Source organism: Podarcis tiliguerta (assembly GCF_965153285.1).
Source record: "Podarcis tiliguerta genome assembly, chromosome: 5".
NCBI classification, from domain to species: Eukaryota; Metazoa; Chordata; class Lepidosauria; order Squamata; family Lacertidae; genus Podarcis; species Podarcis tiliguerta.
Genome location: NC_139538.1, coordinates 27,444,610 through 27,497,662, shown reverse-complemented (window position 1 = coordinate 27,497,662; position 53,053 = coordinate 27,444,610). Strand labels below are relative to the sequence as shown.

Below are 53,053 nucleotides of genomic sequence, written 5' to 3'. Positions count from 1 at the left end.
ATTTTAATCTCGGTGTGGGTTTCTTTAAAAAAAAAAAAAGGAAAAGGTTGTGCAAGGTCTATTTTCACTAGGAAACAAGAACATTATCAATGCAAAATAAACCCAGTAGGGCCCAGCCTACTAGTTATGCGTAGGATTGTGCTGTCTTGTCTTGCAGAAAAGAAACAGGGGGGGAAAATGCATCTGGTTAAGTAGACTACGTGAAAGCTATGCCATAAGCTTGTTCATCTTTATAGTGCCACAAGAATCTTCACAGTGCTGGATTTGCACACAAACTAAGTAAACTATAGTTTAAGGTCTCAGATTATGAGGGGCCTTTAAATAGAAAAAAAAAATTACAAGAAAAATATTGAAAGAGTCTAAAATTCAATGACATGTGCAGAACGCACACCCAGCGCATGGTGTATTGCTTCTCCAATTTGCTAAGTTATGTGTGTAATTGCTTGTTTATTTCAGTAATGTTTAAAGTTTTCAAATATGCCAAGTAAGAAGTCATAAGATATTTTTCATTTAAAGGTATTTTGTATGCAAATGGACATGTTTTAGTTAGGTTTTTAATTGTCAATTGCATCTTTGCCCAGGTACCGGTATATATGCAAATATAAAAGTTTATTATTTCTATTTTCATTGTCCTTTCTGTTAGAATAATTCAAATTTTTGCAGCCTGATAAATGTGACAGTTTAGGACTTTTCTCAGCAATCATGCGGTGGGAAATTATATTTTTCATTCAGCTCAAATCTTGTTTGTGTCTAATCTTTATTCATGGGCAACCACATAATTTATCCATGAATTCGTTGGCTGAACTGATCTTAAACCATAGCTGTTCTTTAGAGCAACCAAAGCCATTCCTAAGAGCAGTCTAGGGCCTTCTTTCAGGGCTTTTAAAAAGGTTTTTTTTTGTTCATATGTCTGTTTTTAATCTTCCATTTCTTTCTGTAGTTCTATCTATGTGATAAGTCAGAAAACTGTGTCATGCTGAACCCACTTTAGAGCAGGGGTGACCACAGACCACACCCAGCTTTCTAACCTACAGGAAGTGGTCCATCAGCCCTGCAGCTTTGCTTTCCAATCTGATCAGGAGTTAAAGTGCTCTGTCAACTCTTTAGAGTTTGCAATCAGCGGTTGCTCCTGTTCCTTCCAGTAGTGTCATTTCTACATTTTAGAGTGGAGAAGGAGATTGCAGACTCACTTAGGTTAGACTTTACTAAGTGGTCTGCAGATAATAGGACGATACCTAAAGGCTGCTGAGACAAAGAAGCAAATAACGACCGATTCCCCAGTTTTTATAAAATCTATCAGTTACTCACACCTGTCTCCAGGAGAAACATATCAGTTTGTATAACAGCAAATCCTGATTTGAGGCAGTGTACTAAAGATGCCCATAGATTCCAGTTTTGGTGGCATTTTGTAGTGGACTCCATTTTGCAATAGATCTCCAAATTTACTGTGTGGTTTCCCCCCCTTTAATACAAACTAAACCCATATTTCTTCTCTATAGCTGTCTGAATTTGTGTTATTCAGATTTGATTTTTGTAATGTCAAATTAACGCAAGATTCAGCTTTTATTTTTCAAATCCCTGGTGGTGGCGGCGTGTGTTTTTCCACATCCATGTTACTGCTGTATTGCGCACACACCAGTTCTGTTAATTTTTGTTATGTGCTGAGTCGAATAGGATCCAAATTGCAGCAGTCTGATTGGTCCTAGAACAATGCAGCAGTATGACTGGTCCGCAGGAGCCACCCAATCCAGCTCCAGGTGGAAGTGAATCCACAACCTGATTGGCCTACAGGAGAATCCTGAAATTAGCGAATCATGTGCAGCCCATTGTGTAAATAATGTACGGTATATAAAGCAGATACTTTGAGGGGACTTTCATTCATTCCTCCTCACCACTATGAGCTGAATAAAGAGCATGAAATCACTTTGCGACTCTGAGTATATTTCAATTTTAGAAAGGACCCGTAACTGAGATGTCATCTTTACCAGAAGCATACCGCTCTTCAGGAAGTGCTCAGAGTCAGACATTGCAACCTCTTTTAATGTACTGAAGTTGATGCGAGTTGATATTTTTGCAAATCCACAGAAAAAGAGCAACTGGACCAAAGTTGACCTCAATATCATCAATAGAAAAGAAGACGAAAAAGATCTAAAACTCTGATCCTGTGCGTACTTACTTGAGAGAATAATCTTTCAACAGAGAAGTTTGTAAAATAAATCACAGCAATCATGCCTGGAAATAGAAGGTTAAGATAAGATTCCAGGACAAACTCAGCTCTCAGTTCTAAACACACAGAAGCAGATGATCCTAGTTATTACTTGAAAGTAAATCCCATCGTGACTGAATCCAAATTAAGCATGCAGAGGATTGTAGTCATCGCCTGATTCTTTGCAGACAGTAATGCTGGCAGAAAAAGCCAAGTTAGGCCACAGGCTTTAAGCTGATGCTTTCTCCCTCTAAGGCAAAGGTTAAGGGCTAGGACAGGCAGGCTCAAGACACCAGAAATTCCTTATGTTCAGTATTGTCATAAAGTGGACTTTGCACTGCATTGAGGGCTTGCAGTCCAAGGCAGTGCACTACCAGCGACCCACAATCTTGCCCTTTGCCTCAGTCACTGATTTGTCTTGGTCTGGTGCTTATTAAGGTTCTGGGACGTGTTCTCAATTGACAGGGCAAGCCAGCCATTCCAGAAACAATATAGGTTTACGTGCTGCTTCCAGCACTGCAGGTAGGGGCGCTTTAATTTCTGCTGTCTAGCTGCCTTTGTGGGAGAGCTGGCTCTGCATATATTTTTGTCTCCAAGAACACCCGGCAGTCTGGCTAGCAGAACTGCTGTCTTGCAAGTTGGGGCCTGCTGTTGCCAAGATTAAGTGCCCGATAGGAAACAGGAAATGTACATTCAATGGAGGAGGTCTTGGCATCCACTATATTAAGCTTTCAAGCGGAGTAATCAGTAGTTGTATCCCACTGACCTCCAGTCATTTGCCCTCAGTGGCGTAGCGTGGGTTGTCAGCACCCGGGGCAAGGCAAGCAATTTGCGCCCCCTAACCCGTGGATTTGCGCCCCCTAACCCTACCCCCCAGATGTTGCACCCAGTGCGGCCAGCCCCCCCTGCACCCCCCACGCTACGCCACTGTTTGCCCTCCATCTGATTATATGAAAGGTGGAGCAGGACCTCTGAAGTGGGGATCGTGGGTCTGCATCCAAGGACTCCCAACCTTGCAAAGTCAGGGTTCAAGATTGTTCCGGGAAGCTATGCCCATATAGCCAGGCTTCCTGCCTCAGACCTGCTTTATCCCATAGCTGTCAACCTTCCCTTTTTTTGTGTGGGAAATTCCCTTATTCCAGCGCCGTTTCCCGCTGCTTCCTGCTGTTATCCCAGATTGTTAGATATCCCATAGACTGTCCCCGGGCCAGGTGAGGCTGCTGATCCCTTATTTTCAAATCTGAAAGTTGACAGCTATGCTTTATCCCCAGGGTGGTGTGGGTGGCAGGGACATTTATGCAGTCCCCTCACTTGCCTTCCCCTTACATCTCATAGAAGCGCAACCCCAGCCCTTGCAGCTTCGTGAGACCTGGGCCCTGTAGCTTTAGCCTCATCTATATGCATGCAACAGGTATGAGGTATGAGGACTGCAGCTGAGGTGCGCCATTTTGAATGCTCCACAGCAGGGGTAGGCAACCAAAGGCCCAGGAGCCAGATGTGACCCAATCACCTCAATCTGGCTTGCGGATGGTCCGGGAATCAGCGTGTTTTTACATGAGTAGAATGTGTCCTTTTCTTTAAAATGCATATCTGGGTTATTTGTGGGGCCTGCCTGGTGTTTTTACATGAGCAGAATGTGTGCTTTTGTTTAAAATGCATCCCTGGGTTATTTGTGGGGCATAGGAATTTGTTCATACTTTTTTTCAAAATATAGGCCGTCCCACCACATGGTTTGAGGGACGGTGGACCGGCCCACGGCTGGAAAAGGCTGCTGACCCCTGCTTCGCAGTGTGTTGTTCTTGTGGTTGGTTGTGGGGTTTTTTAAAGGCCTCCCTGCAAACAGAAAAGTAGCACACCAGGGAGAAAGATTCTGATCCCCACCTCTTTGCCTGTTGTGCTGCTTTTCTACTTTCAGGGAGTTTTGTAACATAATGCTGTATTATTTTACTGTTGTTAGCCGCTCTGAGCCCAGCTTCGGCTGGGCAGGGCGGGATATAAATAAAATTTTATTATTATTATTATAAGTAAGCATTCAAAAAGGAGATTGCCACCTGCAGCCTGCGGCGTGTGTGAATCAGGTCTGGTGACCACAGCTATCTTTTGTCTTGAATCTAAGCAGATGCTCTTTGCAACCAAAATAAAGTGCATAACAAATGAACTTCTTTTTTCAAAAAAAGAATAGTATAAAGAGAAATATTGGGCACGTTAACCACCTTTTAAAACCACTTCAGCCTGGTTAATGCTGTAATTTGCCTAGCAACAAGTTGCCCTCTGCTGCCCCCTAGTGGATGACGAGAATCAGGACATGTGCTGTCAAAACACGTTGGTAGGTTTTTCTTTGAAAGCGGAGGGCTCAGCTAAGGTGCAAATTCCATTTACGAATTAACATTCATAGAATTGTCGGGGATGGGGAATCCTTAGCATAAGCTGTTGCATCTTTCTGCCGTAATGAGAAAAGTAATGGAACTTCTTATTCGTCACTACCTGTCGTATTACTAGTGGCTGTTCCTACAACAAATGCTTGCTTCTCTTTTGACCAGGCAAGAGCTTGACAGATGTTGGGAGAAACTAATTGCATGGTGCTGAGACAATGCTCTTCAGTGCCCTCCAGCCTTTGACATTGATAGGTGGAAAGCTACTAATTGCAAATCTTACTCCTTATCAACGGGAACAGCAGGTTGCTGCAGAATTCATGAAAATCGCTTTGAACCGTGAAGGAGTAATTTCTTTAACTCCTTCAGACCAAGAGTAGGTTAAATGTAAAGAAACTGGAAGTATATACTGTAGGCCAAAACTGTAATGTGAATAAGGGCTGCCTTCTTCGGTGAGCCTGAGCCTTTAAAAGCTTTTTGTGATGGGCAGAAATTCAATAGGGTAAGGATTCTCTCTCGCCACCTCCTAGCAGACGCCCAGTAACGAAAATGCAAACAGGATGAAAGTGTCACCTGCTGAACTTCTGCCTTGTTTTCCTTTAATTCTGCTGGTAAAATCATAGGCGCACTGTTATAAAAGGGGGGGGGGGAGAGAGAAGAAACTGGATAACTGAATATGGAATACATTTCAGATGTGGATTATTATTATTCTTATTATTATTAATTGCCTTTCACCCAAAGATCACAGGGTGGTTTACAATATAAAAACACAAAAATACGTACCATAATAACAAACAAAAACAATAGTTCCCTGCCCCTCTGGTTTAAAAGGCCGTAGATGGTTTAATTAGCCAAAGGCCTAGGAGAAAGGGAATGTTTCTGCCTGATGCTTAAAGATATGGAAGATATGGGGAGAGCATTCCATAAGCAGGGAGCCACCACAGAAAAGTCCCATTCTTATGTTGTCACCCTGTGGACCTCTTGTGGGGGAGGCACATGTAGAAGGACCTCTGATGGTGAGGTTTCATATAGGAAGAGGCGGTCCTTGAGATATTGCAGCCCTGAGCCATTTAAGGCTTTATAGGTCAAAAGCGGCACATTGAATTGGGCCTGGAAACCAATTGGCAGCCAGTGCAGCTGGGCCAAGATCGGTGTTATATGCTCAAACTGTCTTGCCCCGGTTAGCAACCTGGTCACTGAATTCTGCACCACATGAAGTTTCTTCAGAGGCAGATTTCAGTCTTCAGAGGTTAGATTAGCATGTTGCAATGATATGACCTAGAGGTGACCAGAGCAGAGACGACAGAAGCTGATGGAAGGCACTCACTCCATGCCTCCAAGGCTGCCTGAGCCTTAAGTAACAACAAAGGATCCAGAAGTACAAAGGGGTTCACAGCTTGGGCGTACTTCTGAATGACTTTAGCCGCCCTCCACACTAGGGAATAAGGAGTGTGTGAAGATCTACAACATGAACAAGAGGGCAATGAAGGTTTACATTGGGATCTGTTGCCCCTGTGGATCCTGCTGCCTGAGGCCATCGCCTCACCTTGCCTAATGGATGAGCCGGCCCTAATTGTGAAATATGCATGCTTTTGGTAGTGCCTTCTTTTCTGACAGCGGGTGGCGCTGTGGGTTAAACCACAGAGCCTAGGACTTGCCGATCAAAAGGTTGGCAGTTCGAATCCCTGCGATGGGGTGAGCTCCCGTTGCTTGGTCCCAGCTCCTGCTAACCCAGCAGTTCGAAAGCACGCCAAAAAGTGCAAGTAGATAAATAGGTACTGCTCTGGCGGGAAGGTAAACGGCGTTTCTGTGCGCTGCTCTGGTTTGCCAGAAGCGACTTTGTCATGCTGGCCACATGACCCGGAAACTGTACGCCGGCTCCCTCAGCCAATAAAGCGAGAGTCGGTCACGACTGGACCTAATGGTCAGGGGTTCCTTTACCTTTACCTTTCTTTTCTGACATAGGATCAAGAACATATACAACCCACCTAAATTCACAGGTAGGGAAAGACCATGAGCCAATGGTGGAAAATATGTAGAAATTCATGGGTTCAGTCTCCAGCTACTTGAGGGAGGGCTGGGGAAAATCCCTCACAGGAACCCTGGAGAGATACAATGCACCAGAAGCTGGAAAAAATCAGTGTCCTGGCTAAGTATAAGGCAGTCTCTTATGTCCACATAGCTCAGAAACTAAAGTAAGTCTCATGTTTTATTTTATGAATGCATCATCAACTTGCATTCAATTAATATTCCATGAACTTTGTGCATTTTGGGTTGAGGTAGATGATGTAGGCATTGATCCAGGCAATAAATAGAAATTTAGAGACTGGTCTTGCTCAGCAAATGCAAAATATCTGGTGGAAGATATGAGAAGGTTTTCTTTGGGGTTTTTGGTTTTATTTCCTCCCTCTAGTTTCACAATTAATAATCTCAGAGTTAGTTTTCCTTCTTCTTTTTCTGCTAGGGCATTTCAGTAAGATGCGGAGGAACAAAAAGAAGCAGTGTGAGCTAGCACAGAGCAAAGAAAGGTACGTCTAAATTTTCAGTGCATTTCCAGATCAGTGTAAACTATTGCAATCAGCGTACTATTAAAAGCACGGTTTTAAAGATCGGATAAACATATAAACTAGGATTAAACATCAAGGTCCATGAAGAGTCTGCATTTTGAAGATGTCATCATGCTTAAATGGATGTGGTACTGTAGCTTGAGAAGTCATAATCTTCAAATTTAGAATCTACTCTTGGGAGAGGGAGAACATGAAAAGGTAAGATATGGGATGTATGAAGTTGAATAAGTGATGAATTCCAACTCTTGGGATTTATAAATTTGCTATGGTATAGAACTGTTTTCTAATCTCTTGTCATGACATCACTTTCAGTCAGTTTAATTTAGCATGATGAACACTCATACACTACTGGTTGTTGTTGTTGCTGTTGTTTTAATTTAATTGTGCTATTCTCAACACTTTCTAGTAGAAAAGAAAAAGATGTGCTATTTGGGGAAGTTAGTATACCCACCTCCTAGTTTAAGATTACATGCTATTCATCAGGGTAGTAGAGAGTATTGCCAGACACCTCTCCATTTCTCACACTGACTATTGTTAATAAACCAGGGATGGGAAAAAGAGAATGCAGGATCTCTGGGTGATTTGCTGGAGATGGGCAAGCCAATCAGGATGAACGTTCATTGTCGTATAACCTCCCCGAAAACCAATCGGAACAAATGCTCAATAAACATCAGTTTAAAAGATTCAGTTGTTCAGTGGAAACAGAAAGTATGGACATTGAGCCTTTCTGAAAAGTTAAATAAGGAAGTCAAGTGATGAGCTTCGTGGCTCAGAGATATTTTACGTTTAAAATCCTCTTAAAAGTTCATCACATTTTAGGGCAAATTTCTCCTCATAAACACATTTTTAATATACAGTTTTGGCTAATGTACACATTTTTGCAAGCTGTCCCGTCCCCCCATATCCTCATTTTTAGGCAAACTTCCCTTAATATATGCCATTTTGTAAACAGCGTTTGGTTGGAGAATGGCACTGCAAAATTCGGATAGGTGCAAATTTCAAAGGATTAGTTCCTTCAGAAAGTATGGACTGGAAAAAGTCAGCTTCAAATGCATCCTGAATAAAATTTCTCCATCCCTAGTGCTGAGTTAGGTTTTGAACACTGGTCTTCTAGATTCTACTCCAGCAATGTAACCAATGACACCACAGTGGCTCAAAACTCCAGTGCATTTAGATTATAATCCTGTTCATGTAAATAATAATATATTATTTATACCCCGCCCATCTGGCTGGGTTTTCCCATCAGACTAAATAGCTGGAAATATATTGTTATAATACTGTTATAAATGTATTGCTTGGTTTTTTCCAGGGCAAGAACTTCACTCGGCTATTATGAATGTGTCCACGACTGAAACTCAAGCAAACAAATCAGATTTACTACAAACCCTAGTAGTTGTAAAAGGAAGCCTTTATTTGGCTAACTTCATATTCATAACTGCATTGAATATATTAATAATCAAGACTGTGAGGCAGAACTCTAAAATGGTGAAGGAAGTGAGATACTTCCTCCTGTGCCATCATCTTCTCTGTTGCTCTTTATTCTGTTGCTCTGGCATGGTGTCCAATGCGATACAAACATTTAAAGTGCAGCAATTCTGGATCTGGATCACCTTTGGAGTACAAACAGCAGTTTCAGAAACAGTGCTGGTAACGCTGGCTTTGATGGCAATTAACACTTCCTTAGCGGTTTGCTGGCCTTTGAGATACCTGGCCTTTGTACACTTGGTGAAACGCAAAGCCATAGCTTGTGTTTGGGTCGGAACACTCCTCAAATCTGCATGCTTGATCACTGTGGAACGTACAGAAGGAGATCCAAGGGACATATATGGAGCAGAGCCCTCTTGCCCAACTCTCCTGGGTAGTGATTTTGCCAGAATAACCGGAAGTATTTTCATTTTCCTTCTTGCAGCCATCATGGTAACTGCTTATTTTCTCCTGTGGAGAGAAGGAAAGCTCAGCGGTCATTTTAACTGTTCAAATAAGAAGGCCAGAAGAACAGTCATTATTCATGGTGTACAAATGAGCTTCCATATCCTTCCATCCTTAATCTTGACAGCCATCGGAAATGGATCAGAACATGTTCTGATAAAATTTGGAGTTTTTGTTGTTTTCTTATTTGCACAAAGCTTCAGCCCTGTGGTTTATGGGCTGCGGAACAAAGAACTTCTGGACAAGATATGTATCAGGCGAGGAAGAAATCAATACAGTAACTACTTGGTAAAGTACAACAATTACCCACCCCAACTTCAGATGGTAGAAGGTTCAGCAAATGGGTGGACCGTTTCTCAGTGTAGTGCAAAAGCACTTTCAAGTCAGCATTAGCCTTCATTAAACCATATCACACATCAAGAGATAAATCAACTCACACAACTGCATATACCAACCTATTATTTTTTAAACCAGATTTTTCAGCCCCAAAGCTAGAAGCCTTGAGTGCTATATTTTTGCTTTAAAGTTTAACGGGTAACTCGTGGAAAAGACACAGCACAAGAAGTAAAGGAAACCATGGGAAAGAGAGACGGCAAGGCACTGCCAGACAGGCTACTAGAAATGGTACACGCTGGAATCTCTAGTACAGTCGTACCTTGGAAGTTGAACGGAATCCGTTCCGGAAGTCCGTTTGTCTTCCCAAATGTTCGGAAACCAAAGCGTGGCTTCTTGATTGGCTGCAGGAAGCTCCTGCAGCCAATTGGAAGCCACAGAAGCCCCATCGGACGTTCGGCTTCCAAAAGAACGTTCAAAAACCATAACACACACTCTGAGGTTTGTGGAAGGAGAGGATGCAGTAGAAGACACTTCCTCATCATAATCCCAATAGTTGCCAGGGTAGTATTAATGCTGCTTTGTATCTCCTTCCCTTGGCAGCCTGTAACCCCACCTGAGCACTAACAGGTTTGAAAATCAGCATGTTCATGAAAATTTCAGCAGTTCAGCCAATGGCATAGGAACAAATTTCCAAAACATCAAGGCAGGTTTCTTGCAGCTAGGGAGCTTCCAAAGGATGCAGCCAGCACATACTACAGTTTCCGCCACCTTTTGACAGATTTTCTACATATCCTCTTTGCATTGATTTGATATTTCATATATATTTATTAACCATGATAAACTATGAGAGTTATTCAGAGGCTTGCTTTGGTGCTAGTATGATTCAGATGTGTGAAACATTCTTAAAAATGTTTTAGGGCCTGGTTAAAAATGGAATGCAGCTAGTTTTGCCCCAGCCTGATGATCACTGACTTGTGATAATGCAGAAATAAGTTTTTTCACTGGTAGCACTGGTGTTGTGAAATGCACTCAATGCAACAGGGCCCTTCTTTACTGGTATTCTGCTCGCTTTTGAAGACACACCTGTTTGCACAGGCAGTCCCTGATTTCTTCACCTCAGTCTCCTGTATTAATGGCAGCAATGTTTTAATCAGATTGTTCTATTGTGTGTTTTAATTATAGATGTTTATATTTTAATAGGACTGTTTCACTGTGTATTTTAATCATGGGTTTTGATACCATAAAGTTTGTGCAACTGGTTTTTACATTTTGCGAGGTCATTTTGCATTCTGCATTCTTCAAGGGCCAAAGGCATCAGAAGCCCACTCCCCAGTAACTCAGAGCAGTCTTTCAGTGTGGCTGCCCCTCATTTACTTTTCAGAAACAATTTAAGACCTGTTTTTTCAACAAGCTTTTCCAGCTACATGAAAAAATCTCTGTTTTAGATAATTTTGTACTGTTTCAAAGTCTATATTTGGTAGTTTTCAGACTACTTTCTGTTGTTTTTATTGTATATTTGTAAATTGCCTTGAGACACATGAGAAAGGAAATAAATAAAAGAACAATAATGGTAACAAAGATATTATAGTCTGTTTCTTATTTAGCCCACAACCGAACAACCTAATGGTGCTCTCCTGAGGTTAAACTGCCACTTTGACCTCCTTGAAAAAGGGAGCGTATATAAATGTTGTTCTTTTTTAAAAAAAAAATCCAGTGGTGCCATTAGTTTTCCAGCTTGGGACAACTGATTCTGTCACAGGTACCCAGGTATCATTGCCTCTATGTGACGCCATTTCCCTCACATAAAAATGTGACAATGCGAAGTCTGTTGTTAGGCTAGCCCAGGCTTCCTCAACCTTGGCCCTCCAGATGTTTTGAGACTACAATTCCCAGCATCCCTGACCACTGCTCCTGCTAGCTAGGGGTCATGGGAGTTGTAGGCCAAAAACATCTGGAGGGCCGAGGTTGAGGAAGCCTGGGTAGCAGACTTCCATTATTGATAAACTTCATGACCTTATATCAAAGAAACCCATGACCTCATATCAAAGAAACTGCGCTTTTTACATGGTTGAAACATTCCAAGTCAATAAACTCGGAGCAATTTTTTTTAAAAAACCCTGCACATTCCTCTTGCAATGGGTGCTCGGTCCATGAACCATACCATTTCATGCAATTTCAATAATACAGTGGTACCTCGGGTGAAGAACTTAATTCATTCTGGAGGTCTGTTCTTAACCTGAAACCGTTCTTAACCTGAAGCACCACTTTAGCTAATGGGGCCTCCTCCTGCTGCCGCACCACCGGAGCACGATTTCTGTTCTCATCCTGAAGCAAAGTTCTTAACCCGAGGTAATATTTCTGGGTTAGCAGAGTCTGTAAGCTGAAGCATCTGTAACCCGAGGTACCACTGTATGCGTAAAAGCAAAGTTTGGCTAGGAACATGTCACGTTTCTTATGTAAATGTGAATATATAAAGCAGCCCTATATGGGGTCAGACTGTCCACCTACTTTGCTCTTGACTACAGTGACTAGCAGCTGCTCACCATGGTTTCTGCAGTGTGGTGGGCCGATGCTTGGGACGGGGCAGGATGGGGGAGCATTGAGGGCTGGGCTGCGTAGGTGCACTTGTGAGGCCAATCCACCGCTGCTGCTTGCTCTTGCCACTACCCTACCCCAAACCACCCCCCAGGTAGGCTGCAGTGATACCAGGGGCAGGACAGCAACTCCTCACTGCACTGGCTGCTCCTGGCTTTTAGACAGGATTCTTTCTCCCTACCTGGAGATACCAGGAATTGAAACTTTTGACTTCCTGTATGCAAAGTTTGCTCTCTACCATTGAGCAATAGCCATAGCTGTCAACTTACAGATTTGAAAATAAGGGACCAACAGCCTTGAAAATTAGGGACCAGCAGCCAAAATAAGGGACCTGCAGCCTCACCTGTTCCAGGCACTCCAGTCTTCCTGTCCTCCTGCAGTCTGGTCAAACTCATGCTGGTAGCTTCGAGAACACTGTCCAACCAACTTTGTAACCAGAGGTTCAACTGAATAGAATCTGAATCATATGCACCACAAGGCCTATGCAGCCTCAGCTTAAGATGGCTCCCCGGCCTGGCTTTGCACTGCAAAGTTTGCAGCAGCACATGCAACAAAATGGCGTCCAGCATTCAAAAAACCCCTCAGCTTGCATTAACTAGCCGCACACAAACAGCCTCCCCCCCCCCGAGATCTCCTTTCCTTTCCCCCCACCATGTTCCCCCGCTCCAGACAGACCTTTTAGCCGGCAAGGGTGAGTGGACCATCAATGACGTATCCATCCGATTCCGATCCCGATCCAAGCACTCAGCACAGGTATGTTCAACCTCTGAGCCAAAGACAGAAAGCCCAGCCAGCAGCCAAACAAAGCCTCAAGGAAAACCACTGTCGCCTCTCCGCTGGGAAGTGCTGAGCAAAGGCGAGTCCCCAGGGAACGCAGCCGATTTGATCAGCATAAGGCATGCAAGCTCCACCCCCCCAGTCATTCTTAGACTTCTTATTGGGTAAGCAATACAGCCAAGCAACACAGTTGGAGCCTCCCTCCTCCCTGGCCGGCAGGGAGGGAGGGAGAGGAGCTGCTTCCTTTGAAATTTAAAGGACATTTAAGGAACATCCATCAATAAGGGACAGCAGCGGGACATGGCGCTGGAATAAGGGGCTGTCCCTTCAAATAAGGGACAGTTGACAGCTATGGCAATAGCATACCCTCCAATGTTCCTCAGATGAAAATAGGGACATTTCTCTCTCTCTTTTTTTTATATAATATTTTATTGGGTTTTACAAAAAACATAAAACAATAAACAAACAACCTCACAACAGAAGAACAAAAAAATAAACACTACAACACACAAAACAACAAAATACAAAAAAGAAAATAAACATATTAAAAACAATTTTTATCTCCTTGTATTCTTTACATTAACTTATTTCTCCGACTTCCCCAGACCTTCCTTCTCTGTATTCCATATCAAATATTCTGTCTGCAAATTATTTCCCTCTATCATATTTTGATTTTCTGCTACTCTTAAAGTCTAATAGATAGTTGCATTTCCTTAAATCTGACAAAATATTGGATCTTTCTCTATTCACTTTTTAACTAATAACCATTCACCATCAATCCGATGTCATCAAACGTTCATTAACTTATAATGTTTCTGTAAATAGTCTTTAAATTTTCTCCAGTCTTCCTTCACCGTCTCTTCTCCCTGGTCTCTGATTCTGCCAGTCATTTCTGCCAATTCCATGTAGTTGATAACTTTCATCTGCCATTCGTCCAGTGTGGGTAGCTGTTGTGTCTTCCAATACTGTGCGATAAGTATCCTTGCTGCTGCTGTAGAAAATAGGGACATTTCTCACTCCCTCACAACTAAGCCTCCTCGACCCCCAACATTTTTGCCTCTCCTGTGCAGAGCCTTTCTGTAATTATGGCTAAGGAAAAAAGCAACAGTCTGCCCTGAGTGACACCAGCCATTATGTTTAATGTGTCACTTTGGGGGGGGGGGGGAATCGCTTATGTGTTCATTTCCTAGGCCTCAGCCTCTGACACTAGGATGACTCAGCAGAGCTTTGCAGGGCCTTTGGTATCTATGAGGCGCCACCTCAGAGAATTATGTTAGCTGTGATTGCAACTGGAGCAGAGAAGAAAGAAAGAGATAGCATGGGAACAGGTGGAAATTAGATTGACGAGGGAAAGTAATGAAGGCCGGCGCAGATTAGAGTGAAATTATGCTTTACATCTGACACGTTTGTCAGGGAGCAACAGCAGCTGTAATAAACATGAAGCGTTTAGCCATTGTTCTGATAGCGGTTTAGAAATAAAAGCAGGATGCATAAACCAGAGAGACGGAACTGTTGTCTGGAAAAGTTTATTATGACTCTCTGCAAAAAGGAAGCAAAGTAAAGCCACTTCTTGATTGTAGTCAGGAAGGACAAGGCTATGAAAACTTGATCCTAGCATTACATCCAAGAGATGTCATGGTATTCAGACACAGTAGCGTTTTCCAGTTTTCCTGCACTCGGGATTATTTCTACATCAGGTAGTGTGCTGAAGAGCCCCTTGCAACTGACAAGGCATTTGATAAATTTCATTATTATTATTATTATTTATACCCCACCCATCTGGCTGGGTTTCACAACTTGTTTTATGCACATTGCAGACCCTCCAAGTGCCCTTATTTTCCCATGATGTCTCTGATTTAGAGAAGTCTTCTCAGTTTCTGATTTGATCCCGGAATGTCCCGCTTTTCCTTAGGAAGCCCCTATTTTCATTGGAGGGTATGGAGTTATCTGACCCCTGAGCCGTCTGAAGGCAATCCTGTATAGGGAAGTTTTGTTCATGTTTTATTATGTTTTTAGATATGTTGGAAGCTGCTCAGAGTGGCTGGGGCAACCCAGTAAGATGTGTGGGGTATAAATAGTAAAATTATCATTATGGAACATAACGTCTCTATTTTCATCAGGTAAATGTTGGAGGGTATGACATTGGACCAAAATGTGATATGCGCTTTAAGAAAATAAGATGCGCCTTGTAGCATAATAATAATGAATAAAATAAATAAATCCCAGAAGAACTCAATGACTAGGTCATCTTCTCCGAACAAGCTTTTCATTTTAGAATTTCACTGACAAACCCACAAAAGAACAAGGTCGAAAGAATAGTGACAGCATTATCCTCCATACCTGTGCATTAAATATATATCCTCTGCTAAGATCCACACACCTTTTATGTAATTACACATGACTCGTGAAGTGTAATATCTACCTTACCTGCTCGGCCTCATTTAGTGGCCAGTGCAGCTTTCAATGAGTGAATGTAGGTAAACGGTTAATACAGAATTTGTTGCAACACATACAAAAAACATCCTCTACTCCTCCAAATTGCCCAATTTAAAATAAAGAAAAAAGAAACACAAAACAATTGAGTAAAAAAATGAGATATATATTATAGAAAGAGACTCTCTGTTGCTTGCTCTCCCTTTCTCTGCCTCTCTCTGTCACAGACCAAATAAACAATAGGCTCCTCACAGGAGGAAACACTCCAGAGTTGCTTCTCTGGACTTCAGGGTAATGGTGTCATGGGCCAGGAGTCAGCTTTGCCTGCTGAACAGCAGCCTGAAGAGTGATAAGGCAGAGTGACCCCACCTGCAGCGCATCAGCCTTCACAAAAGAAGGCACTGATGAGAACCAGCTGACTCTGGCCTTCTTAAACAGAGCTCTCAGCAACAGTCAGATGCTGGAAATGTCTGTTGTTCTTTGCTGCTTTCTGCTGGACCCTTGACTCTACGTCATTTGGACTGGACACTTAGCTCTGTGATCATCTGGATTCCCTGACCTCTGGGCTGTTGGACTTCACATGTAGATTCTGCTGTCAGGCAAAGGTTCCTCAGAGACTCCTAGCTCCTGATTCTCAGCAACAGAACTCGAACGGGCTACGACAAATGGCTCTGAGCACCCTCGGAACCAATGTATGGTTCTGATATAAGCTAACTGTGTTGTTTTGTTTTATACAGTGGTACCTCGGGTTACATACGCTTTAGGTTACATACGCTGCAGGTTACAGACTCTGCTAACCCAGAAATAGTACCTCGGGTTAAGAACTTTGCTTCAGGATGAAAACAGAAATTGTTCTCTGCCGGCACAGCAGCAGCGGGAGGCCCCATTAGCTAAAGTGGTGCTTCAGGTTAAGAATAGTTTCAGGTTAAGAACGGACCTCTGGAACGAATTAAGTTCTTAACCCGAGGTACCACTGTACTGGCCTTCTGATTCCAAACAAAATTATATTTCAGAAAGGCAGAACCCTTCAGAACACAAGCATACAAATTTAGGAGCTGCTTCTTTTTTCCCCAGTCACCAAGATCCACCAACTGGTTGCAACCAGTTTATGGTGAACACAACATTTGCTCTGAGACTTCTTAAAGAGGCAACAAACTATTCCCATAGCTGCCACACAGGGCTGTTTTCGAAGCATCTCAGTCTCCTCCCATATCTGCTACAGCAGCTGTAGGCCTCCTAGCAAGTGTTGGAGGAAGATCTCTACTACTAGGGCTGATTTTTGGGCAGCTCTATCAGTTCCAGTGCATGTTTTTTCTGCTCAGAGGCACATGGGAGGGAGCCCTTTGCCACAGCTATGCTTTTGGATTAGGATTGGCTGGGTGGTGTTGAGAGCTGATTGGCCAGAGACCAGGAGATTGACAGACTGCTTCGGTAAGTTCAAGGACGTATAAAATAGATGCGAGGCAGGAAAGAGTGTATGGCTTTGAGATTCTGATCATCAAGAAATGCCTGTCCTTCTGAAAATCACATATATACCGTAGTGCAAAAGGAGTTTACTTCTCAGTAAAATCCTGTTGCAAATTTTTGTGGTTTCAGGGCAAGCACTATGTTTGAGCAGTGCAGGGATCCTGGAAATTGGCCAAAAATCCTTGAGGCTGAAGAATATTTGCTGAGCAGGTTTTCTTTCTGTAATACAGGCTGCTGACGCACAACAACAGCTGACATATTTCACTAGTGAAACCCACCTGGCAAACTCAAATAGTAAGGAAGCCAAGCAGAAGTTTTAAAAGGGCAAATTCAAATTATAATAGCCCTAAGCATAAAACAAGGGACACGGGTGGCGCTGTGGGTTAAACCACAGAGCCTAGGACTTGCTGATCAGAAGGTTGGCGGTTCAAATCCCCGCAACGGGGTGAGCACCCATTGCTCGGTCCCTGCTCCTGCCAACCTAGCAGTTCGAAAGCACGTCAAAGTGCAAGTAGATAAATAGGTACCGCTCTGGCGGGAAGGTAAACAGCGTTTCTGTGCGCTGCTCTGGTTCACCAGAAGCGGCTGTCATGCTGGCCACATGACCCGGAAGCTGTATGCTGGCTCCCTCGGCCAATAAAGCGAGATGAGCGCCACAACCCGAGTCCGCCTCGACTGGACCCTAATGGTCAGGGGTCCCTTTACCTTTACCTTTAAGCATAAAACAGTATGGTATCCCGGTACAAGTGGGGTTGGCCAGGGCGGTGGGAAAGGAATAAGAGAATTGGGTGGTTGCACATGCACAGATAATAGTGCCCAGAGGAACCTCTAGAGAGAAGGTTTGTGGGTGTCGTATCTGGGAAACACGGTAGGTTTGCCTGAAGCAATTTGTTGCTATCCTATTGACTAGACTGTGAGCAATTCTGAACAGGTTAGTGTAGATATCATTATGAGAACCTTCCTAATATGGAGCTTTTAAATAAAGGAGGACAAGTACAGGGAAATTTTAATTAAAGGGTACGAAAGCTGAAATAGGTGTGGTACAACCAAACACCCGCAAGCTGGTGTGACGTCAGTGCTTTGTTGTGTACCAACAGGAATAGAGCGGCTCAAATACCTCAAATGGCCCCGACAACCAGCCTCCCTCCTATTTACTCATCTTCCTATTTCTTTCTTTCTTCTAATCATTTTCTCTAACTCCCTGCCCTGCCCACATTCTTCCCTTAGGAGGAGCTAAATGGTCATTTGTAAACATGGTGGGTTAGAGATAAAGGGTGATGTGGGCATTAGGTAGACCCGCTAATACATCAATAGGATGCCTTTTCAATTTTTCTGACTTCTCTTTGTATTTCAAAAACTAATGAAATACAATTCAGAGCAAAACAATGCATTATACACCTGCAAACTCTTCCATGTTAGGATGTACCTAGTCTGAAAGCTGACCCCGTTCCCTAGGTTTCTTCTCTTTCTTAATTTTATACGCCACCTTTCCTTCCAAAGGAACCCAGGCTAGCAAAAAACAAACAATAAATCTATGAAATACCCCTACTGAAAAAGGCTTGTTGGAAGAGGAATGTCGTTAGCAGGTGCCAAAGGAAAACAGAGATGGTCGTTTGTCTAATATTTAAGAGAAGGGGATTCCAAAGGGTTAGATCCTGAAATATACTCTGAGTCCTGTGGTGATTTCATGCAGCTTGTAAAACAGTGATTGAATTGCCCCCCCCAAAGCCCAGGCTTTTATATACATTATTTACACAATGAGTCCCGTCTGACTGGCTGATTCTGCTTCTCTCCTGGAGCCTGATTGGTCTTTTCCTGCAGGCCAATCAGTTGTTGCGTTCTAGGATCCTACTTGCCTATTGTTCTAGGATCTAAGCTTAGTACATAACAGATGCCATGACAATAAAGGCCCAATTCCTATATGGTATAGAACCGACCTCCTGAGAAGATGTTATCTGCAGGAGGCCCTCACCAGCAGGACACATTGATGGACTGGCTAAAGAAGAGGTGAGACAGTCTTTCTGGCGAGATGGTCTTTTGGCTGTCTAGATCTACCTTTCCCTCATGTATTAAAATGGGTGGGGAACTTTTTTCAGCCTGAAGGGCACATTCCCTTGTGGGGAACCTTCTGGTGACCACGTGCCTGTGGTGGGAGAGGCCACAGCCAAAAGTGGCTGGAGCAATAGCAGTAACGCTTATCTTTCTACAGTCAGCTACATTCCAACCATGCAGAAATAAGGTTTCTGTATGCTTTCACATCTACATCTTCAGCAAGAGCCATTCACGGTTCATTGGCATATTCCAAACAGGTAAAGACACTGGAGGGCTGCGTTTGGCCTCTGGGCATGAGGTTCGCCACATGTATATTCAAAGCGAGATCATCTGGACAGGTGCTGTTAGCAGTTCCCCATGTTACAGAGGCCCAACTGGCCTCTGCTAGAAGGACAGGTACGCACCCTACAATGAAAGCACACACTTGCACCCCAAAAGTTTCCTCTCTTAGTACTACAATTCCCAGCATCCTTAACAAATTGTACTTCCCAGGATGCTTTGAGGCAAGTAATGTGCTTTGAATGGATGTGCTTTGGTCCTGTGCTACGGAGCACTCTTCCAGCAGGAATTTGGTAGGCATTGTATTGAACCAGAAGCTCTGCAAACACCATCTTGGTAGTCAAGATAACCCCACCATTAATTGATAGTTAATTAATTGATAGTTAATTGATAGTTATTTAAAAGATAACCCCACCATTAATTCATAGTTGTTAATTGATAGTTGATATATGTTTATATTCACTTGCTTTGATATAAGCTAATTGGTTTGCTTTGATGTCATCCTTATCTGTGGGCTTGGGCTGCTGGGCTCTAAGCCCAGAAAGGGGAACTATCTGTAAGATTTGGATATTTGCCATCTATGCCCTCATCTGGTCAAGTGAAGTGATGGGAAGTCCTGGACAAAGTGACGTATACTGCGTATAAAGAATATATGAATGTTTGCTTGGGCGCAGACAAGCCTTCTCTGTGCTGTGGTGTCCATCCCGCTTCTGCAAAGGCTGGGAGACCAGGCAGGCTGCTTTGCTGCAAGTCTGTACCTTTATTTTATAAAGCAGTAGAACTGATCACTCTGGCATTCTTGATATCCTTTCGTTTTCCTTCGCCCAGCCACTCCCACAAGCACTCCTTTGGGCCTGCGGTTCAGAACAGGCATCCTCGCTTTTTACTTCCAGGCGTCCCTTGAAAACTTTTTTACGTAGACAAGACATGTAACTGTTTACAATTATTATGAGCCAGTCACTTCAATATTTTTGAACTGTTTTTTACGGTGCCTTACATTTTATTCTATATACTGCTGTACACAGCCATGTTATATTGTATTAATGGGCAGTAAATAGGGTTTTTCCCCCCATAAAGAAATAAATGTGCTCATTAGGGGCTTGCTGCCGTCTTTGGCAGTGTAGTCATCGTCCTCTGCCTCAACCAGGGGTCCGCGGGGGTGCAGGGCCCATGCCGCTGGCCTGGGCAACGGAGGCAGCTTCTCCGCCACCTCCTCCCGCTCGGCTCTTGGTCATACATGGCCACTCAGCAGGAAGGAAGGGGAGTCGCCCAGAGGCGTCCATGGCTTCGGATTGGCTGAAGGAGCTTCCTGTGGCGAATCCGAAGCCGTGCCAGCGTTGCCGCCCACCCAGAGGCATCCACAGCTTTGGATACTGTTGGTTACTGGCAGTGATGCTTGACTGCTCTGCCCCACTGACCACTACTGGCTGTTGGTTAACAATTCCTATCTTCCCTGGCCATTGGCCCTGCTGGCTGGGCTGATGGGAGTCCCACAACATTATGAGTGCCACACAAGTTCCACACCCTTTTCCTAGATCTGCAACCCAGTCAGATGCTTATTGAAATAATGTTCATTACAGAATGAGAAGTGACCATGGTGTCCTGATGAACTGTTGGCAGAGGTGTTTTTAGGGTAGTATGACCAGTATGGTCGCACCGGGTGCCACGCTGCAGGGACTGCCCAAACAATGCTGTTGTTATAAGAAAAACCTTTTCCAAGAGCTCTTAAGTGGGTTCCCTATTGGGAGGAGAAAATAGCAGAGGCCAACCAGGGTATACTGAGAAGCAAAGCAGCTAGTAAGCCTGATCTTTATTTGGGAGGGTCCCCACTCCCCACACGCAGGAGGGAGGAGAGAACCCAGAATGATGGTGTGCAAGCCCTTATATAGACTTTTGAAATTGCCCACCCCACAAGGCATCATACATACATCACAAAAGGAGGTGGTCTACAGCAGAAATACATCACAGGAGGCAGTCTACAGCAGAAATCCTGTCTGCCAGGATACCTCATAATGGTCACTGATTGCTTTGCCTGGGCAGCTTGGCCATTCTTTTGTGATGGTAAATACTTCAGTTCCTGAATCCGGGTCACAGGTTCACTCTATTCATACACACAAACAAACACACCCTTTAAGACAGGATTTGTAAGCAAAAAGACAATGGGAAGGCTTTCCCCACCCCTCACCCCTTACTGCAGAGGAATATCTGGGGTCACTGGGAGAGTCAGAATGGCTTCAGGATTGCTCTCCTGTACTCTTTTAGACACATTTATGTAGTTATGTATGTGTTTGCCTTGTACATTTATGAACATATATTTTATATTTGAGACCTTAGAATTCTTAGAACACTGTGGAATGGAGCATGAGAGGGTGGGGGCAGGGGGGAGCGCTGAATTTTAGCATCAACCAGGTTGGCACTGAGGTTTGAGAGCCCAAAGTCCGCCACTACTGTGTCAACACAGCGGTGGGATGCCCTATCAGCTGGTACCATTAGGCAGTTTCAAAGCTCCTGTAGTTCTGGGATCTCGAGCAATAAGGCTGTCAGGCTTCCATGGCCCCTGGACACAGCCCACAGCAATCCACACTGCTCTATAATTTTGAGGGCCAAGGAGGCATGAGGGATAAGCTGGCATACTTACTCATATGTAAATCCACAGCTGAAATGGCCCCAGCTTGTCATTCACACTACTTCACGTGCCAAAGCAATCTTGCAGCAAGTCCTAGTGTTTCCCCTCTGCTCCCAGAGTGTGTTTTCCATGCGTGAGATTTATCTGAGGAAGTGAAACACTTGCAGTGAGCGGTGTGTGTTATGTAGCCAGCTGATGTTCCTAAAATGAACAACATTCATAAAATGAAGGAGGAATTGGGGGGGGGGGGGAATTATGGGCGAGATTCCGGAGCGACTATTTCTTAAGAATCTGGCCCTCCAGGTCATCTGGGCTTTTTACATGCTTGCTGTAGAAACTGCAAGTCCCCTATTTGAACACCAGGAGGCTCAGAAACATTGCACAGCAGCGATGAGAGGAGGCTGCGAGCAGAGTTTGTGCACCGGATGCAGAACAGCTGGGCCTTGGGCCTCAGAATGACGGCCCACAGTCGCCTTGCCTGCTGCTCTTGCTTCTGCAGGGACAGGTCAGCGTGGGAAGAGCTGTGCCGAAACGGTTTGCTCAAGCTCATAGTAAATACTAGGCTTTTTAAAAAGTTGATTGTACAGGGTGTACTATTGTACAGGATACACATTCAGAAGAAATAGCGAGCAGGCATTGTATGAATGAGATACGGGAGAAGTGATGTAAATTATGTGGGGACGATTCAGTTGTGAGTGCTGCAAAGACCCTTCCTCCCTTTCTCTCTTTTTGGCTCATTCCTTCTGGGTCTGTGAGGGTGGGCCTGGACTGACCTTACGATTTGTTGCTGGGCGGCAATGTTTCGTTTCTGATAAGCTGTGCTTCTTGGGGTTTTAATTTGCTGCTGTTTGGACTAGTGTTGGGCTGAAATCTGTCCTCCGACTTTTGTCTCTCATGATACAATTGTCTCCGGGCCATTCGGCACTTGCTCCTTGCAGACATTGTTCATGCATTCATTGAACATGTGAGTGCAGCACAGCTCAGACTCTGTCACAATCCACACAAGTTCAAATGAACCCTTGTAGAAGCCCCCCTCCCCTAACGTGGAAATTTCCTCTGTAGATTTTCTTATGAATGTGTATAGGATGGAAGGAGGCCTGGTCTCTCCCCTCACCCCCAGCCACATACGCACACACCTGTACACACATTAATTGAGCATGCAAGGAGCATTAAAAAGGAGCGGCTATTGCATTGATCAACAGATAGAACAGATTTCAAAGTGCAAACTACTTCTGCTAGCCCAAGAGATGGATTTGTTCTTGGCAGTGTTATGTTGGTAATGTTGCTGGAAGACCTACGGTATACGAAAGTATATATGTGTCAGAGAATTGGAAATCTTCAAGTGTGAATTTCAGTTCTGTCTTTTAAAAGGTAATTTAAGCTGCCAAGTATCGTTTTGAACAAGATGCTGCTGGGGCCTTCCGTCTGTGACTTGTGTTCTGAAAACCCACGTATCTTGACAGGTGCGTCAAATGTCTTTTCTGTAGCTGTCAACCTCCAGGCCTGCTGCGCGAGTTTCAGTACATCTGCTCTACTCGCAGCAGCATATTCTGTATGACAGAACCTCCCAAGAAGCGCGAGGTTTATTTTAATGAGTATGTTAATACCTAGGAGAAATCAGGCTGGATTATAATATTTTATTAGATTGCCTTGAAAAGGCAAAGGAGAAGACGGAAAAAAGCTGGAAAGCTACCACCTCACCTTTCTGTCTAGGGTGCAAGCAACTGGGGCTGTGATGGTTAGGCCCAAACTTAACATTGTTTTCACCCTTGCGGAAAGTGGCAGCATGAGAAGAAGGTGCTGTACTCATTTTGCCCAAGGATGCATCTTCCTAAAATATGTTAGCTATGTATGGGTCTTTCTTCATTCCTGCATTGAACAATATAGAAACAAGAAGGTGGGCTACGCTGAGAAGTCTCACCCCTAGTGTTGCCCAATCCTTACCTGACATTCGCTCATACAGCATGAACATCTGTAGTGATGGGCCTTTGTGCTTATGTACATGTGGAGGCTTCCCTGGAATCTCACCCCTGAACGATCAGGTTATATTTAATTCCTGAGGGATGGCTCAGTTGGTAGAGCATGAAACTCTTAATCTCAGGGTTGTGGGTTCGAGACCCACGGGCAAAAAAAATCCTGCATTTCAGGGGATTGGACTTGATGATCCTGCTGATCCCTTCCAACTCTACTATTCTATGATTCTAGGGGATGCCGTCATGTGTGTAACTAAATGTGTGAAGGCCCCCTTGCTTCAGATATTTGTGTTGTGTGCACAGATGTCGAGGGAAGAGTTTGCAGTGTTGGAACAAGGTATTCTGCATGGCCTATCTCCTCCTTAACTGTTCAACAATGGAGCCAAGAAAAAGGCTGAATAAGGCTAATGGCTTAAATCCCAAATAAGCTTCTACCAGCAGGAATTTTACCAATGTGAAGATCTGGCCACAGAATTCTACCAGTGGAAGAGGGTGTGTGATTTTGTCAGTCTCCCCTACAGCCCTTTTGCGCCTCAAAAATCAGAAAGTTTAAGTTTGTTCAATTATAGTTGACTGGGAGGCGTTGCACTACATGCTCACTTCCCCCAAAGCCTGGGCTTTTCGAGAGATGGAAAGTGATGGAAATATGGTAAGGCCTGGGTAACACTTGCTTTGACGCAATGTCATCTAGCATAAACAGAACGTCTGGAAGCACCCATGAATTTTGAAGATGTTCCATCAGCCCTCTTTACCCACACATTCTCATTCACTTCATTGCCAGTAAGTGGCTACTGGTGTTTTCCTCTGTAAAGTATTGCAAATCTGGTGTTGCTTCTGAGGAAATCAGTGAGCCTGCACGTGGTAAACATCTCTTTGGTAGTGTCCTTCATCTTCCGGTAAGGTTGCATAAGGTGTTTAATATCCTTTCATGAGACAAATCGGTCAAAAGTAGGACAGGCGGTTCCTACAATTGGGAAAGGATCTGGTTTGTGGCCTATGTAGGGGCGTGGAAGTGGAGCCTGGTGTGTTGGTGCCAATGACAGCTCACTTCTAGGGTAGGGTAGGGGCTGGTTTTGGCAGTGCCATGTTCTCTGACCTCAGTCCTCCCTTGAACTTTGAGGACGATGATCAGGAGAAGGTGCCCCTCAGAGAGTTGACATTCCACACTGCAGGACCTTCTTGGTCAGAAGATAAGTTGGCTTTCCAAACTCACCAGGTTTCTATTGCATTCCCCATCACCCCCACACAGTAGGAGCCAACTTCTGCAGAATCAGAAGTTCAGTTCCTCAAACTTGGGTCCCCAGCATAGCTGTCAACTTTTCCCTTTTCTTGTGAGGAACCAATTCGGAATAAGGGAATTTCCCTTTAAAAAAGGGAAACGTTGACAGCTTTGGTCCCCAGCTGTTGTTGGACTACAGCTCCCATCATCCCTAGCTAGCAAGACCAGTATTCAGGGATGGTGGGAGTTGTAGTCCAACAACATCCACGGACCCAAGTTTGAGAAACCCTGCTTTAAAAATACAGCCACCTCGTCGCCACCAATGGCAAGACCAAACCAGCCAGCTTTGGAAAGGCACCTGCAAGAGCTCTCAATTTAGGTGGTCCTCACCAGAGTGTTCTGTCTAGGGTCCTGGCAGGCTTTGCCTTGTGGGATGTGGCCCTTCCTAGCTGAATGTGATCTACCATTACCAAGAAATGCTTCTGCTGATGTCAGCTTTCCCCTGTCAACCTCAAACCAGGACCAGACAAAGAAAGGCATCTTATTTGCTGTTTTAGCATGCTTGACATATTCTTTCTGTAAACTGCTTTATTTAAAATCAAGTGGCATATAATCTTTATGAAATAAAAATAATAATGTTTTGTGTAAATAAACTTTTTAAAAATAATAATACCACCATGTTAATTTTATATGCAAAAAGAAAAGATGAACTGAAATATTTGATTAGGGGGCAGATTTGATAATGCATAATGTCATGGGTTCTGGGATGGGGGGAGGAGCACCTCAGATCCCATAGCATCCATATTCCCAGCAATGACCACAAACGACACAGGATGGACCCATAAAACAGTACATGTTTTATTTCCCTTCGGTTTACAGCACTAATGAAAATAGTACTCGGTATGTAATGAATCAACAGAAGTGTAAACTAGGCGCATGATCCCCTTCTTGGCTTCCAGAATCAATCAACAATAGCCCTTTGCTATAAGACTTATGCCTTACCAATCTGGCCTTTGCATATGTCTTTTCCAGGATTCTTTCATCACCCTTGCCTGCCTGAGTTGGTTGGAAAAGAGTCACGGCTACAGCATGCACCTTGAGAACTGCAGCCATTGCACCTAGTTATCCCCTAGGTAAGTACGGGTGCTTGGCTCCCTGCAAATCACTCTGTCCCTCCAGGGTCTCTCTTTTCCTTCCTCCTATCCAGCCTCCTTCCCATAGTGCTCTCCACCCCCCTCCGCTCCTTAGAAAAAACTGTGTGAGTCGATTAGACTGGGAGATAACAATCAGCCCAAAGTCATCCAGTGAGCTTCATGGCTAAGTGCAGATTTGAACCCAGAGCTCCCCAGCCCTAGTCTAAAACTCTAAACACTACACAATGCTTTCCCTCCCTCCCTCTTTACTAATTCATCCCCATTAATAACTGGGTGTTTTTTTAAAAAAAATGGTCTTAGTATGGGGGTACGGATATGAGGATTGTTATGATGAATTCTCGCACTTGAGAATTCTTGCACGGGTCTGATACAGAACAACATCAGATGTTTCATATGGGCCTTGATCACCTGGAGACTGACTGAATTGTCCTTGGCGTTACGCACAATAGTACAAGAGGGCTTTTCATTAAAATAAAAAAGCAGGGAAAGAGTCCTTCCAAATGAAAACCGGTATTGTAATTATACATAATCTGTGAATATGTGAATTCTGCTGCTGCTACTAGCAGACAATAGCGTAAAACCGTACATTAGCATAGCCATATGCCAGCCATTATTTTTCTTCTCTAGATGCAAAATCTGCCCTTGCATATAGTCCCTAGTTTTGAAATGTTAGCTGAATATACTGCAATAAGCCTGTCAAGGGGGAAAGACCACAGTTTGTAATAGCCTGTTTGTGTCACGTGTGTTCGTGAGCCCGGCCTCTGTTGTCTCTGGGTGGCTTCTGCCGCTGCTTGACTGATGTCATACATTTGAGAAGCACATTTTTCAAATGCCAGCTTTTAGGTCTTCTGAATCTCAAGCAATAAACCCAGCGACACAATGTACAAAATCTGGAAAAAAAGTCTTAAGGGGGATTAAAAAAGGCAGAGAAATTTATTCCTCTTATAAAAGAGCCATAACCAACGGGAATGATGTTCTGAGAAGGTGGGACCATTTTGACTGGAATTCTATGAAATATTTATTTGCATGGCAGTCTTCAGTTATTTAAGTGGCAATTGTTCGTAATTGACAATATAGATTGCAAGCAATGACCTCTCGTGACTAGCTCATGAATAAATGTGTTGAGGATGCGGCTGCATTTATTGTTAAGCATTTATTTTGGCGTTACAGAAATATGTACCCAAACCATGTTTGCCTATTGAATTAATCTCCCATAAATAGTGTGGGTGCATCAGGAGCTAATGTAGCATTAAACAGATCTATAACATTCAAGGAGAATTTTCCAGTAAGGTCAGAAATATATTCAGCTGTTTTTTCCAGATTTCAGCAGCTCTCAATTTTGTGTGTCACATACAGGACAGGGAGAGTTAAGACCTGCTTAAAAGAAAATTGGCATGCCGTAGAAAGAAAGGATCTTGACCTTATATAGCCAGGCAGGTACGTTTCAGATGTTTGTTTTTCCTTTTAACTAACACTTCAGCCTTAAGGGACTGCAGCAGTGGCCGTAGCCAGCTGTTCTATCCCTCCCTAATTTCCCCCCTTGGGGAGATGCTGGCATTGAATACGAAGCAGAAGACCCTCTCACATTCTAGGCACCGAAAAAGGAAAAAAGTGAACCAATCCACCTTTTTATTCTTTCTCTCCTTCCATCTTACATATTTAATGCAGTTTAAGCTTCCCTTGTTTCAAAATTTTCTATTTCATTTCATTAAAAAAAACCCCACTAATTCTCACAGACTCGGTCTAGAATAATACCAGTCTTATTCATGCAGTGAAACGTGTTATTGATCTTAACAACAAAACTCAAGAACCAAGACCAAAAGCATCAGTGCCTGTTTAGAGGTGTTGAAGTATAGTGTTTTTAATTTAATTCAATGTTGTTGCTTTAAAAGCTTATTTGGATTTGCAGAATTAAAAATTGGACCGTTAAGATGTGCCTGTCTTAACCTCCATGATGCCAGGAATCAAGATGTCACAGATGCTGTAGCTAAGGAAAGCCTCTGAGGATAAAAACAAAAAATCCTATCCTGACAATAACAAAAAATGAAAGGAATAAGCATGCCCACCCTCTCCATCTTAGCATAAGATGTGCATATACAGGGCACTGCATTTTATTTAGAATTGGTACTGTACTTGCATTCTGATGAGACACTCCTTGTTTCATTTCCTGCCTTTGGTGCTGAGTATGTATGTGTATTACTTAAGCCATCTTAGCATTATTTAGGTCACTAGATTTAAGAGCAGTCTCCATAGTCTTTCACTGCCTGATGTGTAGAGCGATGCAGGGTAGCAGCAAAACATTTTCTAATAGGCACTCATCTTATGAGCTCTTAAGGATGGAGCATTTTGTAACGTAATCTGTACAGCAAAATAGCTTCCGTTTATGCCTTGCAGATATATTTAGCTCTAACCTTGCTTGTGGTTAAGCAGGCAGCAACACAGAAGCAGACAGCTGATTCTGCAGCCAGACCCTCTGCGCGCTTGCGATTTTGTCAATACGCTCAGCTTTTCGATAATCCGGTGCAGAATGAGAGTTTAAAGCAATGATGATTTCGTCTGTTACATGCTTGGCAATTACGTGCTTAACAACAACAAAAAGCAAATTACACGGGTTAAGAAAAAGACAGCAATAGGGATACATATCTAGGACCTAATACGTACTATATGAAATCTTCTTCCGTCAATAAGATATTTCTGCAGATATTCTTTCCATCCCTCCCTCCAGCGAGTGAAAGGAATCTTCTGCTTTTCTCGGTAGATGGAGACAGCCACTCTGCAGACAGGTTTTGGGTGTTTTTTTTGCTACAGAATCTGAAATACTTGAGATTGTATCATTGAAGAACATGGAGCTTGACTGAGCAGTGCAGAGTAACGATTCGTCTTGCATCATCAGTTGATGACATTTTTTTCTTTGTTCCCTCCCACCCAGTTGCTCTAAGATTCAGCAGCCGATTTGCAATATCACTTAAACAACATTAATCAGATACTGCATTTAAGGTGAGCGGTTCCTTGCCTCCCGTTTAACCAGATCTGTGCTGCTGTAGTGTGTGCATCATGCTGCTGCTGCGAGCCTAAAATGGCAGGCAGGATTAATGTTGCTTGTGCTGTCTGCATGCTGTGGATACAGAATTCATTATGCCATGCCTAGTATTTCTAATGGGAGTATGTAAATGGTCTGTGTGCCATATCATGTCGTAGTGAAGACTTGAGCTTCCTGATGGGCATAACTATTTAAGCAGCCACCTTTAGCATTCAATTTCATTTTCAGTGTAGTGGGTTGTTGGTTTATCGTCACATTCTAAACCAGCATTAGCTCTATTTTATTTTTTAAAAATTTGGATTTATTTATTTTTTAGCGAACTCTGCTTCCAGGTGGGGTCAGTCTTATTCCTCTTGCCTTTACTGCTATTTAAATAATAGATGTTGTATTGTTAATTAATGGCAATATCAAATTTAAAGCCCTTGGAAGTGACATATTTATTATGCAGGCACGTCCAATCTATTTTTAACTCTTACGCAGTCTGCGTGTGTTGTGCAGTGGGCTTTGGCTGCCGAGTTTTTCCTTTTCAACAGGGATAGCACTAGGCTGATTTTCAACAAATGTGACAAGTGGCCTTTGCAGTGGTCAGCTTTGAACCCTCAAAAGGGAAAGGGGGGGTGAGCAGGAAGCCCTTTGCTGCAGCTTATTAAAAAAAACCACCCACCACCTTGGATGAGGGCATCTCCTCCCTCCCTGACAGACGCACACACTTCTGTCCTCCCCATTGATAAGTTCAGCTATCTTGATCACAGTCCATTCAAGCAAGCTGCTTTTTGAAAAGAGCTACTTATTTTATTTTTTTGAGACGTCTAAGATTTCAGCGTCTCTCCCTCACTTTGTATACAAATGGCTGGGTGCAATGGCGTGCTAAGACTTCATTAAGACATATACACAGGTAGGTGGAGATTTGCATGCTTTTACCTATTCTCGTTCCATGATGCAAGGAAATTAAATAGAACAGAGATCTATTAAACCAGGTTATCTCCCCCCCCCCCGAAAGGATCTACTTCTAAATGTTGTGACTTTGCATGGGTTTCCCTATTTAAAAGCATACATCTATTTTGAAATTAGAAATACCCCATCTACTAGATAATCGGGGCGTGGCACCGCTTATGCAGCAAAGGCGTTTTTTAAAAGCTTATCGTCCAAAGGATTTTGATCCCAGTTATGAACATGATTAAGCTGTTTGCTAAGATACAAAACTGTAAGTAGTGGACAGAGCTGTGAAATTTTTAAAAAATATTTTAATTTTGCCTTAGGAAGCGGTCTGTCAACGTTTGCTATAAACATTTGTCTTATCGTTTATCTTATAAATATTGCGGAAATAAAGTAAGGACGTATTTCATTATAGTCTTTATTTTCTTTTAAGATGTCAAAAGAGAGAAACACCTAAAGATGTCCTTTTTCATCTGGAACTCAATATTAATTGTTGAGTCTGGCTTATTTCAAAGGGTTAACAAATTAAAACCAGCCATGTATCGATATGCTAACCTGTGAGTTAATTTTTAAATCATCATGGTGTGACACTGGATATATTTTGGGACATAGGTATTTCATGTTAACCTTGGGCCAAAACCAGTTTCCTTGGCAACCAAATCCTGTTAAAGGATGCAGTAGCAGAGATGCAAAGACAGTTATTATTGTTTAATTCCACAATGCAAATTATGATCTCATATTGCATTTCTGGGTAGCTATAATGCATTAAATGATAGGAGGTTTGCATGTAGCAGTAACCTTTCTCTCATCTTGCATTGACTGTTTCAAGCAATGCAACTGTCTTTCTCACAAAAACAACCACACAGGATGAAGTAGTGCATCTTAGTGAGACACACGCAGGACATGTATGTGTTCTTAAAATAGTTAATTTCATCTCAGTATTGAACGAACATGGCTGAAATTGTAAGCAGCTGAAAATTGTAATTATGTTTAAATCTCTTTTCTCCATCGTTACATTCAGCAGTAATTAGAGACTTTTTAGTAGGCAGAACCTAAAAGAATCAGTCAGTTTAACCAACGTCGTGAGATGACAAAGAAGGAGAGGGGAGAGGGGATAATTTAATATGTGATTTACTGTAACACTAATGCAAGTTCAAATTTATAATATTTCATGAAAAGCAGCTCACGTATAATAGGAGCTGTAAAAACCAAACCTAGGATAAAAGGTATTGTTAATCGTTGCTACACATTTAATATAGCTTCTTGAAAACATGGATTCTTTCCTTCAAACTGAAGCACATCTCACTGCAAAGCTATTTTTCTGCATGGTAGCCATTTTCTTTTCATGTCCTTGACTTCGATACTACTAAAGCTGGTGTATCGATCGCGATCAACAACAACAGATTCACTGGGTTAATAGAAATACTAAAAGTATAATTCTATTGGACGTTTACATTACTGCAAATCGCAAAGCAATCTTAAAGGTACAATGTTAATTTTCTCTTCTTTCTGAAGATTACCTATTCACTAAAGAAAAATATAATACATCTATTCTAGAGGATGGCTGATAACAGCTGTTTTAGAACGACATAATAGAACAACATTAAATCCAAAATAACGATATTTGATAAATTTCCTAAAGCTAGATTTTCCCATTCTGTTTTTATTAAGTTGCTTCTAAAACAAATTCATTTGAACGGTATTTTTCAGTACAGGGGTTCATGATTTCATTATCTGTAAGTGATTAATTTTGATTACTTATTTTGGGGGATAACTTTTACACATCAGTTCTTTGATGCTTGCATTAACATAATTTATTTCATGCATGGACTTTAAAAAAGTAATTTACTGCCAAGCATATTATTATATGTCCATTTATTTTAAGCTTTTGCACAGGAGAGGATGTGAATGATGGTTTACAAAGTATTGCTCTTGGAATTCCCTCTTGCTTCAGTCTACTATGTTTCAGGATGGTGGGTTTTGATTCCTCTCTTGCATCAAAGGAGTATTTTCTCTCTCGTTCTCACTCACTCACCCTCACTCGCTCACTCATTTTATGAAGGCTAAATTCACACTGCCTTTTTGAGGAAAATAATCAGAAGTTTTCTGCCAGCAATTCCTATGCCAAAAGAGTTGGGTTATTTGCATGGTAGTTGGTGGTGCCTTGTGTTTTGTTTAATGATAAAAGTGCTCCCTCGTTTGAATATTTAGCATGAATGCTGACTGGCTGTTACAGTGAGGAAAATGCTGTCTTTTGCTATGAGATTTGGAACATACCAACACGTACCCAAAAGACTTACCGGCCATCCTTTCCTCCGTTTCAGCCATTTTGGCACACAAAAATGAACAACGCTTCATGGGCTATAGGAATGCATTATTTTCCTCTAAATGGCCATGGGGAGTACACTGGATTTCCAAATGGCCATGGGAATGTATTACAGCAATTGTGGACTGGCTGTTTACACAGTGGTCTTTAGGGATCAACCTCAAATGGCTAAACAGAAAAGCAGTGCCCTTCCAAACGGCCGCTGAAATAAATTGAGATGACTGTGGGAGACTGAACCACCATCTGTACGAAACATCAGACAGACCCCCATCAGTCTCCACAAAGAACGTGTGTGTATGTGTGCTTACAGCTATTTCCCTTTCTTCTATAATCAGTAAGGTACTAAGAATTCATATAGCACTTGGGTGTCACAGGTATTATCTTAGTAGTCCATGCCCAGCATTGTTTTCCAGCAGTACAGATTTCAGGTGGGTAGTGGGAAGGCTGAGGTTGAGAGAGATGTCTTGCATGAAGTCATTAGTTCAGCTTGGAGTCCTTGAACTTCCCATATCTATCTATGGGAGACAGCCAACTGGGTCCATCTATGAGTGGAATGGACTTGCAGAACTTTACTTTTCTGTCTTCCTCCTGGCAGCTCCCCATATCCCGCCCCCGCCCCCCATATGCTCAGGAGGGTTGGGGACCCTCTGGAGCAAGTTGGGGTGGTGCTGCTGCAAAGGGGAGGAGAGGAAGGAGACATGCTCTTGCCTGATGTTAGATCATTTCACCCATATAGCTATAGTGGTTTGCTTGCAATCCAGCAAAGTGCTTCATAGTTCTCAGAACATAAACAATGCAAATACGTGTTCTTCCAAATGGCTTTTGAAATGAAGTGGGATGGGCTGGTGATGGTGATGATGTTTAGTATATTGTGCAATCTGTATTTTGTATCCTATATCCTTCAGCTCCATAAAAATCCACAGAGTTTCTGAATCACCATAGCAGTACATTCAGGATTGCTTCGGCTCCTGCTAAATTCCCTGTAGGCTTTAGTGCCTGGCATGTCAATAAAATGTTCCGATGCATTCTCATGTATTTGTAAAGATGTTTCCTGCAGGTGATTTTTCAGTATCTCCACCCTCAATGCACTTCAAAAGCCATTCAGATCTCTAATATATGCTCTCCAATGTTTGGTTAAATGCTTTTAAAGATAGTAATATCAACCCTAAGTCGGGTTTCAGGAAAAGGACACGGTTTTGTCTGGTTCAGCTCCTGCCATACATGCCTTGTTTTGGATTGAATAAATTACTGAGGGGAAGCGAAATCTGGATGGGAGTAGATCATAGAATCATTTTGAGCTCAGTGGGAAAACATGAACCTGTGATACTCTGTAGGAAAGAGTAAAGCACAGGGAAAAGCCATGCATATGAAACGACGGGGAAGGAACTCATGTTTGGGCAACGGAAGAGGCAGAGGGCAGGAAAATGAATGACGTGTCTACTTTCTGGAAGGTTGGGAAAAGGACGTTTGCTAACGGTTGGCTCCAAGTCGAAAACTACAGAGGCAGGATGAGTGTAAGAAAGGATATAAACAATGTAAATTTGAAGATCATGTTTGCCTGGGTTCTATAGCTGTTCTCTGCAGGTCTGGAAAATCCTGTTCACGTGTAATTCTGTCTCTAAAATGTTTTGCATGTTCCTGTCTCTTCTGCTCTCATGAAAACAAGACCACAGTGGATGCATATATTCAAGATCAAATTAGGTTGTCTATTTATTGCATTGCTAAAAAAGTAAGAAGAAATGTATCACCTTAAGGGGGGGGCATTTTAAAATGGGTGTGTGTACATTTATCTGCATAGATAGAAATTTAGAAAGAATAATTTAAAATTGGTTTTTGCTTGGTTTCTATCTCTGTTTTAATGATGATGCATTTTATGGATATTTGTGTGTGTGTTTTATTTGTGAATTTTAACTTATATTTGTGCACCACTTGGAGAGCTCTAAATAAGAAACAGAAATGCATATCTCCACAATGGGGGAAACTAGATGGCCTGTGTCTGCTGTCAGGTCCTAACTGCTGGTGGATAACTTCTAGGTTTCTGCTATCCCTTCTTATTGTTTCATAAACAGGATTTAGATTTGCCAGCCTTTAAGATAAGGGTCCTAGCCTTCAGCTAGACCACTGTCTCCTGGCAGCTCTTCAAATAGAGGACTGTCCTCTGCAAAATAGGGCACACGACCACCCATGTATCTAAATAACCATACACATTATTTTTTTTTTACACGCCCCCTTTTTGGTGGTACATTTCTTCTTCCTTTCTTTAGCAAGTTAAGCAAACGTTCATGCTGGAATTACTTGCCATTTCCAAAAATTATTTTGTCACAGATGCAGACCATATGGTTTTAAATGGGGGTGGGTGGTTAGTCTGGGTCTCACTACCCTTCCTGAAACCTGGGAACCATCAGCATGCAAAGTATGCAAAGCAGATGCTTTATTACCGAGACACGACCCTTCACAGCCACAGCCCTTCCCCGCCCATCATATCCTCCATTGATTGATTAATCTGCATAAATTTCTATGCGAGAAAAACCAAATCCCTCTAAACAAATGCAGGCAACTGCTATTTTTAGTTAGATTTTAATCCTGTGCTTCTCCAGAGAGGCCCAGGCAACATGTTGAAGATGCATGGAAGCACATGCCTCATAGGATCGCACCCTATTGCCTCTTTTGCATCCACCCGTGCCTTCTTAACCCTTCTCCTCCTGACTGAGTGCCACAGCAGATGGCAAGGACACACAAGGTTTTGCTACAGGAAATTTTCTTGCTACAGGAAAATTCCATACTAGGAATCACTAGGAAAGACATTGAAAATAAAACTGCCGCTATCGTAAGTGCCGCAAATCATAATAGAAATGTATTATGGAGCATGTAATCATGAGGACTGCTGCAGCTTGTTCTCTTAGCAAGAAGCTCTCCTTTTCTATTATGCCCGAGTCTGGATCTGTATTGACTTCCAGTATTTTATTTTATTTTTGTATGAAATTTAGGTTGCTGACATTGACCTATAAACCTTGGGCAGTCTGGGCAGTTAGGCTGCAATCCTGTACCCACTTTCCTGCGATTAAGGAGTACTGAGCATAGTGGGGCTTACTTATGGGAAAGCATGCATAGGATTGTGCTGTTAATGTGTCATCCTGATTCAAGTTCTGATTTGGGCAACTCCATCCTTTTTTCGCCTAGATTTCTTCTTCAGGCTCCAGCCCTATGGTTGCCGGCTGTTTCGGATACAGTTGTTGGTAAGTGAGATAACGTTGCCACGTGACCAATTTATATCCACTTGACTTTGACAACTCAGCTACGATCCGTCTACAACTAGACAGCGATAGGAAATGGCCATATGTATTGGTCTGAAACAAATCCTTGTTGGAGTACTTTTCTACTTGATTACCACAGCAATTTATTTTTTTGATGAAGTTGATTTAAAGCAGCAACATAAAAAGAACATTCAAAAGATGTGGGGGAGATGTATGTTTTAGAAAATAGCCTTTAAGTCTATAATTTCTGTATAGAAAACACTGTTTTACTAGACAGCTTGGCCCAGTGTGTAAATAAAGTGAGCAACTAACCATGTTGCTGTAGTAAAACAGCACCATTCTTAGATTAATCTATGATTGCTATATTATCATGACCCTATAGCAAGATATATCATTGAGGGTATGGTGGAGCAGCTATAGATTGGCGACAAATCCCAGGGAGACTTGACTGGCACCTTCTTTATGTATCTTTAGGCACCTGGCAAAAATATTCCTCTTCTCCCACAACTTTGGCTAATTAAACTATCTATGGTGTGTTAGTCAGATGCGCGGGGTATAAATAATAAATTATTATTATTATTACTGTTTTGTTTAAAAAAAAAAAAAAAAAGGCCAGTAGCACCTTAGAGACCAGCTAAGTTTGTTCTAGGTATTAGTTTTCGTGTGCATGCACACTTCTTCAGATACACGAAAGCTTATACCCAGAACAAACTTAGTCGGTCTCTAAGGTGCTACTGGACTAATTTATTTATTTCGACTGTGTCAGACCAACACGGCTACCTAACTGTTTTGTTTGTTACTGTGGCATGATTGTTTTTGTGTTTTTATATTGTAAACTGCCCTGTGATCTTTGGACAAAGAGCGGTATAGAATTTTAATTAAAAAATAAGAAGAAATAAATGAATTTTGTATAGGCAGTGGCCCTAAGCGGCTACTCAAGCTTTTATCCAGGATTAATGTGTGCCGTCACCCATTTCCTGACAACCACATAGCAGTAAAGGGGAAAGGAACAAAGCTGCAGAGGTGCGCTGGTGCATGCGCACTCCTATAGCATGGGCTCGTAATAATTAATGCATGGTTAGGGGAGGGGAAATTGCTCAGAGCTGCGCTTAGGAAGAGAGTACCTGGGAGAGAATTTTCCATTCTCAAAGGATTGGTACTGCAGTTATTGAAGAAAACAGATCTGCAGAAGCTCGCTCAAGGCCCCGATCATGGAAAGAGTTGAATTCCCAAATCTCTTGTCGTTCACATCCCTGAACACATTGCTACCACTTACGAAGCTTTGTCAGGATGCTTTGCTATATACCTTAGGGATATCAGTGGACATCAGGGTGCTGCTACCTCACACCTGTTTATATCTTGATACGATACAGCAGGAGTGGGGAGCCTGCAGCCCACAGACCCAATTAAGCCTGGCATGGATCCCAGTTCAGCCTGCAGGTTGTTTTCCCAAAACACTTTCAGCTATGCTGGATTGTTCCATGCCAACTTCTCCCCATAAGCAACAGTGACCGACCTTTGCCCACACTGTGAGATTGTTTCCGTCACAATAAAACATGGTCTAGTGCATGGGTAGGCAAACTAAGGCCTGAGGGCTGGATCTGGCCCAGTAGCCTTCTAACTCCGGCCCATGTACGTTCTGGGAATCAGAGTGTTTTTACACGAGTAGAATGTGTCCTTTTACAGTGGTACCTTGGGTTAAGTACTTAATTTGTTCCGGAGGTCGGTTCTTAACCTGAAACTGTTCTTAACCTGAAGCACCATTTTAGCTAATGGGGCCTCCTGCTGCCGCCGCATTGCCGCAGCACGATTTTTGTTCTTACGCTGAAGCAAAGTTCTTAACCCGAGGTACTATTTCTGCGTTAGCGGAGTCTGTAACCTGAAGCGTATGTAACCTGAAGTGTATGTAACCTGAGGTACCACTGTATTTAAAATGCTTCTCTGGGTTATTTGTGGGGCCTGCCTGGTGTTTTTACATGAGTAGAATGTGTGCTTTTATTTAAAATGCATCTCTGGGTTATTTGTGGGGCCTGCCTGGTGTTTTTACATGAGTAAAATGTGTGCTTTTATTTAAAATGCATCCCTGGGTTATTTGTGGGGCATAGGAATCCGCGCCCCCCCCCCAATAAATATATATATATATATATATATATATATATATATATATATATATATATATATATATAAAAAAATCTGGGCCCCCCACAAGGTCTGAGGGACAGTGGACCGGCCCCCTGCTGAAAATGTTTGCTGACCCCTGGTCTAGTGTGACTTCTTATATGTTGGGTTGTGGCTCTTACTTGGTGCTTTTGTGCGAAGCTTACCAGCTGAGGCAACAGCTAAACATAAGAAAATGTACAGCAAAAGAGAATGGGCACCTTCAGTTCTGGTTCACAACCTCATAACAGTAGTTACTGTCAGCTGGAAAAATCACACTGCAAAGATGGATATAATATTGAAACCTCTTCAGCAGAAACAGCAAATGGTGTTTTCAACCGTGGAACCACAGACTTAAACCATGTGGATTAATTTGTTTGCCTTGCACATGGCTATATGCAGCTGTTTTAACTTCCTTCTCCATGATGCGAATGCAGGGGGAGGGGGATGGACAGACACAGAAAATCTTGTTTATATTTGAGCCTGCATAACCTTTACTTGCTGCAAACCATTCTGTGCTCTTCAGACGGGCAGTATGTAAATTTAATAACATAAGAAATAAAGAAGTAAAAAAATCCATTGCTCAGTGTTAAACATAAAAACCATTGATTAGGGGAACTATCTCACTTTTTATGTAATTTTCCAAGCAATTTTCTTACTATAATCAGCAGACTCAGAAGGAAAAGAGCATTGAAAATTGCATAGCTGTAACAAACAAGAGCCCATCAATACCAGCTTTTTGCCTCCAGCCATGGCCGGCAAGATGCTTTGGGAAGCTCACACTGTCAACCCTACCATTAGGCAAAGGGAGGCGGCTGCCTCAGGTGGTAGATACTGGGCTGGGCGATATGGTAGCAACCACCCTAATTCCCATGAGCTGGTGGTGATTCTGCTTGCTCATTCTGGCTTCTTTAGCTGTCTGGCTACATCACCTTCTTCCAGTGGCTTGAAAAAAGCCCAGACTGAGCAAGCAGACTGTGAGGCTACCAGTACAAGCTCCACGCACCTAGCAGCCATTGCACATGTGAATGTGTGGCTCTGCTCAAATTGCACATGCTGGCACCACCGCTGCTGCACTGCAGCATTTGCCAACTGCCTAGTGGAGCACTTAGCAAGCAGCAATGAAGTATTGGAAGGCAGATCTGTATGTGCAGCCTGTCCTGTGCCCCCTAAACTGCCCCCAGTTGCAGTGGAAGATGCTGTCCTGTCACCAGTTTTGAAGTAACTGGCAGTCTGGTCCACATCTGTATGTGGAATGGAGGGAGGCACCTACTGGTCCAGAAAGAATGTCTTGCGCTGGCCCACTGTGCTCATGGCCTGTTGCATGACCCCAGCAATCAGAAAAACCAGCATGCATCTCAAAAGAATACCCATGCAGTCGGCCACTCCTTCATTGCCTTGAATAAGTTTGATTTGTATGCGTTTGATGCGCATTTGTGGTGTGAAGCTTTGGTTGCTCTTGGCTATTCTCACATGAAGCTGCACAGCACAGGTCTACTTCTGCCTGATCCTTTAAGTGGATGCTGAACATAGGACCTTCTGCATGTGCTCTACCACTAACAGAGCCGGCCCTCCTATTAGCTAGAGTCAGGTGACTGCCTCAGGCAGCAGCTGCTAGAGTGTTGCAGGAGGTGGCAGCTCTCAAGCGATCCCATCTGTTGGATGACAGCTGTGTGTGCCACATGGTCTGTTCGGAACACCCTAAGCTAGCTTGAGGTCCTCAGGTGTGGTGGAGGATTTAGCCCAAGAGTCACATTCCCTTTGGGGGAATCTCCTGGAGGTCACATGCCAGTGGTGGGTGGGACCAGAGGCAGGGAGGGTGCAAAGGAGGATGGGTGAGGGGTGTGTCCTGGGTAGAGTTTGTGTGGTTCAGGGGGACGTATAGCTTGGTGAGAGTCCCCAAAACCATTTGACCTACATTTCTCACTCCTGCTTTAGGAAGTATGCCATACTGTATACTACAGTTAACACATAACTGTAAGACAGCCAAAGGTATACTGAATCAGTCAACATTTAGAATTTTTTTTAGCTCCTTAATTCCCTTAATTGTTCTGAGTTTTTGTAAGAGATGTATGTTTCGAACTACAAACTATCATCATGATGTGCAAGCCTCCATCAACTCAAGCAGTCTTTGGCCCACTAAACATGACTTTTTCTCTATAATTAACAGAGAGAAACGCAATTTAGGATTCTTTTTTCAAAGTTCTTATTTTGTGCATGTGCATGCTTGCAGTGTCTCTTGACAACTGTAGCGCAGGCGGCAGCAGAACAAGTCCCAGGGACCTAGCCCTGATTGCCTGCTCACTTGAGAGGGGAAAGAGCTTTGATGTAGTGCAAAGCTTGCAATTGCAGCTCTGGTCCTTTGCAAGAAGAGCTGCTGCAAGAAGACAGAAGTAGAAGGGGAAATGACTCAGCAGAGAAGTAGACCTGTATTCTTTTGAAACCACAATTTAGGGGCTGCCACTGAAAAAGCACTCTCCTGGGCCACCATTCCCTGTACATCTGAGGGTATCGGAAACGAGGTTAGGCTGAGACGTAGTGACTGATCCACAGTCACCTACTTTAGCTTAATGCCTGAGAAAATATTTGAGCCTGGGTCTCCCTGGCCGAATCCTAGCAAGTGGTTAAAGTAATCAAGTTCTGAGCATGTGCCAACAGCGACTGCAGGCCTCGGCAGCTTGAGCTGATGAATGCTGACCATTCAGGCACAAAGGCAGGACAGCAGCTCAAAATAGGTATCATTTGTGGAGTGTTTCAGGAAATAGTGGCGCGTGTGCCCTTGATTTTGTGCCTGTCATTTGCAAACTCAGTATGCATCACTGACATTTTAATTGTAGCACCTTTTCAATTATATCGCATTTTGTAATGTACGTATTTCTTTTACAGATATTATCTCTGTCTTTGGGAGCGCTTCATTTTCTTTGCAGCATCATTTGCAGGCATGCAAATTACATTTTGTGTGTGTGTATAGGTATGTATAGATGTTTATTAATTAATTAATTAATTAATTAATTAATTAATTATATACCGCCTTTTCTCCCAAGGAGCTCAAGGTGTTGCACATGGTTCTCCTCCCCATTTTATCCTCAAAACAACCCTGTGAGGTAGGTTCAGCTGAGAGGCAGTGACTGGCCCAAGGTCACCCAGTCGGCTTCATAGCTGAGCGGAGATTTGAACCCTGGTCTCCAGTTCATCTCTCTCTCTCTCTCTCTCTCTCTCTCTCTCTCTCTCTCTCTCTCTGTGTGTGTGTGTGTGTAAATTCTCTGTGTGCATTATAATAATAATTAAGCCTGTAAATGCTTAGCCAGTATCCTTTTTTTAAGTACAAGAAAACTAACATAGGACATGATCCAGTCAAAAGCTCTTTTGAATCACATGGATTTCAGCAGAAGAGATTAAGCATGTGCTTGAAAACAAGGGACTTCAAAGTGTTTAACTGGATCATGCACCAAATAGCAGCAAATACCTTTCTAAGCAAACTCATGCAGGCAGCAAACAAATACATTTCAAATTATAAGACAAAAGCCTACTTTTCCAAGACCTTGCTTGGGTTATTCTAAGCTTGGCTGTGTTCTTTTGTATGTACCTTAAATACCCAGTGGTGTTAATTGTGGTTTGGGCTCTTGTCAGGGCTGTAATATTAGAGAAATATAAACAGATCAAAAGCTAGCCTCTTTTAAGGACCTAGACTGGTGCTCAATCCTTGTGCCCTATTACAGAAGAAGTGAGATGTGATATACCATTGCCTCCCACAATTTCTAAAGCTGTTTCACGTTTAAAGAGATAACAACGATCTCTCAGCCAACTGCAGAACAACAGATATTATATGGTTACCCACACACAGCCCCATGATTGTTGTCATGACGTGTGCAATATGCTAATCCCTACACTTTGATTGGCTACTATACTGTCAGCCCACATGCCCACAACAAACATGGCGACCATGACTTCTTTCAGTCTAGGACTATTTTTTTCCAATTAAAATAAAAACAAAAAGATATTTTAGCCATATTAAACGCTGAATGGGATATTGATAATGATTTGAGGATAATTTTGGGAAATAGCTGTATTGAAACAGACACACAGCCTTGGGTCTAAATTATTGCTTGACAGCGACTATCGATAAGCAGGAAACACCATGTTAAAGAAATGTGAAGATAATTTCTAGTTGCACAACAAATTCAGTAAATAAAAGATGCTGATGCTAAGGGTAAAATAAAAAGTGTTGTTTATTAATCATAAGCCGCTAATAGCTAACAGCTTATTTATGAATAGCTCATTCACATTATTGAAATTACGTCAGGAATTTTTCTTTCCGCTAGTTTGCTGCAATTCTTCTTTGTACCTAGCTCCATCTTGTGGTTATGTATGCAGGAGACAGAGAATATGTTATGAGACACAGACAAACAGAAGATATGCTGAATAATTGGCGAGTGGGGGTGGGATGGGATTTCATATAGAGTTTCATGGAATTGAGGAGAATTCAAAACATACATCTTTCTAGAGGTTAGGTTGCAGTGGGAGTCTGCTCAACACATTTTGATCAGAAATATGTTACAACCTTCTCCAGATCTGAAGGAGGGGAAAGCTATTTTGCTGAAATGTTGAACGTACAGCTGATTGACTGGTTCTTGTGTCAACAGCAGCTACAACAAAAATGATTACTGCTTTCAGTTCAGTTATTACTACAGCGTCTATGGCTCATAATCGGTGTACAGAGTGGTTTTAAAAGTAGCATAAGCAATGGAGGGCTCCATATTTTTTAGTTGGGTTTCTCTCTGGGAAAATCCTTATTTAGTTGTCATGCAGAGGACCCATAAATAGCACCCCAGGAGATGACCCCATAATCTCAGCTGTGAAATAAATAGCATTACTTCGTCCCTGTCCATCCCTGCTCCACTACATCATTGCTCCAAACTCCTCCTCCTAACTCAATTGGGTTCCCAACATGTTATGTCATATTTCCTTTGAAAAGCATGGTTGCTGTGCTGCATCGTCCACAGGAGTGAGTGGGCAGGAGATCAGCCCAGTAATGTTTTGTCAATATGAACATCCAGAGGAAAAGTTGACAACATGTATTTCTGGACTTGAAAAATAACCCCTATCAATAGCTTCAGTTGTGAAATCTACTTTAGACGTCAGAAGCTTGTGCTTCTAATTCCGTATCACATGAGCAAAGCTGACGTAATCTCAGACCTTGTCTACAGGAAGAACAGTTGCTAATACAGTGTTATCTGTAGGGTTGTGGCTGCTTGCCTGAAGCAGGAGTCTTGTCAGTACTTTTTATGTTCTAGATCTTTTCTTGTACATCCAGCTCCATAATTATGTAAGTTTCCATATTTGGGACCAACCAGAGCTATGTTAACTAATGCAAATTTCAGGTCAGTAACTTTCTGATTACTGTGAACTAACATTTCCTTTTCTGTGTTAATTTTTGAGATCTATGGATATGAAAGAGGGAGAACAACTTTAGCGTCGGCATATATCTGGATACATCCACTGAGTTTTGATTTACTATTTTTAATGGCCAACATAATGGTGCAGATACAATTTTCTACAAAAAGTAGTCCAGTTGGTTTTATATGTGTGGATGATGTTTTTTTCTTCAAATTTCAGAATATGGCCCTAAATTAATTATCCAATAAAGATGACATAAATGATTGATTTTGAGTTATGCACCTTGTAAACTGTACCTGCAAAATGCTATGAAATTTGTCCATTTGCAGTTCTGATAAGACTGTTTCACAGTTCCTCTTAAGCTATATGTGTGTTGGGGGGGTACCACTGATTTTACTGCTGACCTTTGCCAAATGCATTTCAAAATAGTTTTATATTTTAAAGCTAGCATCTTAATATAGTTTTAATAACAACATATAAAGATACTGTATAGGTAGTGCCAAAAATTTAACCCGTATATTTAAACTACAATGGTCTTTTTTATCTAAGTATATACACAGCTTCTTTGCTTTCAAAATTGCCATTTAATACTTGTCTTGTTTTCCAGGACTGGGCATAAAAGTTCTTAATGTACATCTTCCATTACCACTCCCTGACTGCTTTTGCCTACACAAAATAGAATTTAAGTCTTTCAAAGTCCAGGCCTATACATGTATATTCAAAAGTAAGCCCAAATGAGTTCAACAGTTTTACTCTCAGGTAAGTGGGTAAAGGATTGCAGCCTCAGTGTGCCATCCTTTGCAGCAAAAGCAAATAACCTGTCTTTCAATTTCAAACATTCAGTCTGAATGCTCCTCTACTGCAAGTCCTAATACACAAGTGCTTCCCTCTCTGTCTCTGGGTTAATTGAAACCGTCTCATTTAGTGCAGTTTTTGTTTTCACAGGCTCTAACAATCCTATGGATTTTGATTGCTCAGCTGTTTCAGTTTCCTCACCAGGACTTCTAGGCCTTTAATTGGAACAGGGCAATTAGAGATCAGGCCTGTTTAAAGCTTATTACACTGTCTTGTGATAATTTGGCTTCTCAGTCTCTGACAGAGATGGTTAAGATAAGCTTTGTATCCATAAAAACTTGGAACCATGGTGGGGTTTTTTTAAAGAATTTGGTGCACAAGATTCAAGCCAGCCGGATAGAGAGGATACAAATAATAAATTATTATTATTATTATTATTATTATTATTATTAACCATAATGAAAATGAAGGACCATCAAATCACTGTGGAAGAAAACTCAGTTTATCTGTATTTACTCCCTTTGTTGCATATGAAATATGTCTTTCTAGAAGAGGTTACGGGAGTGAAGGGGTGCATTCAGAGTGGGGGAACAAGATATTTGCTCTTTGCTGCAAAGGATGGTAAACTGTAATTCTATACCCACTTACCTGGGAAGAAACCTGAATAGTTTAGGGTACGCTCATACACATTTACCTGGGAGTGTGTCTCATTTAATTCGGTGAGACTTATTTCAGAGTAAATGTGCCTAGGTTTGCACTGAGAGTCATCTTTAGTGACATAGTTGATGTCAAAGGGAGAGTAAGAAGGAAACCCTCCCTCCTCTCTGGTAGATATATTACCCCCACCCCCTGACCACAGCTGGACCTCTGTGATTACTGGACGGAAAGGTACTTTTTCATGTGCTTGCCTCCCCAATGCACTTTGCCTCTTCTGTGCCTCCTTCCCTCCTGCCCGGTGTTGTCATTGTACAGTGATCATGGAATCATAGAATTGTACAGTTGGAAGCAACCATATCTAGTCCAATGCAGGAATCTTTTGTCCAACATGGGGCTCAAATCCATGATCCTGAGATTATCAAAATATTTAAACTGATGTGCTGAGCACAACCTTTCTAAGTCGGAAGAGAAAACTGCACAGTACTACTACAACACAACAGAGGGGGAAAGCTTTCGAAGCAGACGTTCTGCTTACCCTGCAGTCAATATCTGTACTGGATCCGAAATTTTTATATATGTAAATTGTTTTAACCATTTTCATATCTGTAATTGTTTTTATATATGCAACTGTTTATATATGTTTTATTGCATTGCTGAAATTACTTTGAGATGCTTCACATAAAGTGATTCATAAATGAAATTACTACAGGTGTCCCTCCACTTACGTGGGGGCTACGTTCCAAGCCCCTGTGCACATAAGTGAAATCACGTGAAGTGGGGAGCTAGGTACAAAGAAGAATTGCACCAAAATTATCCACAACTAGAACTGAAGCTCTGGGACCAGCCGGAGACTGGAGGATGCATTGAAAGGCGGCAGTGGCTGTTAGGCGGGGAGGCTTAGCAGCATAAACAAAGCCCCACTACACCTCTGGTCTCTTAGGGGCTTCCTTCGCCTTCACTTACATCCTCTTTGGTCTCTGCGGAGGTTCTCCTCATGAGCCACAGGGACTCTCCAGCTCTCCCCCGCCATTTCCGGGTTTGAATTACTTATTTAGTGGCGCCGTGTGTATACATGGTTGTGTGTGAGTTGATTGCACATAAATGGGGGGCACACCTATAATAATGATATTAAAAAAATGAAGAAAATACTGTGCACAGTATCCATTAGGGGGAGCTTAAAATCCATTTATTCCCCTTTTAAATTTATTTGCCTTCGCCTTCATTTTTAGATTGCTCCATTGGGTTGTCAAAGACTACTTTAAGCTAGACTACTTTAAGCTATTAGGGTCTCTGCCTGCCCCTTTGAAGAGATATTGGAGGAGAGTAAATTAAGAATGGAAGAAGCATTTCCTCTCCAATCCTCCCCATAGAAGTGTCTTTAAAGAATCAAAAATAAAAAATATTTTTTCCTGCAAAACTGAGGAGTCATGTGAGTATGCAGAAACTCTTGTTCTGTCTACATTTTCACTGACCTGCTGGTTAGCATATAGAACCACCAAGTTCTTTATTAGAGAAAATGATTTTATTATCCTTATAGATTGAATAGAGCAATCGTCTTTTGAAAGAGCAATGTTGTCAGATAAAGCCTTGAGATGTCACTGAACAGCACATGATATTGCTTTTTGATCCAGTTAACTTTTTTGTCTCTTTTTCTTTTATACAGCTGACCATCATGTCCCACTTAAAGGATCTCAAAGACAACTTCCACAGTGACACAGTCCTTTCCATCCTTAATGAACAACGCAATCGGGGTGTTTTATGTGATGTTACTATAATTGTGGAAGACACCAAATTTAAAGCCCACAGCAACGTCTTGGCTGCTTCAAGCCTTTATTTCAAAAATATATTTTTGAGTCGTGCTGCATGTATTTCTGGACATGTACTAGAGCTAAACGACCTCAAGGCTGAAGTGTTCACAGAAATACTCAATTATATCTACAGTTCCACTGTAGTTGTTAAAAAGCAGGAGACTGTCCTAGACCTTGCAGCTGCAGGGAAGAAACTGGGAATATCCTTTCTAGAAGATCTTCTGGAAAAAGGGCCTTCAAATTCTCCTGGCCCATATTCATTTTGCAATAGTGAAAAGGGCGAAGTCAAAGAAGAAAAAAGACAAGACGATTCAGCTATCACAAACGGACCAAGAATCACAAATGCATACTCAATTTTTGAGACAGAAAATAGTAATAATTTGTTTTCTCCTCTTGATCTGAGAGCAAGTTTTAAAAAAATTCCAGAAGTAAATAAAGCTCCCAGCAGTGGTCAGGATAGGAATGGGACTTGCAAAGATGTGGAACCAGCCAGCACATTAGCGGAACATTCCTATGCTGTTACTACAGGTTTTGATTCTTTTCAACGAAATTCCTTTTATAACAATGAAAATAGCGCTGCTTGTAAAATGGGTGAAGAAGAACCTGAAGCTGTCCAGTCAATGCCTCTGGCTGAATCCGTAATTCAAACATATAGTATGCCAAAGGCTACTTATAACTCCCATGACAGCGAAGTACCTGCAGCAAAGGGATCAAACCACAAAGGAACCAGTGCGGAAGGTCACCACAAAGCAGTAAACGATCACACAATTTCTTTTGATAAATCCCACCCAAATACCGTCCTCCCGTCAAAGGAAGATGAAAATAAATCGGATCACATTTCTGGATCAGTAGCCACAGTCATTCCACGTGTCTATAACTGTTGCACCAAACCGCTTAATGATGGGACTCAGTTCTGCACTCCTCTTCAACTTCACCCACAGCCCCAAGAACCTTTAGTCTGCAGGTACTGCAGCAAACAATTTGAAAGTGCTACTGGACTAGAGACACATGAGCAAGTATGCAGGGAATTGGGCAGCTTGTGTGCTCCAAGTGAAAATGAGCAGAGTCGTTTAGATAATTTTGCAACTTCTAATGGGAAAACTGGCACCTCATATGTGAACCTAGAGCCTGCAATGACAGAAAATAATCTACCCGATTATTCTGTCACAAACTCCACCATGCCAGAAACGGACCACTTTGTTAACGTCGTTGATGGACAAATACTTTATACTTGCAATGTCTGCAAACGGACCTATGTCACCTTGTCTAGCCTCCGAAGACATTCAAATGTTCATTCGTGGAGAAGGACTTATCCTTGCCATTACTGCAACAAAGTATTTGCATTGGCAGAATACCGTACCAGACACGAAATCTGGCACACAGGAGAAAGGCGGTATCAGTGTATCTTCTGCCTTGAGACCTTTATGACATATTACATACTAAAAAACCACCAGAAATCTTTCCATGCAATTGACCATCGGCTTGGAGTTAATAAGAAAACGGCTAATGGCGGCCTGAAGCCAAGTGTATATCCTTACAAACTTTATAGGCTTTTGCCTATGAAATGCAAAAGAGCGCCGTATAAAAGTTATGGAAACTCACCATATGAAAGTGTGCAAGCAAATGTGCAAGTTAATGAAATACCTTCTAGTACCTGCATCGTTCAGAATACTGTCACTTCTGAATTGAATTTTTCAAACACAAGTGTCTCCTTGGAAACATCTTCATGTAGCGATGCAAGGGCGGCACCTGTGAACCCTCCAAATAGTTCTTCCTGGGAATGTGGTACATCAGAATCAGACCTTAAAAATAATACTTATACTACAGAAAGGCCATTGCCTTTCACAGAACTTAACTCTGGTCCTCAGGAATATGATCACTCTCTTCAAACGGTTAGTAGTAGCAATGTCAATGAAAATCCAACCTCTGTTATTAACTACAATAATTCAGCATCTCCTGTAAAAGTGCACCAGGGTAGAGTTTCATCTGTAATAATGCACAGTAACTCTGTCAATGCAATAGGAAGCAGCATTATAGCAACCCCAGATATTACGGCCAGCCAAGGGGCAAGCAATGACCACATACATGGGTCAGATGATCTCAAAAGCAATGGTAGGACAAGAAGCAATAAGGAAAAGAAAAAAGTACCACTGTATGACAAAGAAGAGACATCGGAGGAATTAAAATATATGACAAATACAGAAATCTCTGACAGACCCACTGGAATCTTTGAACCTTCAAGTAAGACTGAAACCTACATTGCAAAACCTGCATTGCCAGGAACATCTGCCGATAGCAATGTGGCTCCTCTGTGTCAAATAACAGTTAAAATTGGGAATGAAGCCATTGTGAAAAGACAAATTTTGGGGTCAAAACTGTTTTACAAAAAAGGAAGGAGACCTAAATATGAATCCAGAGAAGATCATGCAACTCAGGCTGCAGAACGAGAAAAGCGAGAGAGAAGTACGCCTCGAGTTTGTCGACCAGACTACATTGAACTCAATGAAATGTGTGATGATGTAAGCGACCATGACTCCAATGATAAACCGTGGCGCCCATATTACAATTACAAACCAAAAAAGAAATCTAAACAACTAAGGAAAATGAGAAAGGCAAAATGGAGAGAGAAGTACAAAAGCAGAAATTCCTACAGAGAAAGTGAAAAGCCATGCGTCACAAGTTATGCACTTAGGAACCTTCCTGAAGAAAAGGTCCCTAATCAGGAAGATGATGGCGGAATGCCGAGTCTTCCCTGTGAACTCTGTAAAAGAGAGAGCTCTTCTACTGAAGGAGCCAATGAACATTTACACTGGGAGAGAACTGCTTCTGGGCCCTATATTTGTGAGGTATGCCAAAAGGGGTTCCAGAGCCCATCTGCTCTAAGGATGCATATGCGATGTCATACAGGAGAGAAGCCCTACCCTTGCAAAACCTGTGGGAAGAGGTTTTCAGTAGCAGGAAACTTGCAGAAGCATGAACACACCCACTCAAAGGTCAAGGAGTTTGTCTGTCAGTACTGCAACAAGGCATTCACTCTAAATGAAACACTCAAAATACATGAGCGAATCCACACAGGTGAAAAGCGCTACCACTGTCAGTTTTGCTTCCAGAGCTTCTTGTACCTTTCTACCAAAAAGAATCATGAGCAAAAGCATAAACGTGAGCATAGCGGGAAGGGATATGCCTGTTTTCAGTGCCCAAAAGTTTGCAAGACAGCTGCAGCCCTTGGAATGCACCAGAAGAAACATTTGTTCAAAAGCTCCAAGCAAGAGGATAGAAAAGATTATCCATTTCATGAAGGCACTAAGCCATTTGCAAGTCAACACTTCATTGACTCAGATGGGCAGGAAACAGCTAAACCTTTACTAAGTCAAAATGCAATTGATGCAGATGGGCATGAGGCAACTAGCATTCAGAATTATGCATCAGATGTTGGACTTTGAGTAAGAAAAACACACAACAGGCAAAGAAAACAGAAAGAAGAGAGACCAGAAGTACGAGTACTTAATTAATAGACAATAATAATAGTCTAGACTTATGGAAGTTCTAAAACTTGAGGTATTGCATTTAAATATATTTAATATATTACATGAAAAAATGTGCCAGAAAAAGCTAAAATGAGAATTTTATAGAAGTAGACATTTATGTCTCATAGAAGAAAAAATATGCCTAATTTAAACATGTTAGTATATTTTAAATGATTTCCCATTGAGGTGGATTATGACTAGTTTATTAAGAGTCTGAACCATTCATTCATTCTCATATATGTGAGGATGGATTCTAATAAATCACTATGTTATTAAGAGTGTACTGCAAGTGTGTCACAGGCTTGTTATATATTAGGGCTATCAGGTGGATAGCTTGATCACACAGCTAGAGAAGGCAAACAGTCCATAGGGCTGAACCCTCTTCCCTCCCTCCCACGTGTGTATACAACAGCAGTCAGTCTATAACTTTCATGTGAAAATCCATGCACATCTCCTATATACAGCTATTCCTTTCTTCCCCAATGACCTGGCAAAAGCCCTGCAACAAAATGTTTTCCTGCTTAGAGTTCAATCAGCTGTCCTCCTCTAAGATACCATATTCCATTTCTGCTACCACCCAGTTTTTTGTGTCATAATTGTCATTTAACATTCCATGGCCACTGAGTGCACTCAACTCCTCAACTGGCTGTTTTGGTTTCCCCCTCTACTTCTGCTTTGTTTGTACTTCTGCAAACCTTGCAGCTCCCCTATCCATGCCGATACCTCCCTCTTGGCATGGATGGGGCCAAATAGGCTACGAAAGGATCGGTATTTGCCTCAGAACTTTAGAAACAGAGGGAACAAGTCTTGGAAGATTCTTCAGCAGACAATTAACATCCACCCTATTAAGAAAATATTTGGTCTTTTCCATTAGTTATGCACTTTTATTTAATTTGATCAGGCTTGATGGCACTGCATATTAGGTAATATGAAGGGGAGGGTAAGCTGTCTTAAGAATAGTAGAAATATCTTGTTTCTACTATATCTTACATCACTGGTAAGGCCTCTAGGGCTACAAATTAATAATAGGGTTGATAGGGAAATAAATAAAAAGGAGCCACGCTCTCAAGAGAAATATTCAGGAAGACAAGAATTTTATGAAATATATTATGTCAGGAAAAAGAATGACAGACCTTTAAGAGAACAATCCTATGGTGGTGAAGAGATTCTGTGGTAGAGCCACATCTGAAGCCCAGCCAGCTAGCTGTGACCATGCTGGGGCTAGCAATGTTTATTCTCTCTTTTTATTATTTCATTTTAATTGCTATTCCTCCCCATTGATGCTAATGGAGGGAAATTGTTATGTCAGCACCAGGGCTGGTGTAGTTTTGGGTTCTTTTCAAGGACATGCCAGGGAAATGAGGGGGCTTAGGACCTCCACAGCCTCTGCAAACATATCCTTATCATCATCAAATTTATTACCCATCCTTCACCAGCAGGTTACAACTATTTAAAATTAAAAAGTTAAAACAGATTCCAAACACAGGAATAGGATGGGCCTTGAAAACACATGTCTCAGGTGCCACAAGCTAAGGTAGGCATGGCCAAACTGGGCCCTCCAGCTGTTTGGGGATTACAACTCCCATCATCCCTAGCTAACAGGACCAGCGGTCAGGGATGATGGGAATTGTAGTCCCAAAACAGCTGGAGGGCCAAGTTTGGCCATGCCTGGCCTAGGGTAAAGAGGTACCCTTGACACACCCCTGAAACATTCTGTTTTCCCCTACACTCTCCACCCCCACCCCCCCACTGCTGACAGGTCATCCACACCCATAGCATTTTGCCTAGGCATATGGGTAGCCTTTAGGAGCATAAGTACCACCTGCTAACAGGCAACTCTGAAAGCAGAGTGGCACTTGCTCAGCTTCTAACAACCCCTCCACTGGCTTCTGGCCAGCTTTATTGTCCTGTAGGGATACAAAAAGGGAAATAAATACATTTCAGATTCTAAGACAGTAGAAGCCCACAGGGCTGTATGCAAATACAGGGTCCTTTACCTTTAAGCATTAACACTAGTGCTAAGGGGTTCCCCACAGCTATATGTGCCCCATGCTGCCCCAAAATCTCTGGAGGGTTGGAGGGAAACCTAGAACAGATTTGGGGGGGTGGGGTGGCGGAGGATATAGGAAAACTCCTTGTGCAATGGCACAAGCTGCTTAGTGATACAATCTTATAGTCTACATTTCATAGAACAGGAATATTCTAAAGAATATCCACACTTGACACTGACCTTGTATATTAGTATTTAGATTCTCAGCTCCACCAAGCATAGAGAGCTACTAATACACTTACCTGCTTGTTTTAGGGGACAATACACAGGAAGTAACTATTTCACACGACTGAAACCAGTATTGAAGGAAGTTAATTGTGCCCTGGGTTGCTTTGGTTTGAGACGGTTGCAATTAGGAAATATAATTTTCATGAGGTATTTCAAGTAAGTAAATTATGACATTTTCTCAAATGACATGTATGCGAATGATTCTAAACCAAAGCCAATAATGTGTAATATTTATACATAGTGATAATTTTATAATTTTCTATAATTGTGCAATTAATATGGGAAATAATAGCTTCTGTTATGTTTGAGGGCTTTGTATATTTTGATAAAACACAATAACTTTGTAATTCTGTATGTTCTCTACAATTTATAGAAAAGCAGTTTTAAGATGGCAGCATTGTGTTTATAATTATTGGAATTATGTAAAAATAATGAGTAAAGTATTACTGACAAACTAGAATTAAAACAAGGTAGGAATGATGTTACATATTGTTAAGGACAGTGGTTTGCTACATAATGGTCTCTGTATTTTTGTTTAAAAAACTATTAAAATCTGGTGTTCAGAACTATGAAAAGAATCCAGTTTATTTTTTGCAAGATTGATGCTCATGATAATAGGTTTCTTTCATTAAAATAACCCGTATTTATTGTGTGTGTGTCTTCTCTCCCCGCCCCCAATAATTATTTTAACCTTCTTTGCATAACTTAGCCAGTTATCCTCAAACTGGTCAATCTGAAGGAACTGGAATCAAGCTAGTGATTTAATATGGAGAAAGTGATTTGAAAGTGCCTTATCCCTTATTAATTTGTATATGCTAATTTAATATGAAAACTTCACACACCTATTGGTGTGATAAAACAATCTTTTAATTCCAAATATTTGGAAAAAAAAT

General features: G+C 42.1%; 1 protein-coding gene and 2 long non-coding RNA genes across 14 annotated transcripts; 2 read left to right on the top strand and 1 right to left on the bottom strand.

Annotated features, from left to right (window-relative positions):
• Window positions 1–6,267: 6,267 nt before the first annotated feature.
• Window positions 6,268–10,987, top strand: LOC310678723. The gene is made up of 2 exons (XR_014511894.1): window positions 6,268–7,343; window positions 8,455–10,987. It is a non-coding gene; the product is annotated as an uncharacterized lncRNA (long non-coding RNA).
• Window positions 8,536–21,863, bottom strand: LOC310678766. Of its 2 annotated transcripts, none has more exons than XR_014511951.1 (2): window positions 21,652–21,863; window positions 8,536–9,080 (listed from the first exon to the last, which is right to left on the bottom strand). It is a non-coding gene; the product is annotated as an uncharacterized lncRNA (long non-coding RNA). The 2 variants fall into 2 exon arrangements; XR_014511952.1 differs by lacking the exon at window positions 21,652–21,863 and adding an exon at window positions 18,655–19,345.
• Window positions 21,864–22,069: 206 nt separating this feature from the next.
• Window positions 22,070–52,735, top strand: ZBTB38 (zinc finger and BTB domain containing 38). 11 transcript variants are annotated; one of them, XR_014511856.1, is made up of 8 exons: window positions 22,070–22,190; window positions 23,011–23,102; window positions 25,864–27,422; window positions 27,895–28,982; window positions 35,468–35,523; window positions 40,585–40,669; window positions 46,211–51,416; window positions 51,540–52,735. XR_014511856.1 is itself a non-coding variant. In XM_083442584.1 (7 exons), exon 7 carries the CDS (start codon window positions 46,220–46,222, stop codon window positions 49,796–49,798), a length of 3,579 nt encoding a protein of 1,192 aa, XP_083298710.1. In that variant the 5' UTR covers window positions 22,070–22,190; window positions 23,011–23,102; window positions 25,864–25,964; window positions 27,342–27,422; window positions 35,468–35,523; window positions 40,585–40,669; window positions 46,211–46,219; the 3' UTR covers window positions 49,799–52,735. The 11 variants fall into 11 exon arrangements, 8 of the variants coding, with proteins under 8 accessions (XP_083298710.1, XP_083298709.1, XP_083298711.1 ...); XM_083442584.1 differs by lacking the exon at window positions 27,895–28,982 and having other exon boundaries at window positions 25,864–25,964; window positions 27,342–27,422; window positions 46,211–52,735; XM_083442583.1 differs by having other exon boundaries at window positions 46,211–52,735.
• Window positions 52,736–53,053: the final 318 nt, after the last annotated feature.

Bases quoted from the DNA above. Each gene is read 5' to 3' on its own strand.
- ZBTB38 (XM_083442585.1), top strand. From the start codon at position 46,220: ATGTCCCACTTAAAGGATCTCAAAGACAACTTCCACAGTGACACAGTC.